The 64,938-nt window shown below is 42.0% G+C and overlaps 2 protein-coding genes and 1 long non-coding RNA gene across 3 annotated transcripts in view; all 3 read right to left on the reverse strand.

Moving 5' to 3' along the window:
- LOC131585723 (myosin heavy chain, skeletal muscle, adult-like) overlaps positions 1-10,904 on the reverse strand; it is a 14,664-nt gene extending 3,760 nt beyond the window's left edge. The window contains exons 1-28 of the mRNA XM_058852124.1: positions 10,686-10,904; positions 10,454-10,597; positions 10,206-10,362; positions 9,862-9,889; positions 9,649-9,763; positions 9,476-9,568; positions 8,308-8,371; positions 8,117-8,215; positions 7,924-8,027; positions 7,702-7,840; positions 7,334-7,452; positions 7,086-7,235; positions 5,965-6,135; positions 4,714-5,020; positions 4,544-4,629; positions 3,973-4,060; positions 3,762-3,879; positions 3,495-3,618; positions 3,279-3,415; positions 2,922-3,177; positions 2,175-2,417; positions 1,892-2,068; positions 1,661-1,806; positions 1,482-1,572; positions 1,004-1,393; positions 762-888; positions 407-525; positions 1-130 (exon numbers count right to left, since the gene is read on the reverse strand). The exon at positions 1-130 is cut by the window's left edge and continues 67 nt beyond it. Coding sequence (XP_058708107.1) covers positions 1-130; positions 407-525; positions 762-888; positions 1,004-1,393; positions 1,482-1,572; positions 1,661-1,806; positions 1,892-2,068; positions 2,175-2,417; positions 2,922-3,177; positions 3,279-3,415; positions 3,495-3,618; positions 3,762-3,879; positions 3,973-4,060; positions 4,544-4,629; positions 4,714-5,020; positions 5,965-6,135; positions 7,086-7,235; positions 7,334-7,452; positions 7,702-7,840; positions 7,924-8,027; positions 8,117-8,215; positions 8,308-8,371; positions 9,476-9,568; positions 9,649-9,763; positions 9,862-9,889; positions 10,206-10,362; positions 10,454-10,597; positions 10,686-10,889 — 4,126 coding nt within the window. The 5' untranslated portion in view covers positions 10,890-10,904. The remainder of the gene's footprint in view (positions 131-406; positions 526-761; positions 889-1,003; positions 1,394-1,481; positions 1,573-1,660; positions 1,807-1,891; positions 2,069-2,174; positions 2,418-2,921; positions 3,178-3,278; positions 3,416-3,494; positions 3,619-3,761; positions 3,880-3,972; positions 4,061-4,543; positions 4,630-4,713; positions 5,021-5,964; positions 6,136-7,085; positions 7,236-7,333; positions 7,453-7,701; positions 7,841-7,923; positions 8,028-8,116; positions 8,216-8,307; positions 8,372-9,475; positions 9,569-9,648; positions 9,764-9,861; positions 9,890-10,205; positions 10,363-10,453; positions 10,598-10,685) is intronic.
- Positions 10,905-24,307: 13,403 nt separating this feature from the next.
- On the reverse strand, positions 24,308-39,815 carry LOC131585719 (myosin-1B-like). Its single transcript, XM_058852120.1, has 38 exons — positions 39,597-39,815; positions 39,365-39,508; positions 39,117-39,273; positions 38,780-38,807; positions 38,567-38,681; positions 38,381-38,473; positions 37,493-37,556; positions 37,261-37,359; positions 37,060-37,163; positions 36,846-36,984; positions 36,068-36,186; positions 35,820-35,969; positions 34,942-35,112; positions 33,943-34,252; positions 33,765-33,847; positions 33,174-33,261; positions 32,963-33,080; positions 32,645-32,768; positions 32,429-32,565; positions 32,072-32,327; positions 30,854-31,096; positions 30,490-30,666; positions 30,259-30,404; positions 30,080-30,170; positions 29,602-29,991; positions 29,234-29,360; positions 29,019-29,137; positions 28,554-28,750; positions 27,996-28,179; positions 27,744-27,909; positions 27,446-27,570; positions 26,983-27,291; positions 26,082-26,285; positions 25,649-25,774; positions 25,384-25,554; positions 25,149-25,253; positions 24,914-25,009; positions 24,308-24,594 (listed from the first exon to the last, which is right to left on the reverse strand). The coding sequence occupies exons 1-38, from the start codon at positions 39,798-39,800 to the stop codon at positions 24,439-24,441; spliced, it is 5,835 nt and encodes a 1,944-aa protein (XP_058708103.1). The 5' UTR covers positions 39,801-39,815; the 3' UTR covers positions 24,308-24,438.
- A 5,755-nt stretch (positions 39,816-45,570) lies between these two features.
- Positions 45,571-59,827, reverse strand: LOC131585728 (uncharacterized). The gene is made up of 4 exons (XR_009279028.1): positions 59,549-59,827; positions 59,076-59,154; positions 50,915-51,076; positions 45,571-47,470 (listed from the first exon to the last, which is right to left on the reverse strand). It is a non-coding gene; the product is annotated as an uncharacterized LOC131585728 (long non-coding RNA).
- Between the last annotated feature and the right edge of the window lie 5,111 nt (positions 59,828-64,938).

A 64,938-nucleotide genomic window follows, 5' to 3' on the forward strand; every position in this document is an offset into this window, starting at 1 on the left:
CCTCGCTGTTGGCCTTGGACAGGGCTCTCTGCAGCTCCCCCTTGGCCTCCTGCTCCTCCTCATATTGTTCCCGGAGCAAGTCACAGTCGTGGCGAGCGGACTGCAGGGCGTGGGCCAGGGCACTCTTGGCCTGCAGAAACAACAGAATTGGGTCATGGAACTGAAATATCCTGGGAAATCTGACTGAAAATTAATTGGACACTGGATTATGCTTCTATGGAAATAGACAACCATGCACTCAATGAGGAAAGAAGCTGGGGCTGAAATAAAGAATAGTAGATAAACTGTAGGTAAAATTTAGAATGGGATGACATGCACCAAATTACATGAGATTTTTTTCCCTGTCTCATCATGGTGCTTCAATAGTCACATAAGTGTCTGGAGCACCTCTGGGAGAAGGAATCACCTTTATCTCTTCCTCCAGATGCCTCTTGAGTTCCTCAATCTGTTGGGTGAAAGCCTGTTTGCCTCTTGACAGCTGAGAAACCAAAGCATCCTTCTCTTCCACCTGGCGTGAATATTCACCTGAGAAAATATGCAGATACAAAATGGTTTTGATGCCGTTGATGGTGACACTGCAAATATTTGGAGATGTAAAACCAGATGGTTCACAGTCCATGCTGAAACTCATAATCCCATTTCAAGCATTTCTCAGTAGATGTGACCCAAAGTGTGTTGAACAGACCATGTGCCCAGAAGAGTAATTTTTGCAAAAACTCTGAGACATTATTGATCTGTACATGTAGATGTTGGTGTCTTACCTGACTCTGTCTGCAGACGAGCTCTTTGAGCATTCAGGTCATTGATCATGCGCAGATGCTCTTCTTCCTTGGTCTTAAGCTCACTGAGCTGATCTTCCAGTGTGCGGCACATCTTCTCCAGGTTGGCCTGTGTTTCAGCATAGGGAAAGTGATGAGTTAACCATCCACACTCTAAAGAAGGCCAGGTACAAGAACTGCATTGTATTCCATTGGGTCAAAGAGCCAATAAAATATTTGTGTACCTTGGCTTTGGAGACAGACTCCATGTTGCTGGCCAAGTCATCAATCTCCATCTTCATCTCACTCTTCTCCTTCTCCAGCTTCTGCTTCACACGTTGCAGGTTGTCGATCTGCTCCCCCAGCTCAGCGGTGCTGTCCGCGTGCTTCTTGCGCAGGGCGGCAGCCGTGGCTTCGTGCTGCAGCGTGGCCTCTTCCAGGTCCCGCCGCATCTTCTGGAATTCTGCCTCACGCTTCTTGTTCATATCAATCTGAGCTGCTGTGGCCCCTCCTGCTTCCTCCAGGCGCTCGCTGATCTCCTCCAGCTCCCTGGACAGGTCAGCCCGATGCTTCTCTGCTTTAGCGCGAGAGGTTCGCTCTGCCTCAATTTCCTCCTCCAGCTCCTCAATGCGCGCCTGCAGAACAGGAGGGACCCTTCACACCCGTGCCCTCCTCCTGCCTGAGCTGAGCCTGAGCAAGGGAGGGGAAGGAACAGACACTTGCCTGCAGCTCCTTGATCTTCTTCTGAAGTTGCATGCCCAGGGCTTGTTCATCCTCAGTTTTGCTCTGGATCTGGCTGATTTCAAAGTCTTTCCTTTGGGCCAAAACGAACCGTGTTAGAGCTCAAAGAAAGAAGACAAGTGGTCCAGCCCAGCACTCAGGTGCCCCAGAGTCACACTTACTTCTTCAGTTTCTCATCCAGCTGCTGCTTATCATTCTCCAAATCCATGATGCTGTCCTGGGCCAGCTTCAGGTCTCCTTCCAGTTTCCTCTTTGCTCTCTCCAGGTCCATGCGCAGTTTCTTCTCTTGCTCCAGGGACCCTTCCAGCTAAACACAACAAGACCTTCAGTGCTCTACCAGCCAGCTCAGGCTCCATCCCTGTCCTGTTCCTGCTCTGTGTCAGTGTGCTTACATCATCCACTTGCTGTTCCAGCTTGGTCTTGGCTTTGGTCAGAGTATTGACTTTGTCCTCCTCTGCCTGCAGGTCATCCAGGGTCTGCTGATGGGCCTCTTGGAGGGCTTTCTTCTCTTTTGTCAGCTTGGCAATGGTCTCATCCAGTGCTGCCATCTCCTCAGTCAGGTTTTTCACCTTTAGGAAGAAGGGAACAAATATAAATAAAGGAAAAGGATACAGAAGTTCTATAACAGCACTCAACCCATTTTCTGGACTGTGATTGACAGGTTCTACCTCATACCTTGTTTTCGGTGGCGTGTTTTTCCTTCTCCACCTTGGCCAGTGTTAGCTCAAGGTCATCAATATCTTTCTTCAGCTCTGAACATTCATCTTCCAATTTCCTCTTCTTGGCTGTCAGCTCAGCATTAATTTCCTCTTCATCCTCTGCCCTTTCAGTCACCTCCTTAATTTTGGCTTCCAGCTGTATTTTGGTTTTGATGAGCTGGTCACACCTTTCCTCAGCATCAGCCAAGCTATCTGCTTCCTGGTGGAGAGACAAAGATTCTGTTTGATTATAATATTTGAAAGTTTCTCCTCTTTATCTTTTAGCCTATCCACTCAAAGAGCTTAAAATGTTGTCATGTTTTCTGCCTGGGAAATAGGTATGCAAGTTCTCAGTTATAATTGGTCAAGTTTTTTTTGTTTTGTTTTGTTTTGGATTTGTTGTTGTTGTTGTTGTTGTTTTTTACTCTTTAGAAAAATATCTCTCAGAATTTGTACTTGTGATAATTAATGGAGTAGGGGGTTTAGGTACAATTGTATCCTGGAAATCTATAGATGGCATGTTCCTCAGAAAAGCAGTAACACCTACACCCACTTGAAGCCCTGTGTTTCTTTTATTATCTATCCCAGAGTTCACCATGCTCCTGTAAGACACTACTTGTTAAGTTTCATGTTTAATATATTGGACACCTGGCCTTCTGCCCGAGACAGAGCGGTAAGAATGAGCAGGTGCTTTTCTGAGTGGGAAATAAATGGTGTTACTCACAGCCTGCACTTGCAGCTGCAGGTCATTTTTCTCCTTCACTAGAGAAACCATTTTTTCCTCCAGCTCCTTCCGCTTTGCTTCCGACTTTGCAAGGTCTTCCTTGGTTTTCTCAAACTCTTGCTTCATGTTGGCCATTTCCTTCTCAGACTCTGCACTCTTCAGCAAGGGCTTGATCTTGAAGAACAGCTTCATCCATGGCCAGTGTTTGACGTTCATGAATGCACGAATGTTGTACTGGATGGAGAAGATGGACTCCCTGAGGCATAATTAAAAAGTACAATGAATATTCTCAGTCAGGCGAGTGTCAGCACTTTCCCAAGAGAAAAATTACTTGAACTGAAGAAGAGTAAGGTGTACCTGCGCTCTACCATTCTCTGGTATGCCACCCTCGCCAGGAAGCCCCTACACATGGCCTGGGTGCGGGTGATGAGCTGTGCCAGCTTCTCATCCCTCATCTCCTCCAGGAGCCCTATCAGCCCAGCTTTGAAGAACACCTTGAGAGAGGGAATGTTGCAGCACATCACTGTCAGGTAGAGCAAAGCCCAGGGATGCAGTGAATGGGGGGGTTTGTACCTTGGTGTGTCCAAATTTGTACTGGGTGTGGTCCACATCGATTGAGCCAAGGAGCTTCTCAGAAGCCTTCTTGCTGTCAATGAACTGTCCCTCGGGGATGGCACTGGCATTAAGCACCTTGTATCTGTGGAATCAGAGGAAGATAAGGCTATTTTTTCCCAAGCACTAAACCCCACCAGCTCTTTTTAAAATTAGAACACAGCCTAAATGGACCCATGAATGAACCAACATTGCTGTTAATGATGCTGACAAGCACAGAGCTCTCACCTCTGTTTGAAGTCAGCATAGAGGACTCTGCTGGGGAACCCTTTCCTGCAAATCCTGATCCCTTCCAGCACGCCGTTACAGCGCAGCTGGTGCAGCACCAGCTCGTGCTCCATGGCACCTGGCAATGCAGAGCACAAATGAATGGCACAGATTGCAGTGCAGAGGGGAATGGATGTGTCAGAGCAAGGATCTTTCTGCCTGAGCAGCTTACCAGGTGTTTTAGTCTCATTGGGGATGATACAGCGCACAAAATGGGGGTGAGTGCTCCTCAGATTGGTCATCAGCTTGTTGAGGTTCTCCTGAAGGATTGTGATTCAGTGTGCATTTGTAAGTAAGGTGGAAAAAATAACCCTTTATATTCTTTGAATTTAACATGAAAGACCCATCAATGGAGATAGACTGGGCTGAAAATTGTCAGCTGAGAATGCTTCAATTAGTTGCTCTGTTCCTCCTGATTCTCAGCATTAAACATCATCTTGTAGGATAAGAAAAACTTGCCATCAACTCAATGAAGGATAGAAAGTGGGCACATTTTATGACAAAATTTATGTCTATATTAAGTGTAAGTTTAGGTTTTTACAATGTCATTTTTCATTCCATAAGGTTTTTATTTCCAATGGTGGTCTAAAGAGAAGATATATTTAGAATATTTTTTGGTTGGTTGGTTGGTTGATTGGTTGGTTGATTGTTGAGTTTCTTCTTTGCCTTTTTTTCTGTGTCTGAGCCAGCTAAAAATGCAGAATAATTCTCTGCATATGTGAAAAGATAAGGTGTTTACATACCCGGAAAAGAGCTGAGACGGTCTGGAAGGAAGAACCCTTCTTCTTGGCACCTTTCTTGCCACCACCACCACCACCACCACTAGCCTCTGATGAAGTAAAGATAATGAAATATTGGTTGCTTTGGGGACCAACCACCATGCATCAAAGAGATGACATTTCAGAGAACTGACCTGCCTCTCCTCCAGCAGAGGCAAAGAGTAAAGCCAGGGTCTTCACAGATGATTTCTGGTACAGCCCAATGACAGTTTCATTCAGAGGGTCCTTGTTCTTCTCCAGCCAGCCAGTGATGTTGTAGTCCACTGTTCCAGCATAGTGCACCAGGGAGAAGTGGGCTTCAGCCTTGCCTTTGCCAGGCTTGGGCTTCTGGAAGTTGTTGGACTTGCCCAGGTGCTGGTCATAGAGCTTGTTCTTGAAAGAGGTGTCAGTTGCCTTGGGGAACATGCACTCCTCTTCCAGGATGGAGAAGATGCCCATGGGCTGGGAGAAGCAGCAAAAAATAGCAGTGATAAAATACAGATCTGCCATCAGAAGGGGACTGCAGTAAGGTACAGGAAAATGAGAAATTGGTTGAATTTTTGGACCAAAAATGGATTAAATCTTTGTCAACTTTTGCATTCGCACTTTAGACAAAATACAAATTTGCATCTGAAACTAATGCATTTCATGACTGATACTGTGACATTAATCACACAAAATTTTCTAAATACTTTTGAAACTGATGAGTTGAAAGATGATCTGATTTTTACATTATCACTTTCACAAAGTAATTTGTACAGTTGAAGGTGTCTTTCTAAAATTGACCCTAGTGTAACAGATCAATATATCTTTCAGTTACTTGCTGAAACCTTATTTTGTGAAGATCTCTTTCCATTCCTATACAAGAGGATATTACACAAAACAGTTTCTGCTCATTGTGCTTTTATTAATTGTTGTTCATCCAGTACTTTTTTTTCTATATACACCTATTATTTTTGTTAGAAATTATTTTTTAGAAATCCCAGTGTCAATATTGAAATAATAATATTGAAATTGTGTCTGGATTCCTGAAAAGAGATCTTTCATTTTTATAGACCAGAGAACTCACTTCCAGAAAATACTTTTCATGCAATTACATGTGATTACATTGATGCTTTTATTGCCATAGAAGAAAAATTACACTTATTTTTTTTTTTTAAATGAATAGCAGTGTAGTTAATGGATAACCAAAAAGCACTGCATTTGTAGCCTGATCACTAAGGTTTTTAGAACTTTCTTTCATATATATACAATACTGAAATGGCACTTTTTTAATAGCCAGGAACATAAATGGATAATAATGGGTCGGTTTGTAAAACATTAGTGTAAGAAAAAGTAAGCCTAAAGAAAAATTCTGAAATTCTGTCATGAAACTCATAACGAAATGTTAAATGTAATCAACACACCTTCTCAATGAGCTCAATGCAGGCAGCCAGGTCCATGCCAAAGTCAATGAACTCCCATTCAATCCCCTCCTTCTTGTACTCCTCCTGCTCCAGCACGAACATGTGGTGGTTGAAGAACTGTTGCAGTTTCTCATTGGTGAAGTTGATGCACAGCTGCTCCAGGCTGTTGAACTGCTCAGTGCAAAGACAAGATTTACTCATTTTCAAGATAAAGAGGTGCCTGTATAGCTTTCTCCTTCATACCCAAAATGCCATCTCAGAATCCTAGGCAGGATATCCAATCAAGACAAAAATGCTTTTAATATTAAAACATCCAATTAACTATTTTTAAAGTTTTTTTTTTATTTGATTGTGGGAGAATTTTTTGGCTTATTTTTTTACCCTTTGCTAGTTATGCTGAAAAAAAGATTTATTTTTAAATTGAATTTTGTATTTTTTTGTTAGTCTTATTAAAGCAAAATTTACATCACTCTCTTAATTTATGTAAATTTTCCCATTGTCCTTATAAAAACATTAAACATCCTCAGTATTTGGTAGCCCTGGATTGGACTCATATACACTCCATAAATATCTATAGAGCTTCTCAGTCTGAATTAGAACAGCCAATGTACTCTTCCTGTTGGAATCACCCTTTGGCTCTTAAGAATAAAAGTATATATATTGGTCTCATTTTCCAAAACCTTGGTTAACTTCTGTGTGAGACTTAAGTCTACCTTTCTCTTCCTACACTCTGTAATATTGCATCTTGGATATTTATATGCTATTTGTCTTTGGACTATTTTTAATATTAAGTTCAAATTATTGAAAAACTGTGATATTTGTGCTAATTATGTAAAAGGCAGATGCTTCTTCCTTGTGAGTCATATAAAAAAAGTATATATATAATGATCCATTGAAGCTCATGGATTGGCCTGAGGAAAAAGCACTGACATATAGAAGGGAGGAAAATACTTCCAGAAAGCAACAAAGAAATATTTTTCAAAAAATTCACTACTAATTTGAAATTACAAGTGAGTGTAATGTTTAAGAAAAAAACCAAAACCAAACCAACATAAATATCCAATATATCTTGACACCTAATGGCTTTTACAAGATTTGACTATGATTTCTGTGCTCCTTACATCAAAGATCTCGAAGCCAGCAATGTCCAGGACACCAATGAAGTACTGCCTGGGCTGCTTGGTGTCCAGCTGTTCATTGATGCGAACAACCATCCACAGGAACATCTTCTCATAGACAGCCTTTGCCAGGGCACCCACTGAGTTGTACACCTAAACCAAAGAAGATTGGAGCAGAAGAAATACAATATCCAGAGCAAACAGTACATGATTTAAGTCAGAGGTTCCCAGTCACCAACTGTTGTTGTTACCTGCTGCACAGTTTGGCCCTTGGTCACGTATTCATTCCCCACCTTGACACGGGGGTAGCAGAGGGCCTTGAGCAGATCTGCTGAGTTCAGACCCATCAGGTAGGCAGCCTTGTCAGCAACTAAGTACAAAGAGAGAGGGAGGAAGTAACAGAGGAGAAGTGATAATTGAAAGATTATACCCTCTAAGATGCAGCTGTTGGTCTCAGCACTGAAATTTTGTGATACTTTGAAGGGAAATTTAGAAGCATGAATAGTCTGGAAGCTGAGATTTATGTATTTGTGAAAGTAAACAGAAGAAAAATACATGATTGCCAACTTCCAGCTATGTAACTGTTTCTGTTCTTAGGAGTTCTATAAGATTCTAATACCTTCAGTGCCATCAGGCTCTGCCTGCTCCTCTCGTTGTTTCTGCTTGAACTTCAGGTTCCCATAATGCATGACAGCCCCTGTCAGTTTGTAGATGGCTGTTCTCTCATCAGCAGTGAAACCCAGGATTTCAATGGCACTCTGGCAACAGAATTAGTCAAATAAACCACCTCTGGATCACTACAAAGAAGTTTCACCACACCAGTATACTTTGTGACACTCACATCTGTAGCCATCAGCTCCTCCTGGTCATTAATGCTGGCGACAGTGATCTCACCTTGACTCACAAACTGGTAGTCATATGGGTTGGTGGTGATGAGGAGCATGTCTGAAAATAAGAATAGGATGTATCTGGGTGTGAGAATGAAGATAAATATTAAACACATTCAGAATTTATGAAGCAATAATACTTCCTACCGATTAACTCTGGCTTCTTGTTGGACATGATCTGATAAAAGATGTGGTAGCTCCTTTCCGCCTTGAGCTGGAAAGTGACTCTGGACTTCTCCAGCAGATCTGGCAAGGATGGTAGGACAGAGTCAGACCTGAGAAAGATTACTGAGGTGGAAAGGGAGGAAGGAATGGGGTCAGGTCAGGTGGCCTCTTACATGTTTCAATGTCAGCAGAAGCCAGTTTGCCTGTGGCCCCAAAGTGGATTCGAATGAATTTGCCCTTTTAGAGGGGAGAGAAAAAAACACATTTTGAAATTTCGCTATGACTGTAAGCATGTGACCTTATATTTTCCACAGAGGATAGACTTCAAATGTAGAAGTTGTTTCACTTTTATTTTTAATTTAACAAAGCAAAACAGGAAAAAAACAAATTCAGGAAGTTCTCTATACTGCTAATACTAGTAGATAAATCTGATCTTTATTATCTGCCATTATTTAATGAATAACCATGAATACACATGAATAAGAAGACCACTAATAAAGCATTTTATTGGGTCACTTATGTTGCAATTCAAGCACATGGGTATAGTGAAAGCCATTTTCTAATCAGAAAGCATGTTGTGAAGGCAGATTTTGGTGGCATAAAAGTTAAATGAGGATTATTGGTCTTGTGGAAAACAGAAGTCAGCTTTTACTGTCTGAGCTGTAGAGACAGAGGCAACACACCCAAAACAAGGAGCTTTAGGCTGAGACTGTGGATTGGTATTGTGATTTTTTGAGGAAAGTCACAGTTAATCTCATAGAATTTATGAATGGCTTTTTGCATTAAAACGATCAAAAGAACATGCCATAGAGTAATTTGTTTTCTGGTAGGATGTATTGAAGGAACACTGTCCCTACCCCTTTCTAGACAACTTATATCAAGGTCTAAACAGTCACATAAATACACCTTCCCCATTTTGTGCCTAAAACCCACGGATTCATATTTTTGCTAGTCGGATGAAGGCCAGCAAAAATTCCATTTGGCAATTTTTTTCTTATATGCTCCATCTTTCCTTTCTTCTATATTACACTGATTTCCACAAAATTGTGTCTTTAGTACATATGATAGAAACTAAGACTATTTGTATATAGATAGATAGATAGATAGATAGATAGATATGTAATTATATATAGATATTAAAACATATTTAAATTAGCCCCCTTTGTATACTGTATTGTACTTCCTATAATTTGATAATCTACTTTAACTGGCAAAAAAACATAAAATAGAAAATAGTAGTTTAATGAATAAATTCATCTGACTTTGACACTTCAGAAGTGACAGCATGTTCTGACATCCTTTTTCCCATATAAATGACAACTTCTCTAATAAAAAACTCACAAAGCGTGAGGAGTTGTCGTTCCTCACGGTCTTGGCGTTTCCAAAGGCCTCCAGCAGTGGGTTGGCGCTGATGATTTGATCCTCAAGCGTCCCCTGCAGAGACATAAGAATTCAGTCACTGTCTTTAGCTGACAGGGCAATGAAGGCCATTCAGTCTGTTCTTCCTCACTCGCCTGCATTTTGCCTGATGATTTCTCTTCCTTCTTCTTGTCCCCACTGGCTGCAATTGTTGCAAAGTACTGGATGACACGCTTTGTGTTCACAGTCTTCCCAGCACCGGATTCTCCGCTGCCCAAGGCAAGAGAGAAGCAGAGGGAGCGTGGTCAGGCAGGAGGTCCCCTGGCACCGGGCAGCCCCGCAGGGACCCGCGCAGGGGGTGTACGTACGTGATCAGGATGGACTGGTTCTCCCGATCTGTGAAGAGACAGAAATACAGTACTTAAAACTCAAAGAACAACAGAGAAAGAATGAAACACAGTTGAGTAAGTTGAATGTTTTGCTTGATGTCATCTTGACTTAAACAAGCAAACCTCCCGAGCACATCACTGAGTGCAGAGGTGTCTTCCATTTAAAGCAGTAGAAACAATGCTATGAAGACAGTAAACCTCACAACAGATGTGTGTGTCAGAACCAAGAAAGCTTTGAAAAAGTCTCTTCATTTTGCTGAGACAGAGAATCCCTTTAGAGATTTCAATGGTCCAGTGCCTCAGAGGCAGTCAAAGGCACTCACCAGTCAGCATGAACTGATAGGCGTTGTCAGAGATGGAGAAGATGTGTGGAGGGGCCTCCTGGCGCTTCTTGCCTCGGTAGGCCAACACCACCTCGGGGTTGTACACCGGCAGCCACTTGTAGGGGTTGACAGTGACGCAGAAGAGACCCGAGTAGGTCTGTGAGGAAGGGACACAGCACGTTGGCTTCCCCTGAGCCTGGCCCAGCAGTTGCTGAGGCTGCCCAAAGGAAGCTGCTGCTGCCACTTACGTAGATCATCCAGGCTGCGTAACGCTCTTTGAGGTTGTACAGCACGGCGGGTTCGTGGAGGTGGGTCATCATGGCCATGTCCTCGATCTTGTCATACTTGGGAGGGTTCATGGAGAAGATTTGATCTTCCTTCACTGTCAGGGTCTGCCAAGGAAACAAAAGATGCTCATATATCAGCTAAGAACTCAGTGAGGGAAACAAATGTTGTCCTTCAGTCTTGTTTTTGACTCACCTCTCCCCCTTCAGTCTTGACAGTGACTTTTCCTGATTCCCTGCTTGTGACTGTCCCTTTCACAAAGGATTCCTTTGCATGAACCACGAAGACAGATGACTTGGCATCAAAAGGTTTGTTCTGGGCCTCAATTCTCTCCTTTTCCGATTTTCGGAGGTAAGGAGCTGCCTCCCCAAAGATGGCCATCTCGGCGTCTGACGACATGGCTGCACTCTATGGTGATGCTTGCCAGAGCAGAGAACACTGTCAAAGAGAAGATTTGTTACCCAAATGAGTCAGTACTTTGTGTTGTCACACACTTTATTGATAGATCCTAACAGCACAATGAAAAGAGTGATTTTGAAGAATCTTGAGTAGTTCTGTGGTTCACCTGACTGTGCAGTAAGGGCAAGTGTTGGATGCAGGTTCCCACAACTTTTTCTACTGAAGTTTTTATTATGTCCAAGAACAGACATTTCTCAGTCCCTTTGCATCCCAGTTTAATGTCTGATGATCCTGATGGTGATTTCCCCCCTGTTTATTACCTAATCAAAATTTCTGTGGCTGAAACTGTTTTTTTTTATCCCTCAGCTTTTCACTCCGCTCATTTGAGAAGAATCTGACTCTTTCCATGATATAACCATCTCCTTTTTGTTGAAGATAGGAATAAGATAACCCCTTTTTAATTTCATCCCCAGTGTAGACAAACCTCACCATTGCAGCCTCTTCTCATACATAATTTTCTCCTACATATCTTGATAGATCTCCACTGGATTCATTCCAGAATGTCACTGTCTGGTCACCAGAAAGCAACAAACTGAACATATTGCTCTAGATATGGTTGCTCAATGCAGGGAAAGAAACACTTGTCTTTACCTGCTGACCATGCTGTTCAGAGTGTCTGGCAATGTGCTGCTGACCTTCCTTCCCCCAAAGTCATACTGTGACACTTGCACCAGAATTCATGGCCCTTTTCTGCAAAGTTGTTTTCCAAAATGAAGTACAATATACACTGCATGGGACTATTCTTTCTCTCTTGCAGGGTTTTACATTGCCTTTTCTATAATTTGTGAGGTTCTTAGCAGTTTCAGGATGAAGTCATATGAGGATCTTCTCCGGGGTAACATTGCTCTGTAGCGTAATTGCAAGTCTCTGTTGTCATCCAAAGTTCCTGAGGATGCATTCCATGGATCATTTGGGTTGCTAATGGTCCAGAAGGTGTTCTGAGGACTATCTACAGCATAATGTCTTTTGCTGATGCTCTGAATCATTCACTAGAGTTGTTTGCTTCCCATGCCAAATTACTTAATAGTATGTGGCATGTAAGGACACATAATTAATCAGGTTAGAATACTGGACAACCAACTGTTTCTTCTTATTGTTAATTGTTTGTGGAAATAACTATAGGCAAAGCAAGAAACCTCAGCTGAAGAATTTATAAATCAAAGTCAGATATCTGAATGCAGTACTGGATTTCCAAAGAAATACCATGTGGGCAGTAATAGAAAGGATCTGAATTCCAAGGAAGTTAGACAAACAGGCAGCTTGAAAAGATGTCATGTCATAACTTTTAGTTAGGTAAATAACCAAAATGTTAACAAACATTTGCAGCTACTTCTAGTAGCATGCAAATCCTCCATTTTATCCAGTCCTCTTCCAGAGGAATAGGAGCAGTACCTCCCCCCTTTAGTTGTTTGGTCAGTTGGACAGCTATTTTTGCATTTTTATCAAGTTTACTAGTAGGAGGCCTACATGCAGATTATAACCCTGAAATATCATTTGGAAAGTTTTTATAACATTTATATGAAACTGCCAGTTTCATATGCAGCAATAATTACAAGTCTGTAAGGTTTTGCAACATTCTGTTCTGTTGGCTAGCTCTGTCTGTCTGGACTTCCTGCCAGAACAGATCATTTACCTCACTGTTCCATAATTAAACAGAAGGAATCCCCAAGAAGCATTTCCTGGCATTACATAGTGGCTACTGTCTTCAAGCACAGCCACTTAGGAAATCTTGCTGGCTGTGAGCAGCCTGTCCAACCATCAGCATGCTTTATTTGTCATAGTAGAGCAGTGGCCAGGAACACATGGGCACACAGCAACTCCCTACAGAATTTTACAATAATTTGTCACCATGAAGAAATCTGTTCTACAGAAATCTTTCAGCTTTTTCTGTCCCTTCAATGGGAGCAAATGTGGCTCTTACCTCTTATGCTATGAGAAGATTCCTTGCAGGCTGGGAGGTGATCGGTGCTGTAAAGCAGAAACAGCAGATGTCTCATTATTGCTGCGCAGAATTCCAGGTCGCAAAGTGGAAATACCAACATGCTTTATCGTATAGATATCAAATCCTTCCAGGTACATGGACATACATCAGGACAGCAGGGCTGAAGTGGGACTGCAGGGACACTGTCCCTTTCTGCCAACCACAGACGTGCACTTACCATGAAGCTTCCTCCGCAGACAGAGCAGCCCAGATTCAAGGACTCTTTTATAGGGTCTGGTCAGTGCATGCTGCAGATGCCTCCTCTGTCTTTGGGCAAAGTATTTTTGGCCAACCTTGTTTTTGGCAAAGCATTGTCTGGCAAACTGAATGTATTGAAAACTGGAAAGTGATGTTACTAGATATAATTAGAAAATTTTGGTCTCTTCCTTGCTATGTGAATAAATCGCCTATAAATAATATGAGACGATCCCTAAGGAGGGAAATACAGCTAATGATGACTAGAGGAATGAGGGTAACCACTAATAACTGTAAGGCCATGGATGCTCCATGAATCTGAGCTAAGGGAGCAAGGGACAACCATTCCCTGGACAAGCACAGTGACATTTGGATGCATACTTCAGCTTTTTCTAAGGACATCATATGTCTGATGACAGTCATCCTTTCACAGAGCTCTCTTCTTACAGTTCTTGGATATGATATGTGGATTTCACTGTTGTCTGCATTGCTTACCTTAGTCAGATTATTACGTATTACTCTGTTTCACTTCTGTCAGTTGTAACATAATATAGCGCAATATATCAGGGAGAATAGCCACCTTTAACCATTCTAAGTGCTCTTTAAGTTGTATTCCACTTCTGGATATAAATATAAAATAGCATTCATCTTCATATCATCTGATATTCTGGAAATCCTGAGTTTAGAGATTCATAGCAGGATCCATGAGTGGGTTGAAAAGTCTACTAGATCGTTGTTCCTTTGATGCAATCAATTGAAGACCAGTTTTAGGTTTTGGAATCCAAAGAGCTCTCTGACAATTATATTTACAATTTAAATTAATTAATTGAAAAGTTCTTTACTTTGGTGGTGCTTATTTCCTTGTAAATCCTTATTTCTTCCCAAACTAGAAAAAAAGTGAACAATACCTTTCTAAATAACACAGCAGACTTGGAAAATCACATATGGAAATAATTATTTAATTCTAATTAGTTCTGACATTATCCCCCATAATTTCTAGTGCTACTTTCCTTCTCTCAAGATCTGACACCATGCAGTGTAAATACCTCACCAACAGAGATCTGAACAGTGCCCATCACTATATTTGATAGTTAGGGCTGCTTTTCCTAAATATATAACTTTGTGCTCGTCAATATTATTTTTCTCCAGTGTAAGTATCTCAAACTTTTCTCATAGCTATCCTCAGTTTACTTATTCCACCAAACATAATTTCTTTGTCATTCTTGAGATACCTAGACATGTTTTTTCAAGGCCAGAAGTATTTAATCCTTAGCTGTCAGAGATCAAACATGTTGGACTCAGACATGAGGAACTATACAAAATGATGGGTAATTTTACTGTTTGCCTTTATTGAGGTGCATAGCCAGGATACAGCAATGATCCAGGTAAATATTCTGGGAGGACTGAAGGGATGAAAAAGGAGTTTCTGGCAAAACTCAAGATACAAAAAGGCAGAATACAGACACTGGAAGCAAGGACAAGTAACCTGGGAGGGACCTAAGAGACACTGTCTTAGCAACCAGGGACGAGGTTAGGAAAGTCAAAGCCTAAATGGGATTGAATCCTATAGTCATAGAATGTTTGGGCTGGAAGGAACCCTGAAGGTCATCTTGTTCCAACCCCCCTGCCATGGGAAAGGATTCCATGCATTAGATGTGGTTGCTCATAGCCCTGTCCAACCTGGCCTTGAACACTTTCATCTCTGTAGCATTCACAGTTTCTCTGGGCAACTTGTGCCAGTGCCTCACCACACACTGAGTAAAGAATTTTTTCCTAATATCTAATCTAAAACTGTCCTCTTTTAGCAAGAACTGTTACCTCTTGTCCAACCACTATCTGCCTGTGTAAAAAAGTCATTCTCCCTCTTTTCTATAAGCTCCCTTTAAGTTCTGGAAGTCTATAATGAGGTCTCCCCAGAACCTTCTGTTCTCCACACTCAAGGAGAAGGAAAATGTGGGGCCAATGCTGAATTGAGTTAGAGCCCTGCTAGCACATGACATGGAAAGGTTTGAGGTACCTAACTGTGGTAGTAAGACCTTTGGGAAACCTAGGGCACAGAGAGCAGGAAGAAAGTCTGGAACAAGGCAGTTATAGCCTTGATAGAAGAGGAACAGGTCAAGGAGTACTCCAGCAAGCTGGACACACAGAAGTCCACAGTCCTTGAAGGGATACACTCACAAAGTACTGAGGGAGATGGCTCACTCTTGATAATCTTTAATCTATCATGATTAGCAGAAGTGGCTGGAGGCTGCAGGAGAGCAAATGGCACTCCTGATTTCAAGGTGGGCAAGCAAAAAGCAGAAAAGTCCTTGGCTCTGTGTGAGCCCTGCACAGCAAGTCTATATCATCAACCCTGAGTTCAGCACAAACCCAACATACAGCCCCATACCAGCCGCTCTGAAGAAAATTACCTCAACCTCAGCAAAAACCAGCACACTCTTCATTGGATAAACTTAGGTATTGCTAAAATAACTGTGACAGTCGATTGAGTGGAAAAAGGTGATTTTGTTTCCCTGTTCTTCCCTCTGCTCTTCATTTTCGTTGAGTCTTGGAAGGGAGATGTTGGAGAAAAATGAGATGTCCTACTGCATGCAGACCAAATTTGTCATTTCAGCACACCTCATCTTAAGGAAGTGTTTCTTTGGGTTCAGCTCAAGTTTCAGTCTTTACAAACATCTGCCACTGCCAGCTTTAAGCAGCTCAGTGAAGTTGAAATGTCAAGTCAGGTTCATTTGTAACACCTCCCACTGACATGACAAGTATTTAGGGTTTTTTTTCTAAACCTACTGAAAAAGGAAAAAAAAGGTCTGATATTTATCACTTCAAACTGATGCATTAATTTGAGCAATGTTTCATCTTACAGTTCTGTTAAGTGGAGGAGTTAAATTAAATGTTTAAGAGGACTCTGCACTGTTACTGTACTGAAATGTAATTACCACTACTTCTTCCTGTTTCCACACTTGAATTATTCAATGAGTACAGTGGGATAGTGCTGAGGCAGCACTGACTTACCATGTCTATCAAATGCACCTAGGAAAAGTGTGCCTAAATAGTGCATCAGTCCTTCCTTATGGAAAATATGTAATGAATGACAAAAATTTTGTAGCAGAAAGAAAAATAAGTGGTTCCTGCCTAACATTATTTTTCTGCCATTCCTGTATCCAAATATCTTTGCAGGGCTGGATTCCATTAATGCTGGAAGCAAAACAGAACCCAGCTGAACAAGACAGGACAGAATGAAGGATGTGTATGGAAACAGTCTGCTCTGTACAGAAATGCAGCTTGGGAAAAGCACTGGAGTTTGATGTTCTCCACGCAGGAAATGGAACTCAGGCATCCTGAAGACAGGCTCTTGATGAGAATAAGACCACAGAATGACAAAACCTGGTCCAACTCCTCTCCATGAGCAGGGCCACCTAAAGCCAGTTGCCATCTAGAGCCACTCCAGCACCTGCCTCACTTTCTGCCACAACCTGTGATCCAACTGCTCCTCAGCTGTGTTCTGTGGTTATTCAGAAGAGTCTGAAAACAAGAGGCCACATTTTAGAGCAGACTGAGTTGTGGAAATGTCTCAGGAATGCTTGTCTCCAGCCCTGTGGAACTCCCCTTGGCACATTTGAGTCCTCGTTGTTGTGTTTATTGTAGGGATGTGTGGAGGGATACATTTGGGGTTGTGTTTCTTGGGGTGCAGCTGGAGAGGAGCTGCAGGTTGAGCTCTGGATGAGCAGGAGCTCAAGCCCAAGGCCAGAGACTGTGAACTGTAGACCCTTTGCACAACCAGGAACCAGGGAACCTGTGGCCCAGCCAGGTGAGGGACACCAGAGACATGGCAGGAGGTGATGGTTCCAGATTTTTCCACCCTTAGACTGTGTAGGGGTAAGAACCCAGTGGTTCCTTTGTTTGGGGTCCCTCCTTGGAGGCACTAGCTCAAGATAGTCATTGCACTATGACTACATTATTTTAAGGACCTGGACATCTGAGACTCTGATGGGAAAGCTGGGCTGCAGCTGGTGAGGAAACCTGGTGTGACGGAGAGTGTGAGGGTGCAGTTGTGAAGGGGCCTTGGTCCCAGCTCACGTGGTGTGATAGTGACTGTGAGAGTGGCTCCTGGATGGTTGGACAGGGGAGGTTCTTTAATAAATGAACATAAGAATATCTATATCAAGATCTTTGTAGCTCCTTCCTCTGACACTTGTCAAGAGAGGGTTCCCAGTTAGAATATGTAAACACAACATGCATGTAAGTGATCCTGCTGAGAATGCTTCCACAGCCTCTCTGATGTGCTGCTTAGAGATCTTCTGAGTCAGTGACAATGTCTTTGATATATTTTACATCTAAATCTAATTTTTATACTATCAATTTGTTCATTATGTGGCATCAAGTAGTTGTACACCAGAGGATCATGCTTGTCACTTTGGTGCAAAACCAAATGTATTCCATAGCAAAATTGAAGAAAAAAAGAAAAGCACAATTCTACAGTTTCAGCATGGTAAACAACAGAGATTTGACTGAGATGTAGACAGGGTTATATCCATCATCGTGATAGTTCTAAAGCTCCCAGAAACCCCAGTGGTTCTCAACACTTAAGAAGGCTCTGTCACCACAGGGATGGAGATGGGCCAGTGTATACAAGGTCTTCAGCCACCCTTGGAAGCTGAGATCTGATCAGATCCACAGTGCCTTGGAGGTCATGTAATGGAATTATCACTGCACCTGAAAAGGCTAAAATGAGAGAGGAGATGATAACTTGAGGTTTGATCCACTGTGTGACAATGGGGTAAATGCTATTTATTATATATAAATTCTGAGGTGGGATGAGATCTTCTTAGAAAGAATGCCTGAGACAGAATTCAGAGCATCAGAGGAAGTCACAGGAGTGCTGTAAGGCTTCACTAAGAGGCAAGATAATGCTGAGTTCATGAGCTAACACAGTACTGGCATGGGATAAGACCCTGATTACACAGAAATGCCCTGTACAATCTCAGCCAAGTCTTCTGTAGGGGCAGGATATTCTCAAGCTTCAACTCACCCAATACAGAAAACCTTTGCTCTGCTCCAGACCTGAGACAATGTGCTTCAGGGTCACTACGACTGCCCAGCTGCCACACATTTCTGCCACCCTATTTGCTCCTTTTTCTGATATGCAATCACTTTGCTGAGTCCTCAAAAACCCCAAGGGCAGCTGATGGTGTTTCAGGCCTGCCATCAGTCCCAGCCATTCAGTTTCTTCCCCTCTCCAAAATGTGCCAGCTCAATGTTCTTCCTTCAGAGCTCCTCCTCCCTCTGGCCTTGGCCAGCACCCAAAGGGCAATAGTGAGCCACCCACTTGCTTTTAGGTGGGACAGACATGTCAGGACCTAAGTGCCAGCCCAGAGTATTGTCCTGGCAGTGGCTCAGCCTCGATGGTGTCTGAGGCTGTGTGGCAGCAGTGTCAGCACTGACACACCACCTTGAACCAAACACCCTCCCACCTCTCCTGCTACCTGCACTGCCACCTGAGGGTGTGCAACACATCTTCATTTCACTCAGGAAAGGACATTTTTCTGTGGTTTGCTGTTTGACAGCCTGTTCTCTTCATATAGACTTGGGAAATGTCCCAAATAAACAAATTTGGCTCCCCTGTGCCAAGGATTTTACCAATATTTCTCTGAGGACATACTGAGCTGGACACTGATCACAAACCCATCATTCTAGTGGTTTACCTCCCTTTTTATTTTGATGTATTTACTTCCCATCAAGCTTCGTCCCTGTCAGCACTGAGCAAATAACACTTGTGGCTAATACAGAAAAGAAATAGGGAGGCTGCTGCCTTCCCAGCCAGGTCAGCCAGAGGAACTTGCTAAATATGTTTGTCATTCCCTTGTTGTCTCAGACACTGCCAGAATATTTTGAGCAGCAAAGGCCCCTGCAGCCCTGCTAGCTGAAGGGCACCAGCTGGCAGATTGTCTGTCTGGTGGGAAGAGCTCCTTTCCCTATCTCCCAGTGCTCAGTGCCTGCCTGTTTTCCACCCTAACAGCAGATTTCCTGCAGGATTTTTTCTAGATCCTGGCTGTTCTGACCCAGCTAGATCAGGAATGCCACAGCTCCTTTGCCTGGAAAGTCTTATCTGAAGAAGATGACAGGTTAATCTGTCTTGGCCTTCTTTTGACAAACTGCCTTTCATCCACTTTTCCTTGTAGTGTGGACTCTGTTGCAGGTCTTGCTGAAGGTCACAGCCCTCTGGACAGTCATTCCTTCCCCAGACTTTGTCATTCCCAGTCCTTACTCTAGCCCATACATGGTGTGTGTGTGTGTGGGATATGAAGGCACGTCTGGAAACCCCTCCTGAAGGGGAACTGAGCAGGTATGGTCCCACTAGAACAGAATTTCTCCCCTCAATCTCTCCAGCTTGTCATCTGGTCCCACCAAATGTTGAACTATGGTCTGGTCTCTGTAATGGCCACATGAGCACTCCATAGCAGCCACTCCAGAATGAGCTTTCAGTGGGCAGAACACTAGAATCTCATGATTCACAGAGGCATTCAGGGCTGGATTGACTGGTGGGAGAATCTTCTCTAGCCTCTCTGAGAACTCCTCACCATTCTGGATCATTTAGTCAGTCTGTTATAAATTTGAACCAGAATGGGGTCCAGATAGAATAGGGGATATAGGTAAACTTCATCTTTTTTGCCTACAGGCAGGCAGCAGAAATCATGAAAGTTTATTTATATTTTTGCTAGAGGGCTTTCACTACATGTGCCTGAGGCTTGGACTTCCTAAATATAATTCCCAGTCCTGAGAAAAGTCCACAAAGTAGAATGTGATTAATCTAAAAGGTTGTCAGGGACTGGTGGACAGTAATTTTGTTTTGATTGTGAGCAGATGCTTTGCCTTGCCAGAGGGAGGACCACCCATGTATGTATGAATGAGGGGCTGATGTCTTGTGTGGTGGAAGGATTAAGGTGTTTGGTGTGGATGTGTCCTGAAGGAAGATGAAGAATGTTCCCCCCACCTTGCTTCTCACAGCCCCCACTTTGTGAGGAGGATCTGCAGGAGCCTCACGGCCCTTAATGGACTTTTCATCCAGGAATTCACTGGTTTCTCCTTTTTAAAAAACTCACAGATAACACAGACAAACCTACCACGATTTCCATTTCAGTTTTATACTACTTTGAATTATCTGATACACCAGATATTTTATTTAAAAACCTTCCCCATGGGATCTGCAGCTTGTTAGTGCAGTTGTCAGCCATGCTGTCATATGAACAGGGTGTGCTGGAGGCACCAGTGCACCCTGTGGACCCTGCTTAACTGTCTGGCAGGGAATATTCACACTCTGCTGCAGCAGCATTTCTGCTGCCTCTGTGTAAAACGAGAGCTCCCAGGAATGTTAGCACATGCTGGAAACAAATGCTGATGCTCCGATCTGCTAGAGCAAAACTTCTCATCCCTACCCTTCTGCTGAGATGTAGCTGAGTACTGGATCATTGCAATGGTAAGAACATACTTTGCATATAAAAACCAGTAAGAATCAGATCAGACTAAAGTCAAGTCTATTTCTTGCAGGCTGTTTGCGTGCTGTACTCTGGCTGGCATGATGAGTTGCCCAGCAAAGAAACATGATTTTTCTATTGGGCATCCCTAATCCATGCTGGTGCAGAGAATGACAAAAAAATAGTAAGAAACATGGACTGACCTCAAAGAAAGTTGCTAATTTTCATATGTAATGACAGGCTTCAATGCATCCTCTGGGATGAAGAACAGTTCAGTGTGTTCACTGTACAGACTATGAGATGAGAGCTAAAATCCATGGAAGCAGAGCATAAGCTCCAGGATAACACTGCTGGTGAAATTTGGAGGGCAGTTGTTTGGGTGGGGGTTTTTTGGGGGGGAGAGGGGGGCGAGGCTGGATTTCTTTGTTTGTTAATTTGTATGAATTAGTGGCTTTTCTCTCTTCAAGTTCTGTTCCTCTAGACTTAGTGGTTGCTATGCTTGTGATCTTGCTTCAGTTCATGGAAATCAAAGTGGTTACTTTTCCTGGTATGGACTGTTGTGAGTTACATGTTTGTAAAGGTGATGCCATCCTTTTTCAGTGTGGACTCCTAGTGGCTTCCTGAAAAGCTGCAGTGGCAGATTGTCTGCAGTTAAGGGGAAGGTGTCATTTCACTGAGCAGAGGAACGTAAAAACTGTGACCTGGAATGTCAGGATAAACAGTTCTTCAAAGTGCATCAAGTTAGCTAATCATTCTCCTTCTACCACTACAGCAAACATGAGAGGATGACATCTGAGCAGTGTTCTAAATAATATGAGAGTGATACAGAGGATACTTTTTTTCACCACACACTGGAGCTTCAGTTACATGAAGATGAGTAGGGTGGAAAGACTGAGAAGCCAACAGGAAGAAGATTAATACCTAGAAATGTCTGAGATGTTGGAAAGTGAAGTAGAAATTACAGAAATCAGTGTTCAAAGTTTAGTATTAGAAAGAAAAACATACCAGCTTGTACTGAGAAAGCAAAAAGAAAGGATGATGAGGTATGACCCACACATATTGTCTTAGTGTCACTTAAAGTGCTGATGCTTTTGTGCCCAGGAGACACAGTTGTCAATGCCCAAGCTGTTGAAGGTCAGAGAACTCCACAGGCCACATGGGGCAGCAGCTCTAGTGGAGCTCATCAGCTGCATCTATTTTAAACCTTCTCTGAGAGTTGTTTCTTTCAACCAGTTATGGGCCCATGCTCCTTCAAGATCAGTTACCTGTGCATCAGCACATTTCAGATCACAAGCAGCCTGACTCCAGAAATAGTGTGTTGATGCAAAATGACTCCTGTCCTCCAGGCAAGGCAGCAAATCAGAAGTGAGGAGAAATTGGTTTTCCTTACTCACCCCTTTAATATGCCACTCTGATTCCAAAAAGTCTCCAGCCATGCTTTCCAGGATGGCCAATGGCAAGGCCAGGTCAGCACAGTGCCAGGTGTGTGAACCCTCTCCCACCTGTGCAGTTGGAATTCTGGCCCCAGGTGTTGTCTCTTCAGGAACCTGCAATGTTACCTTTCATCAGTAGAGCTTTTAGGAACAAACCCTCAGGCCATAATTTCTTACAGGTGAGAGAGGAGCCCCAGCAGTTTCAGGTGCTTCCAGTGCATCCTGATTGTTCCACAGCCAGAGGAGCTTGTTCATTTTGGAGGGTGATTGTGATATTTTCCAAATGGAACAGAGAGTTTTGGCATTGAAATACGGTCCCCAAAGTTGCTGTGGAATTTGCTAGTCTGTCAGCAGGTTTAAAGAGGTACAGGTGGAGCTGGAAATACTTCTCCATGTTTTCACTAAGCCACAGTTGCAATACACTGATTTTTGAATTATGTTTTTGGGGTTGTTTGTGGGTTTGTTTGTTTAAAGAAATATCTTCTTTAGAACAAACAAAATTCTCCTCTTTCTTTCAAGGTGTGGCAGGTAAGGATTTGTCTGGAAAGAAAGAATACCACCTATATCTTAGGAGAATATTGTGGGAAGGGAAAAGGAGAGGAGTCATTTCCCTTCTTTGTTGCCCAGATATCACTGGCATTGATGAAGTTTTCACAGCTTCACACATAGAGATGATGTCTCTAAAGAGCATCACTTACAGTGACACAAGAGTCAACACAGGGTGTCATCTTTTCCTTAAATATATTTCACTGCTGCCTAGAAAACTACTTCCATACTTAGCTGTAACATAGGAGGATTCCTTGGGTGTAAACCTCAGTGTGTTTGGGAGGAGGACCTCCCAGTCCTAAACACTGTTGCTGCAAACACACTGATTGCTGTGGTTAGTGCAAAGGGTTTCCTTCCCTCTGTTTTCTCACCATCTCCTTTCCTACAACTCCAGCTCCATTTCCCAACAGTTTCACAGCTCCTGTGAAGCACTCCCTGTAAATAAAGAGGTGTAAACCTAGCCAGCAACCTTGAGGAACCCACAAATGTTCCTGTAGTGTGATGGAGCCAAGTCTCCTTTACAAAAGTAAAAGGGTATCTGCATGTAGAATCTTCCTGTGGCTGTTATGTGATGTGCTTGGGTCCAGTACTACTATTATATATATATGGTGGTTCCCTATTTTAAGTACTGCTTCTTGCCTTGCAGGAAACAGCCTGCCATTTGTTTAGGACTTCAGACCAGTGCACCTTGTGTAGATGTCTTGTTTCTTCTCTGTCCAGCCCAAACACAGTTGGTATCTACATTCCACTTGTCCAGTGCTGCAAGAGTCAGACAGGTAGGACACAGTTTGTCATTATTATCTATGGATTTTTACCTCTGTAAGGTGTTAGATTTTATGATTTCTTTCAAGTTGTAATGTTCTCAGTATTATATCCACTTGAAGACTTATTTTGCATGATGAAAACCATCTTTTTAGCTTTTTGTATTTGTATATTACTCTTAATTCTTCCTTAGCACAAAAGCTCATATATTTCAGTACTGGAAACACTATAGAGTAGTGCAGCTGTTCCCAGCTTTTTCTGGTGGCTCTACATGTTACACTGCTTGGGGTTTATCCTCTTGTTCACACTTCTACCAAGCTGTTCATTAAGTCAAATTTCATTTACAACAGGAATATCACGTATTAATATTGGCTATTCTGCCTTGCAGAGGAAGTAAGACACTCCAATATCCTCTTATCCAAATAATATATTGTTTTCCTTTGAAACTGATTGTTAACAGCGTAGTCATAAAGTTATTAACAAGGCTGTATGACCTTTAAATTTTTTCAGTAACAAGCCACTCTCTAGAGTTACTGGCCTTCATTTGCCTTCTTCTAAGGCAGCACATCAGTTCTTGCCTAAGTTCCTCCATACGGTCTCAGAGACATACAGATGCTTTTGGGACTACAGCTGTTTTCCCTTGGGGCAATTTACCTCTAAATACCACTTGCCCAAGTGATAATGGGAACATCAATGAGAACCTCTGAGTATTGTACCCATGTAGAAACATAATTCACAAGGCAAAAACTTTTTTTATACCAGGACTGAAAACGTGCTCGTCTTGCCATTGAACTGATCTTCTCTCCGTAAGGAAATTAGTGGAACACACAGTGGAGAAGTACTAAAGATGGGATAAGTAAAGCTCTACTGTTATGCAAGTGTTAAAGTGAAATAAATATTTAATTTGAAAAAACCCCAAATTTACGTAACTGCAGGATTGAATTGTAATGACCAAAATCAATGATTCAGTTGTGAATGCGAAGAAATCTAAGGTCTTTATTCTCTACATATCAACATGGTTATGAACACTTCAAGAAGGAAGTGACAGAGGGTTCACATTTTGTGCAGCCCTCAGGTCACTTTGCTGCCTTGTGACATCCTCACTCTTCCTCTCCTATTTTTTTGCCATGAATCTCCCGGCTCTTGGCTCGGAGCTTGTTGACCTGTGACTCTGCAATGTCAGCCCGCTCCTCGGCTTCCTCCAGCTCGTGCTGGATCTTGCGGAACTTGGAGAGGTTCACATTGGACAGCTCCTCCTGTGTGGGGAAAGGGAGTCAGGGGTCAGGAGCACAGGACAAGGGTTTCACTCCTGCTGCAAGTCAGCCTTATGGGGCTGCAACTCTCCATCCCCCTCCCACCAGTGCTCACACATCAGCCTCACACAGAGCTCCTCATCCTCCCCTTTTCAGGATCCTACTGGGACAAACATCACCAGGACTGTGTCACCCCTTCAATTTGTCATTTCTGTCCCCCTCCTCAGCTGATGATTTTCAAAATTTCTGATATTCCTCTCTGGGATACCTGTGTGACACCCACAGGAAGTGATGCTTTTTTGTTTCCCCAAGCAATACTCACAGCTTCCTCAGCTTGTCTCTTGTAGGATTTCACTTTCATTTGCAGCTTGTCCACCAGATCCTGCAGCCTGAGAATATTCTTCCTGTCTTCCTCAGACTGCAGTGTTGGCAAAGTGGGAAGAGTAAATTATTACTTTCTGCACACCACAATATAGCATTTATCCTTGGAGTCCATGAGAACATCTTTTGTTTGATCAAATCAGGGCGCATCAGCCCAAGGAGCCCTCCTGCCTTACCTGGTAGGTCAGTTCCTTCACCCTCCGCTCGTACTTGCGCACGCCCTTCACGGCTTCAGCGCTGCGCTTCTGCTCAGCATCAACCTCCCCTTCCAGCTCCCGCACCTGCAAGGACAAACCCATCCCTGCAGCTTCCCTGCCAATGTCTCTGCAAGGACAAACCCATCCCTGCAGCTTCCCTGCCAATGTCTCTGCAAGGACACGCTCACTCAGGCACAACCCCAGCCCTACACACCCTGGCCTCCAGCTTCTGGATCTGCTTCTTCCCTCCCTTCAGTGCCAGCTGCTCGGCCTCATCCAGACGAAGCTGCAGGTCCTTCACTGTCTGGTCCAGGTTCTTCTTCATCCTCTCCAGGTGGGCACTGGTGTCCTGCTCCTTCTTCAGCTCTTCTGCCATCATGGCCGCCTGATCAGAATAAAAGGTCAAAGCCATTTAAGGACTGGAGATATTTTGGGGAGACTACATTCATCATCAGCAATGCCAGGAGTGCCCAACTCACATCTGTGATGGCCTTCTTGGCCTTCTCCTCAGCATTGCGGGCTTCCTGGATGGTATCCTCCATTTCACTCTGGATCTGGGCAATGTCCGTTTCCAGCTTCTTCTTGGTGTTGATCAGGCTGGTGTTCTGTTGAACAGTACAATTTTGTGCAGTTATTTCCAAAAGAGAACAATTTTTAAAAAAATTTACTGCAGCATCTTCCTGACGTATCTTGTCAGGTCATACACAGTGAGATAGCAGAGAATTATTGTACTTCAAAGCTGCTCTTCTGATTGCTAATGCAGTCATACTCATTTTGCCATAATCCATTTCTTTCTAGAAGTGCAATAATTCTGGTTCTGATAAAGTATTTTATTACAGGAGTTGATTTAGGAATTTACACAGAATAAAATCTGCAAAGGAAGAAAAAGGCCCATGAGATTTTGAATCTAACCTGGGTGTGGAGGAGCTGAACTCTCTCACTTGCATCCAGAAGCTCCTGCTCAGCCACTTTCCTCGACCTCTCCGTCTGCTCCAGAGCTGCCCGGAGCTCCTCAATTTCAGCCTGCAGCAGGTTTGCTCTGCGCTCCACCATGGCCACCTGCTCCTTCAGGTCATCCTGTGTCCTGAGAGCATCATCCAGATGGATTTGGGTGTCCTTTAATAGAATAAAGAGGAATTATAAGATGACATGGCACTGTAGCACAATAGCCACCAGTCCTATAGTTATGATGGCATTATAATATATATAAGTATAAATTTATATGTGGACTTATTGTCACTTAATGCACAGTATCTTAGAAAAGCCAGAAGGAGATTGATTCATGGGCATCTGGGACAACTGAAGAGTAAGGCCAAGTCCCTGAATTTTAGGGGAGTGGACTTGAGTTGTTGAAGGAATTCCTGGATGGAACCCCCTTGAGAACCTCTCCTCAAGAATAATAAGAAAAAAAGAGATGAGAACGTTTTCTCTAGAGAGCAAGAGCTCTCAATTCACGTGTGTAAGCAATCAGACAAGAGAGGCAGGAGATCAGCATGGCTGAGCAAGGACCTCCCGGACAAACTGAAGTGTAAGATGGAAATGCACAAGTGGTAGAACAAGCACCAAATGTCCTCAGAAGACTATGGAGATGCTGCCAGAATGTGAGGGGATATGATTATGAAAGCCAAGGCAGAGCTGGAGCTGAATTCTTGTTTATTTAGTTTTTGTGTGGCCTCAAATTGAGTATTGCATGCAGTTCAGGACTCTTCAATTAAGGAAAGTTATGGAGGGACTGGAATGTATCAAGAGGACTGCAGCAAAGCCAGTATTGGACAAAGTAAACCCATAAGCTCATATTTTTAGTGTAACACACCTTAAGCACTCCCTGTGTATTTCTCAGGTTCTTCTGTGCCTCTGCAGCCACACGGTTGGCATGGCTCAGCTGGATCTCCATCTCATTCAGGTCTCCCTCCATCTTCTTCTTCAGCCTCAGGGCTTCATTCCTGCTCCTGATCTCAGCATCCAGAGTGCTCTGCATGGAGTCCACAATTCTGAGGTGGTTTCTCTTCATTTGGTCAATCTCCTCATCTTTCTCTGCTATCTTCCTGTCAATCTCAGCCTTCACTTGGTTGAGCTCAAGCTGCAGGCGTAGGATCTTCCCCTCTTCATGTTCCAGGGAGGCCTGGAAGCATGGATACAAACATTGAAAAAATCAAAAATATTTCCAGAAATCTTAGCTATCTGCACTCCCCAGGCAGAATAGAGAGGAATCCAGGCCTTTTCAGTCCTATTTCCTCATTTATTTACTGCAGATGCCAGTGATTATGGTCATGTACCTCAGCTTCCTCCAGAGCAGCCTGGATTTCAGATTTCTCCTGCTCAATCTGCTTCTTCACTTTCTCCAGCTCATGAATTGCCTTTCCTTGCTCTGCAATCTGCTCTGTGAGGTCGGAAATCTCCTCTGCAAGGAAGGGTGAAAAGCACCCAGTCAGGCAGAGAGCTGAATGGAGAAAGGCTCTGCTGCACCAAGGGGCCAGGCATGTTCTTAACCTGAAGTCCCAGAGCCCTTAAGTGTGGCAGATGGATGAGTTTGTGAGAAAGGCCAGTGAGGGGAGCAGAGGGCCAGGGACTTACGCTGCAAGTTCTTGTTCTCCCGCTTCATTGTTTCCAGGTGGTCCAAGGACTCCTCATAGGCATTCTTCATCTTGAACAGCTCCGTGCTCAGAGAGCGCGACTCCTTCTGCGAGGCCTCCAGCTCAGCCTGCGTTTCCTCATACTTCTGCTTCCATTCTGCCAGGATCTGAAGAGAAACGGGGTGTGAGTCGGGCTGTGGCCATCACAGGGGCATGCTGTGGCCAGGAGTGCTGGTGCTGGAGGCCAAAAGACCTTGTCAAAGTTCTTCTGCTTCTTATCCAGAGCAGCACAGGCAGCATTGGATCTCTCCACATCAATCATCAGGTCCTCCACTTCATTCTGCAGCCTCTGCTTTGTCTTTTCCAGGGAGGCACATTTGGCATTGACAGCCTCAACATGTTCCTCTGCATCCTGCAGACGCTGGGCCAGCTTCTTCCTGGGCGGAGAGAAGCACAGTGCCACGTTAGAGCTTGGAAGGCAGTCAGTTCTATACTGTCACTGGATGACAGCTGGTCACTTTAAGGGTTTTCTTTTCTATTTCTATAATATTATTTTTATATATAATTTATATATTTTTATAGCTTTCTTTTTTCCATATATTTTCAAATGTATGGAATAATCTAGTCCTAAAGCCTGTATTCCCTTCCAATCTAACACTATTTCTCTCCCTTCTTCTCTCCCCAGTTTTTACAAAGACAGTATACTGTTTCCTCTGTCTCACTCTTGTCTTAACCCACTCTCAGAAATTCCAATTTTTGTTGATCTGCCTACGTCTTCTCCCATCATTTGCCATCCTGCTTCCCCACGTACTTGGCCTCCTCGAGCTCCTCCGTGCGCTGAATGGCGTCTGTCTCGTATTTGGTTCTCCACTGAGCCACCTCGCTGTTGGCCTTGGACAGGGCTCTCTGCAGCTCCCCCTTGGCCTCCTGCTCCTCCTCATATTGTTCCCGGAGCAAGTCACAGTCGTGGCGAGCGGACTGCAGGGCGTGGGCCAGGGCGTTCTTGGCCTGGATAGAGAGTGGGGGTGGGTCAAGGAATGGTAATATCCCAGGAAATCTCTTCCAATGAATTATTTCACACTAGAAACGTGACTGCTGGAAGAGTGTTTGCAATGAAAGATAGATGTAAGCCTGGAGGACAAAATCCATTAATCAAACTAGTTGCATAATAAAAGCCTTCCCCTAGGATGGTTTGTGCTAAACAGATCCTGTCCCTGCTAGGCAGTGAGAAGCTACAAGTGTTCTCAGGGGCCAGTGGTAAGAAAATAGGAATAACCTTAATTTCTTCCTCTAGATGCCTTTTGAGTTCCTCAATCTGTTGGGTGAAAGCCTGTTTGCCTCTTGACAGTTGAGAAATCAGAGCATCTTTCTCATCTACCTGCCGTGAATATTCACCTGGGGAAGCACACAAATAATACATTCTAATTGTCATTTATGACCCAAACAAGCTGGTTTAGGAGTCATGCGAAAACATATGAGAGTCTCACTCACCTGCTTCTGTCTGCAGACGAGCTCTTTGAGCATTGAGGTCATTGATCATGCGCAGATGCTCTTCTTCCTTGGTCTTAAGCTCACTGAGCTGATCTTCCAGTGTGCGGCACATCTTCTCCAGGTTGGCCTGTGGAGATCACAGGGAATGAAAGGAGATTGATATCTAGATGTCTTCTTATTCTAAACAGTAGGATTCTAGCCAGAAAAATGTGAACAGGCTTGAAAGTTATTGTCTGCTCCTCCGAGTTAGAAGGTTAGAAATAAGTTCCATAGAGAGAGACAGGGAGTTAGAAGGTAAACTGGCCATTATTTTAAAGGATATATTTCAACATTATTTATTTTCATGTTGTTTTCATATTTTACCAAACCTTGGCTTTGGAGACAGACTCCATGTTGCTGGCCAAGTCATCTATCTCCATCTTCATCTCACTCTTCTCCTTCTCCAGCTTCTGCTTCACACGTTGCAGGTTGTCGATCTGCTCCCCCAGCTCAGCGGTGCTGTCCGCGTGCTTCTTGCGCAGGGCGGCAGCCGTGGCTTCGTGCTGCAGCGTGGCCTCTTCCAGGTCCCGCCGCATCTTCTGGAATTCTGCCTCACGCTTCTTGTTCATCTCCACCTGAGCTGCTGTGGCCCCTCCTGCTTCCTCCAGGCGCTCGCTGATCTCCTCCAGCTCCCTGGACAGGTCAGCCCGATGCTTCTCTGCTTTAGCGCGAGAGGTTCGCTCTGCCTCAATTTCCTCCTCCAGCTCCTCAATGCGCGCCTGCAGAACAGGAGGGACCCTTCACACCCGTGCCCTCCTCCTGCCTGAGCTGATCCTGAGCAGGGGAGGGGAAGGAACAGAGACTTGCCTGCAGCTCCTTGATTTTCTTCTGAAGTTGCATGCCCAAGGCTTGTTCATCCTCAATCTTGCTCTGGATCTGGCTGATTTCAAAGTCTTTCCTTTGGGCCAAAATGAACCGTGTTAGAGCTCAAAGAAAGAAGACAAGTGGTCCAGCCCAGCACTCAGGTGCCCCAGAGCCACACTTACTTCTTCAGTTTCTCATCCAGCTGCTGCTTATCATTCTCCAAATCCATGATGCTGTCCTGGGCCAGCTTCAGGTCTCCTTCCAGTTTCCTCTTTGCTCTCTCCAGGTCCATGCGCAGTTTCTTCTCTTGCTCCAGGGACCCTTCCAGCTAAACACAACAAGACCTTCAGTGCTCTACCAGCCAGCTCAGGCTCCATCCCTGTCCTGTTCCTGCTCTGTGTCTGTGTGCTTACATCATCCACTTGCTGTTCCAGCTTGATCTTGGCTTTGGTCAGAGTATTGACTTTGTCCTCCTCTGCCTGCAGGTCATCCAGGGTCTGCTGATGGGCCTCTTGGAGGGCTTTCTTCTCTTTTGTCAGCTTGGCAATGGTCTCATCCAGGGCTGCCATCTCCTCAGTCAGGTTTTTCACCTACAAATATAAGCATGTTTTAAAATTTGGAAGAAAACATGTTCACTGGTTTTGTGTTTCATTTATCTCTTGGATGTTCAAAGAACCCCAACTCAAGATTTTCCAAAGCCAGGATCTTTTGGTAAGTTGCCTTTTACTCTGAGAGTCTGTAATGTCCTGACCCTTATGTGACTGCCAATGTGTGTACCTTGTTTTCGGTGGCGTGTTTTTCCTTCTCCACCTTGGCCAGTGTTAGCTCAAGGTCATCAATATCTTTCTTCAGTTCTGAACATTCATCCTCCAGTTTCCTCTTCTTGGCTGTCAGCTCAGCATTAATTTCTTCTTCTTCCTCAGCCCTTTCAGTCACCTCCTTGACTTTGGCTTCCAGCTGTATTTTGGTTTTGATGAGCTGGTCACACCTTTCTTCAGCATCAGCCAAAGCATCAGCTTCCTGGTGAGAAAATACAGAAAATATTATTTAATAGTGAAGGAACCAATATGATTGGTAAGATTTTCACAATTACTTTGGGGGAAAAAAGTATGTGCAATTACCTTACAAACTACAAATCTAGAATAAGTTTTTAGTTAATTTTCTTCTTCTTGGACCGTTTGCATCATTAATAGAGCTCTGTTTAGCTGCATTTCATTTCACTTCACCCTATTTATTTTGAGTATATCAGAAAGTCACTTTCATTTAATTGATATTTTCTTTTTCGCCTTTAGAAAGTGATTCTATATTATTATACGCTAAATTCAAATTTATGTGGAAGTGTTGAGAAATGTAATTAACTCTGCCACTGAGGAAATATTTGAAACTTCCATTAGTAGCTTTATACTCAGCCAATACTGTTAGTGGACAATAGAATAAGATTCTTTCCTTGAAACAGACATTTTAACTCAAGAGCAATGCCAAAGTGTTTTTTATGGTTTTGGAAGGCCAAAAGACATTGGAGACAGACATATGGAGATGGTGTTTATGTTGTAAGTTGTAATGGGCATCTGTGTCTTCTGGGAGTATTAGGTATGGGAGGTGAGGTGAGATCTGCTATGAGAAATGCTAATCAGTTCTTCATTTTTCCAGCTGAGTTAAGGCAGAGCAGTAGGTCAATCAAACTTGTCTCTGCTCCACTAGATACACTACTGTGACTACAGTAAAGCTTTATGTCTCATGCAATGTCTCTCATATGGCTTTATGAACTCATATGGACACATGTGAGTATGAAGACTAAAAACTCATACCTTTTAAACTCCAGCTCACAATAGTAAGTTTGAGTGGAGAAAGAATGTGGCCTTAATTTTACCTTTAGTTACGTAGTATTAGGTTTAAAGTATTTTAGAAACCTTAGTGTGTGATTTTAGAGACCTGTATTAGGAAAGAAGAGTTGGATCTTATTAACTCATAAAAGTATAGAAAAATGTTACTCACAGCCTGCACTTGGAGCTGCAGGTCATTTTTCTCCTGCACAAGTTTCACCATTTTCTCCTCCAGCTCCTTCCGCTTTGCCTCAGACTTTGCAAGCTCTTCTTTGGTTTTCTCAAACTCTTCCTTCATGTTGGCCATCTCCTTCTCAGACTCTGCACTCTTCAGCAAGGGCTTGATCTTGAAGAACAGCTTCATCCATGGCCAGTGTTTGACATTCATGAATGCACGAATGTTGTACTGGATGCAGAAGATGGACTCCCTGAGGCATAATTAAAAAGTACAATGAATAATCTCAGTCTGGCAAGTATCAACACTTTCCCAAGAGAAAAATTACTTCAACTGAAGAAGAGGAAGGTGTACCTGCGCTCCACCATTCTCTGGTACTCCACCCTCGCCAGGAAGCCCCTGCACCTGGCCTGGGTGCGGGTGATGAGCTGTGCCAGCTTCTCATCCCTCATCTCCTCCAGGAGTCCCAGCAGCCCAGCTTTGAAGAACACCTTGAGAGAGGGAATGTTGCAGCACATCACTGTCAGGTAGAGCAAAGCCCAGGGATGCAGTGAATGGGGGGGTTTGTACCTTGGTGTGTCCAAATTTGTACTGGGTGTGGTCCACATCGATTGAGCCAAGGAGCTTCTCAGAAGCCTTCTTGCTGTCAATGAACTGTCCCTCGGGGATGGCACTGGCATTAAGCACCTTGTATCTGTGGAATCAGAGGAAATAGGAGGAAGACAATGTCCAGTTATAAGATTGTTCCATTTACTGAAACCACGTGCAGTGTTTGCAGCAGAATCAGACTGAGGAAGTTGGAATTTTCATCTTTCATCAATTTCATCTGTCTGATGGAGAGCAGTTGGTGAGGACACCTGACTTATCTCTTCATTTCATAGCTCTCACCTCTGTTTGAAGTCAGCATAGAGGACTCTGCTGGGGAACCCTTTCCTGCAAATCCTGATCCCTTCCAGCACGCCGTTACAGCGCAGCTGGTGCAGCACCAGCTCGTGCTCCATGGCACCTGGCAATGCAGAGCACAAATGAATGGCACAGATTGCAGTGCAGAGGGGAATGGATGTGTCAGAGCGAGGATCTTTCTGCCTGAGCAGCTTACCAGGTGTTTTAGTCTCATTGGGGATGATACAGCGCACAAAATGGGGGTGAGTGCTCCTCAGATTGGTCATCAGCTTGTTGAGGTTCTCCTGTGGGGCCATGCATAATAGCTTAGATGAAAGAAATTACTTGTGCATACTTTGTACATAGATGGCAAGGAACTAATATAATAAATCTTAGGAGAAAGAAGGTTTCAAGTTCAAAGTTTAAATTCAATCAAACCTTCTATATATTTTTTATTGAAAAGTATTCTCAATAAAAAAAAAGTTCAAATTCTTCACCCTATTTTGGAGGAAGTAAAACAGTACTCTAGAAGTATTTTAACACAAGCCTTTTGGGGATAAATATTTATATTACATGACAGATTCTGAAAAATATTTTACACAAAAAATGTGAGTGAACTTTTGTAAGAAATTTAGAGAGCCAAATGAAGACTGAATCCTAAATTTGAACAGAAAATCACTATGAAAAGCACTTCATACTTAGTATTGCTGCTTTAGGAAACCAATGCCAAAATTCAAATCTAAGTGTATTTATCTCAGTTTTGACACTGTGTTCATATCACTTTATAGAAAATTAATCCATACTTTACCCTGAAAAGAGCTGAGACAGTCTGGAAAGAAGAACCCTTCTTCTTGCCTCCCTTCTTGCCACCACCACCACCACCACTGGCCTCTTAAAAAAAAAAAAAGAAGAATTTTTCAATATAATCTTTTTTCTTGCATCTTTACATATCCCAAAAGTCGAAACAGAAAATTTAGAAAAATTACCTGCTTCTGCTCCACCATAAGAAGCAAAAAGTAAAGCCAGGGTCTTCACAGATGATTTCTGGTACAGCCCAATGACAGTTTCATTCAGAGGGTCCTTGTTCTTCTCCAGCCAGCCAGTGATGTTGTAGTCCACTGTTCCAGCGTAGTGCACCAGGGAGAAGTGGGCCTCAGCCTTGCCTTTGGCAGGCTTGGGCTTCTGGAAGTTGCTGGACTTGCCCAGGTGCTGGTCATAGAGCTTGTTCTTGAAAGAGGTGTCAGTTGCCTTGGGGAACATGCACTCCTCTTCCAGGATGGAGAAGATGCCCATGGGCTGGAAGATAGTTCAATAAACAAGAGAGAATGCCTGTAGAATATATGATTATGGCTTGATCTCAAAGGGAATGTAGTAAAAGACAGGAAGCTGAAAAACAAGCTTTGCCATGTAGATTTATTTATAAAATGTGAGTTTAAACCTGCTTGATTTACACTTTGGCTTTGATTCAGGAAAGTTTTCTATCCCAAAGACCATGTTAAAGTTTACGAGGACAATGAATATATTTCAAAGTATTTTTTACAAAAATGTCCATTTCATATTTACTTGTTTTTGAATTTCCAATCAGTGCTCTAAACTACATGGAGCTACATGATATCTCCATTTCTTCCCCTCAGAGGTCAGGCAATGTTCTTGCTTTGCTGTGAACTATACAGAAAAAATGTGTTTTTCAGATAACTTTATTCCAGAACCCTAAGAAAATGTTTTCATTTTAATTTAGGAACTGCCCTTTGTTTTTCAAGATAATATCCTTTAGCCAAGCAAAAGGAGATACCTTCTATGTACAGAATGTGTGGGAATGACTTCTGTAGTTTTCTGTGGACTTTGTAACATCTCTAATGCATAATTAGTGATAGTACAGGTCAAGATGTATTTTTACAATTAAATCCAAATACAAGAATCTAACCATGGGAAATTTAAAGCAATGGGTTCTTGAAAATGGAAGACATCTTGAATTAAAAACTCACCTTCTCAATGAGCTCAATGCAGGCAGCCAGGTCCATGCCAAAGTCGATGAATGTCCATTCAATCCCCTCCTTCTTGTACTCCTCCTGCTCCAGCACGAACATGTGGTGGTTGAAGAACTGTTGCAGTTTCTCATTGGTGAAGTTGATGCACAGCTGCTCCAGGCTGTTGAACTGCTCAGTGGAAAAAATACACAACAACCAACCCTCATCAATATGCCCAGTTCTTCATCATTCTCCTCCACTCTTCATAAATTTTCCCAGTTAAAAAACAGCTGTATTGTCAGGACCACACCATAACAGAACCTATATGCAGCTCCAGAAATATCTACATAATGAAAATGAGGGGTTTTTTTTGTAGCAGATTTTTTTTAGCAAATCTCCTAAAATTAATAAAATACTTTGGCATATTTTATTCAGCAAAAAAAGGTGAGTGCATGCTCTTGTCTCCAAATTGAAAACCCTTGATATCTCTGATTAAACACATAACTATGCATTCATTGGTTCTTTAAACAATTTGAACATCTTTAACTCATTATATATTTGCCAATGCATCTCCTAGTTCTGCTCCAGAAGCTCTTTTATAAATTTATTGGAGTTATTTTGGGTTATTTAATTCTTAACATTAAGCTCAAACAGTTGTAATATTATAACATATAAAATTCTATATGCTGCTTCTGCACAAATAACATGACTCTTTGCTTGTACGGATGGAGCTTTTGAGGATTTTGTTTTCTGCTATAAAAGAAAATGACTGGGGTTTTTTCTGCATAAAATCACAAATGACTAGCATGTTAAACCTACCGAGAAATATTAATTGCAAGTCCTCTGATATAAGAATCCTTCCCTTCAAGAGCAACCCTCAAACCTGAAATCCTTACATCAAAGATCTCAAAGCCAGCAATGTCCAGGACACCAATGAAGTACTGCCTGGGCTGCTTGGTGTCCAGCTGTTCATTGATGCGAACAACCATCCACAGGAACATCTTCTCATAGACAGCCTTTGCCAGGGCACCCACTGAGTTGTACACCTAAACCAAAGAAGATTGGAGCAGAAGAAATACAATATCCAGAGCAAACAGTACATGATTTAAGTCAGAGGTTCCCAGTCACCAACTGTTGTTGTTACCTGCTGCACAGTTTGGCCCTTGGTCACGTATTCATTCCCCACCTTGACGCGGGGGTAGCAGAGGGCCTTGAGCAGATCTGCTGAGTTCAGCCCCATCAGGTAGGCAGCCTTGTCAGCAACTAAGTACAAAGATAAGAAGATAGAAAAATTTAGGGTAGCAAGACATGCAGCACTTTGAGTGATGAACCCTTTCCAAAACAGCTCCAATATTTAATGTTCTTGTGATCAGATTTTGCTTACTGGATCTCAGAGGAACTGTGACATAATTATTCAAATTAAATCATCTTTGCATTAAAAGTTTTACAGAGCAGTATTTTAAGGCTATATGTGTCTTTAAAAATCTTCACAGAAACATCTAGAAACAATGTATTTATTAAAAATTAATCCTGGAATTCATGAGTGATTTTGCCCTAAAATGTGATTTATGAAGTAGAAGTCCTATAACTGATAATAATACAGTTATTTTCTTTAACTATCAAGCAGAAACATTTTTTTTTTAAAAAATATCTTTTCTTTCTCAGTGCATCTAAGCACACTGAGCAAGTTATCCTAATTCAGAGTGGTAGCTCAGAAGAGGTTTTTGGACATATATTTGGTAATAGTTGGACATATAGTTGGTAATGCAGATAATGATGAGCAGTAATTGAAGAAAGAGTGTGGTGGTTTCTTAGCTATGTCCCATCTCACCTAAACACATTTCTACTCCATCTTCCAAATATGTAATTATTATTGCCTATTATTCTATTTCTGACAGGTCTGCCAAAGATTTTGCTGGTACCTTCAGTGCCATCAGGCTCTGCCTGCTCCTCTCGTTGTTTCTGCTTGAACTTCAGGTTCCCATAGTGCATGACAGCCCCTGTCAGCTTGTAGATGGCTGTTTTCTCATCAGCACTGAAACCCAGGATGTCAATGGCACTCTGTAATAGGAACAGTAAAATAAAAGCTTTGCCTGGGAGATTACAGTAGTTACAATACTCTGAATCGCTACTTACATCTGTGGCCATCAGCTCCTCCTGGTCATTAATGCTGGCGACAGTGATCTCACCTTGACTCACAAACTGGTAGTCATATGGGTTGGTGGTGATGAGGAGCATGTCTGAAAATAATAGGATGGGTCATGTAGGCTTAGTTTAGTCAAGCAATAGTGAGAGCTGAATTCAGCAATCTTCCTCCAAGGTAATAATTCTTCCTACCAATTAGCTCTGGCTTCTTGTTGGACATGATCTGATAAAAGATGTGGTAGCTCCTTTCCGCCTTGAGCTGGAAAGTGACTCTGGACTTCTCCAGCAGATCTGGAGGGAAAAAAAAAGTAAAGAGAAGATGGGAAGAAAACAGGAAAGGTAGTATAGATGGTGGGGTGAAAATATGTTCTATGGATAGATAGGGGACTGGATGGATTGTGAAATGCTCAGGAAAGTGTCTTACATGTTTCAATATCAGCAGAAGCCAGTTTTCCTGTGGCACCAAAATGGATTCTGATAAATTTTCCCTTTAAAGGAATAAAAGTGTTTTAAGATTTACAACATAAAAAGTATATCTGAAATGAAGATTATTGCCATTTATTCCACTGGGCACAATATTTCTACTTAAGAGACATTTTCTTAAAATCAGATGTATTTCCACCACTAACATAAAGTTGTCTTTTTCATTTTTGACCATGAAAATAATCAGCAGTGGCACAGCTGTATTTTATGTGTGCTGAGTGTATAAACATGAAGGAATGTGTGAAATTCATTAGGCAAATTATTCTAACTATATCCTGCACACAGAAGTCACCTTAAAGATACATAAATAGCAATTTAAGTAGTTCAGCTGCTAAAATCTCAATTATGATCCAATAAACAATTTCACTTCTGATTAACTAAATCTGAAAAACAGCAGATATATTATTCAGTTAGAAAATATATATTCCCACCTCTTTCTTTCTCTCTTTCTTTCCTATCTCTCCTAGCGTCATTCCCTTTTTTCCTGCAACTCTGTCTGCCTCTCAGAAAATGACTAGAAATGTAAGTAAAAATAAACAGACTTATTTTTTAACATTACAATATTTTCTAGGAAGAAGACCACTTGACTTGGTATTTTTAATTGCATTTTAAAGTACATAAATAAATTACATAATAAATACAAAATAAAATTATTTTTTTCTGTTTTGAAATCTGGAGAATGATCTTTGGAATAAGTGGAAAAGGCATAGTAAGAAAAGTCAGTTTTACTCTTGAAATCATGATGGCTGAACAATGGAAAAAAATACTAACATAAAGTCCTAAAGTCCTGTTTACTATGTTACAGGCATTATTTTATTAAGCAACTCACAAAGCGTGAGGAGTTGTCGTTCCTCACGGTCTTGGCGTTTCCAAAGGCCTCCAGCAGTGGGTTGGCGCTGATGATTTGATCCTCAAGCGTCCCCTGCTCGGAGATAATTATTGCTAGTTATCCCTTCCAAACATCCTGATGGGAACAGATGAAAGCATTGATCCCACCATTTGTCCACTAACTCACCTGCATTTTGCCTGATGTCTGCTCCTCCTTCTTCTTGTCCCCACTGGCTGCAATTGTTGCAAAGTACTGGATGACACGCTTTGTGTTCACAGTCTTCCCAGCACCGGATTCTCCACTGCCCAAGGCAAGAGAGAAGCAGAGGGAGCGTGGTCAGGCAGGAGGTCCCCTGGCACCGGGCAGCCCCGCAGGGACCCGCGCAGGGGGTGTACGTACGTGATCAGGATGGACTGGTTCTCCCGATCTGTGAAGAGACAGAAATACAGTACTTAAAAAACAACAGAGAAGGAATGAAACACAGTTGAGTAAGTTGAATGTTTTGCTTGATGTCAGCTTGACTTAAACAAGCAAACCTCCTGAGCACATCACTGAGTGCAGAGGTGTCTTCCATTTAAAGCAGTAGAAACAATGCTATGAAGACAGTAAACCTCACAACAGATGTGTGTGTCAGAACCAAGAAAGCTTTGAAAAAGTCTCTTCACTTTGCTGAGACAGAGAATCCCTTCAGAGATTTCAATGGTCCAGTGCCTCAGAGGCAGTCAAAGGCACTCACCAGTCAGCATGAACTGATAGGCATTGTCAGAGATGGAGAAGATGTGTGGAGGGGCCTCCTGGCGCTTCTTGCCTCGGTAGGCCAACACCACCTCGGGGTTGTACACCGGCAGCCACTTGTAGGGGTTGACAGTGACGCAGAAGAGACCCGAGTAGGTCTGTGAGGAAGGGACACAGCACGTTGGCTTCCCCTGAGCCTGGCCCAGCAGTTGCTGAGGCTGCCCAAAGGAAGCTGCTGCTGCCACTTACGTAGATCATCCAGGCTGCGTAACGCTCTTTGAGGTTGTACAGCACGGCGGGTTCGTGGAGGTGGGTCATCATGGCCATGTCCTCGATCTTGTCATACTTGGGAGGGTTCATGGAGAAGATCTGGTCATCCTTCACAGTCAGGGTCTGTCAGAGGGCAGGAAGGTACATGCATGTCAGCTAAGAATCCAGAGTGGGCATCAAATGTTGTCCTTCAGTCTTGTTTTTGACTCACCTCTCCCCCTTCAGTCTTGACAGTGACTTTGCCTGATTCCCTGCTTGTGACTGTCCCTTTCACAAAGGATTCCTTTGCATGAACCACGAAGACAGATGACTTGGCATCAAAAGGTTTGTTTTGGGCTGCAATTCTCTCCTTCTCTGACTTTCGGAGGTAAGGAGCTGCCTCCCCAAAAATGGCCATCTCGGAATCCGAAGACATGGCTGCACTTTATGGAGGGGCTTGTCAGCAGAGAACCCTGTGGAAGAGCAGATACGTTGTTCAAATTTGCCAAAAAGTTAGAACTTGTTAGGAGAAGAAAAGAGAAATTGTGGAGAAAAAAGAAACAATAGTAATACTGCTTGTTGCCTTTTGGAAGAAATAGAAAATTTTTGCATTGGTACAGTTCAAGATTTATGAAAAACATCATATTTATCCCAACATTATATATTGGGGGGTTATTTGGCTTATACTGGAATCACATTTAAATGATCTGTAGACATGTGTTCAACTATTCAGGCACTGTATTGTAGAATTAAGAACCTCAAAAATCCTTTCAACTGCTTAGACACTCTTAAAATTAATTTGGAATTATTATAATGCTCTTTCCTCACAATGGTTAGTTTGTCACAAAGCTCAGAGTGCTCATACTCCACCATCTGAATTGCATTCTGAAAACTCAAGCTTCTTAAAGGCTCAGTTTCAGTATTTAGAACTTTTTTATAATTGTATTAATAATACAATTTTCTCTCATTTTATTAACTGCTTGAATCCAGACATAAATTGCAACATGACTGTTAAAAGAAGATTAATGCTGTTCAAACCACACTGAGATAGCTCCTTTCCTAGCACTTTTTTAAAAAAAATTAGTAGGATTTTAGAGAAAAAGAAAGTTCAAAGATTTAAAGCTCAAATGAAGTATTTAAAAATAAGGAATTTTAAAGCCTGTATTAATTTCTCTGAAATATTTTATTTTTCCCCCTGCCTCAAGGGAAAAAAAAACAAAACCAAACCCCTAAGAGGGCAACTTAGGAAAACGTTTAAATATCTCTTTCCATACAGAGTTAAGTACCTGATATTTACACAACATTTAGGTAGCTGATATTTACATAACATTTAATCTTGTGTTTATTTATACTAAAATGAGAATATATAACATGTAACATTTTGTGTCTAGAGGAAAAGGTAGTGGCTTCCAGAGGAGGGGGGCTGCATCTCCCACTTCTTGTGAGGTAGAGAACAAGCAGAGCAGAGAACAAAGGGCAGCATTGCCTTTTACAGAGGTGACAATCAGAGCTTGGTTTCTTATATTACAGCTCTTTCTACTCTTACTGCTTTAGTGATTCCATGGAAAATTTTGGACAAAATATCACATTACTTTATATATTCTGAGACAAAATGCTGAATTTTGCAGCTTTCCTACTGTCTTAGTTCAATTACACATACAACAGCAATGATGGGAAGGCAGTACACATCACTCCCTGTTAGGTGAGTTTAGCAGAAGCAAATAATGTCCCCATTGGGATTTTCTGGCCTGCCATGAACAGTCAGAGACTTCAAACACAGCTCCCTGAAGAATGGACCAGATGACCATATGAGATTCCTTACAACTTGGACTGTTCTATGATTCAGTGACTCACTTGAAAACTTACCAGCCTTTGGTACCCCACCACCTTATACTGTGACTACAGTGGACTTGAGAATATACAGTGAAACAGTGACCATTCACCCAGCCATACACACACCCCATCCAAAAGGATCTGTCTCTGCCCCTAGGAATCAGTAAATCAGCTTCTTACCTCTCGTGACACCAGATGTGTGGCTTGTGGGCTGGCAGCTGGTCAGTACTGTAAAACACAAATAGCAGTTCCCAAATTGTTGCTGCACAGAAAACTAAAGTGAAAATATGCAGGTGCCTTGAAAACAGATTTGTAATGGAGTCCCCTCCTGGACAGGAGCACCAGAGGCAGCAGGAATGTGGTGGCACATTAGGCTGCCATCCCCTTCCTGCCAGCCTGCAGACCCCATCCTCTTACCTTGGAGCTTTCTGTGGAGCCAGGGCAGACGTGTTGCAGGGACGTTTTATACGATCTCGCCTGTAGATGCTACAGATGCCTACTCTTTCTTCGGTCAAAAATATTTTGGCAAACCCTCTTTGGCTAAGCATTGTCTGGCAAACTGAACTAAGGGCATAATTGTCATTTGACATGACTAGATATAATTAGAAAATTTTGATGTCTTAGTGGCTATATGAATACATCTCCTATAAATAATGTGACAAGGGTGTTAAGGAGGGAATCTGGACTAGTCAAAGCACTTAAAGAACTTGGATTCAGGACTTATGGATTCTATTGCTGGCTTTCCCACCGACTCACCGCACGACCTGGGATGGATTGCTTGGTATGTCTGTGCTGCAGCTATCCCAGCTGTACAATGGGAATGTCAGCTTTTATCTTTCCCTTGTGATGGTGTGAATCTTGTAAGAAATGCCTAAGAGGAATACATTAGGCAAGCCACTCAGAGGGAAGTAAGTATTATGAAAAGCATTTGGCGGATGTGGTGGTAGGATTCTGAAAGCAAAGGAACAATCTCTGTGATAGTGTGATAGTGCTGGTGCCTGAGAGTCATAGACTGGGCAAGATAGTATAAGAGACAAAGATTTTGTCACAGAAATAAGAGGCTGGGGTGCAGCTGCAGTACTGGGGTGGGTCTCAGAGAGAGATGTGAGGTCACTTTTGATATATGAAGAAGAGCATACACACATTAGTGCAGATATACCAATCTGTACACTTGAAATTGCAAAAGAAGTGGGAGATTCTCCAAGAAGGGTTATTATAAACCTGTGCATGAATTTTTGCTAAGGTGAGTGTTTTAAGATGTGCTGTGATTTCTGCTATGTGGCTCAGTGCAGCTCAACAACAGATGTTTCTTTCTTTTCTTGATGATGTTTAAATTAATCAGAAAGTACCCATATTGCCAGTTCAGGACAGGACCTCAGTTGTTTCCTATGTCTTTTTTTCCAAGTGTGTGACCTGTCAATCTGTACCATAAATAAAATAAATCCTTGAGGTAAACATTTGGGCTTGTAGAAATGTATGCCATTTGATTATTCATGCCCTTTTTACAGGGAATGATTATGGGTCATTACAGAGTCTACATTTAAATTCCTGCAGAAATTTCTGCTCCTGCAGAATTTGAAAACCCTTCACCAACACAAAGTTCAGCTCAGACATCCAAAAGACAACCTCAGGAAAGGACTTGCAGTCCTTAGTTGATCCTTGTTTCCATTTCTGCTAACATAAACAAACCACGGACTCAGCTGAAAGCCTGTCTCCTATCTACGTGCGTCCGCTGCCAAATTCACCAACCAGGAAAAAACAGAGACCAATTCAGCCCTTCCCATCTGCAGGGATACCTTCCACTATCCCAGGCTGCTCTAAGCTCCATATAGTCTGGTCTTGAACACTTTCAGAGTTTGCTCTGGGCAAATTGCCAGGACCTCAGCACCCTCATAGGGAAGAATGTCTTCCTAATCTCCAATTTAAACCTGCTCCCTGTCAGTGGGATGTCATTCCCTCTTGTCCTTGTCAAAAGTCCCTCTCCAGCTCACTTCCAACCCCTTTTAGGCACTGGAAGGTTGCTAGAAGATCTTCTTGGAGTCTTCTCTTCACCAGGCTGAACACTTCCAGCTGTCTCAGCCTGTCTCCAGAGTAGAGGATGCTCTCAAAGCATCTTCATGGCCTCATCTGGATTCACTCCATCAGGTCCACGTTGTTCCTATGTTGGGGACCTCAGAGCTGAATACAGTGTTCGAGGTGGGTTTCACCTGAGGCAGAAAGAAAGAAACCCTCCCTCCCCTGCTGCCCACACTGGGGAATCAACCCAGCGTCCAGGACACATGGCTGGGACATGCTGGGCTTCTCATCCAGTAACACACCGAAGTCCTTCTCCTCCATTCTCCACCCAACCTGTACTTTTGCTTGGGATTGCCCAGAAACATGTGCAGGACTTTAATCTTGACCATACTGGACTTTGTGAGTTCACATGGGCCCATCTCTTCTACCTCTCCAGGTCCCTCTGGGTGGCATCCCTTCCCTCCAGCATGCACCTGCACCGAGTGGTTTGGTGTCATCAGCAAGCTTGCTGAGGATGCCCCTGAACCCCCTGCTCCTGCTGGCTAAAGAGATATTAAACACCTCTGGTTATGTTTTCCCTTTTACAGTGGCAACTTCACCAGACAGCCACAACTTCTTAAGTATCATGGATAGAGGCTTAGTCATTTCCACTGCCAGTTCCCTCAGGACTTGTGAATGGATCTCATAATGTCCCATGGACCTCTAAGTTCCTTAAATGGTCTCAGACCTGATCTTCTCCACAGTGGGTGGTTCTTCACTCTCCTAGTTCCTGGCTTTGCCTTCTGCAACTTGGATGATGTGGCTTGAGCACTTGCTGGTTAACACAGAGGCAAAAACATCATTGAGTACCTCAGCTTTCTCTAGATCCCAGGTAATGAGGTGACCTTATTTCTTCCAGAGAGGGCCCAAATTTTCCTATCTTCCTTTTACCACCAACATTCCTACAGAAGGAGTTTTCTTGTTGCTTTTGATGTCCTTGGCCAAGTTTAATTCTATCACAGCCTAAGCTTTTCTCTGCTCCTTGGCTGCTTGAACAATTCTCTATATTCCTCCCAAGCTACCTGTTCCTGCTCCCACTCTCTGTAGGCTTTCTTTTTGCATTTGAGTTCATTCAGGAGCTCCTTATTCATCCATGCACACCTCCTGGCATTTTTGACTGATTTGCTCTTTTCTGGGATGCATCACTACTGAGTTATCCTTGAAAAGTCCAAAGTCTGCTCCCCTGGAGTCCAGGTGAGCTTGTTGTGTCCCCTCCTCGCTGCCCCAAGGATCTCTATTTCGTGATCACTCTGGTCAAAGCTGACCTTGAGCTTCACATTCCCCATCAGCCCCTCCTAGTTGGTGAGAACAAGGTCCAACACAACCCTTCTCCATATTGGTTCCTCTACCACTTGAGGCAGGAAATTATTATCACAAGTCCTGGACCAGACAGAGTGGCTAAGGATGGCTAAGGACTGGAACACACCTCCTATGAAAAAAAGATGAGATACTTCACAGAATTATAGAATCATTATGGCTGGAAAAGGCCTCAAAAAACACATAATCCAGCCTTTGACCAAACACCACCACCCTCACTAAACCACAGCACTAAATGCCATGTCCAGTTGTTGGGGATGTTCAGCCTGGAGATGAGAAAGGTTCAAGGACACCTTCTTGAGGCTTTTCAATGCCTAAAGAGGGCTTGTAAGAAAGACAAAGCAAGGAATTTAAAGGGCAAGAAACACTATTTTTAAGCTGAAAAAATGCAGATTTCAAATAGATATAAGGCAGAAATATTTTATGATGAATGTGGTGAGATACAGGGATGGGTTTCCCAGAGAAGTAAGAGATGTGGCACTACTGGAGGTTGGGTTCAATGAGGCTCTGACCAGTATCCCTGAGGTCTTCTCTGAGTAGCTGCTGTTGCCTTTCTGTTAAGTCCTGCTCTCAGTGGCATGTAGCAAGCCTCTCTTATGCAGTGCTGGGACCTAAGGTAGCTTCTTACATATGAGTCAGGCTGTGAGAAAGAATTCCTTCCTTGCTCCCTAATGTCCTCTCAGTAGTCAGATGACATTTTATCTAGCTGCAAATCATTCAATGTTTATTTAGTCAAAGGCCAAGTGTGTTTGTTCAGTGTTCCCATGAGGACACAACTGTCACCCTGTGTTATGTTGCTATGTTATATGTTATTCTGCCATATAGCTTTCCACAGCTATATAGCAGAACAGATCCATATATATTCTTTGTGAAAAAAATGGTGAAGGAATTTTTGAATTTATTGCAGTAAAGGTGAATAAAAGATATGTTCAATTCCCAATTTTACTTCAGGAAAAAATGCGGTATTGTGTGCATTTCAATATAACATCCATAACTATTGTATGCAAAAGTTCTACAATATCTAAATGTAAGTATATATGGATATTCACCTCTAATTCTTACTGCTTTACAAATTTGCTGTACATGAGCAACATACTGTTTGCCAGTATATTTCACAGTCCTAAACACAAGTGTCACCCTCTATCATTACAAAGAGTTACGGTGCTTTTCTGACTTTTCAAATATTCTGACTATTTTTATTATCTTTTTACTGAATTGTGTTCTCAAATTCAAATTTTAGGCAGTTTTTCTTGATGTGATTGTTTTATATTGTCCAAAGACAATGAAAAAAAAAAATCAAAATTGTTTAGTTTATGGAGCCTTACACAATTTCTACACATTGAATGAAATCAATTTAGAGAGAGTAGTAACAATATAACCCTGATGAAGTTTATATGCACTCAGGCATAATGACAAAATCAGGTACTTTTCAGGGTACAGAGAGAAGAATACAATTATCTGTGCTCTACCAGGGAAGCTGAGGAAAATACCTTTTGTACTGAGCTCCTCTAAAATATGATAAAATATATGTCATAAAAAAACCTGTTCTTCTGCCTTTTCCATAAGCCACACATCCAGTGCAGCACTGACCTGTCTTCTCAATGTCACCTTCCACGGAGCCTTTCAGGGCTCTTTTTAGGTTACAGCGACAGCTGAGAAAAGAAGTCGCTGATTCCCATTGCTGCCAGGACTTAATGGAAACTCAGCAGGCAATGGCTGGAGAAATTAATTTCTTCTTATGTGTTCTCTCTGATATTAATATCTGCTACTCTTTCCCCACCGTTTGCAGGGTGATATATACCTGAACCTTTTTTCTTGTCCCACTCAAATCTCTTTCCATGTACAAGCACAGAGGGAAATAATATCATGTTGAACTAGCACAGCAAAAGTTTGCAGTGCTGCAGTATTTGCTTCACAAGATCCAGGATCCAAGGGAGTGGAGATGATCTCAACAGGATATGTTAATAAAACTGAAATTCCTCAGTATATTTATTCCTGGTCTAGCTCTGGTCCTATTCAACAGCAGATAACTTTTGACAAATATAGTTGGGGCAGTACTATGTGTATTGAAGAACGTGGTCTTGAATTTGAGTTAATTCAGAAAATTCAGAGTTCACTGGAGAATTAGAAGTATCTTAGTGGTGTTCTGGTGACAGCATGCTCTGTCCACCTGAGTAGCAAGGAGAGTCATAGTTCCCAAAGATGTATCATATGACAGAAACCGTGCCATCTCAGTAGGCAGTGCTGTAAACATGCTCCTGCAATGCCAGCATCTTGCCAGGAACGGGAAGTCCTATTTCTTTCAAAAGCAGGTGATAATTTAGAGACAGCTTAACTAATAGCTTGGGAGGACTTCAGTCTCGTGTCTTGCAGGAAATATTCAACTATCTGATGAACTCAAGGGCTGATTAAACTCCAATGATCTGTAACTAGAAGTATTTTGTTATGGAATGAGATTTAAATAATGATGGTTTCAATATCAGAACAAAGTAACAGCATAATTAAATAACTGGAATGAAAAGCTGGATTCATGTGTTCAGATTTATCTTTGACACTGTGTAACTGAGAGATCCTAAAGTCAGCATCAGTTCCCTGTAAGCTTCAACAGACCAGGAAGACAAAAGGTATGGGCAGGCAGCATAAATACCTGCTCACTCTAAGCATAACAGAGGGAAACACTCTGAGTGTTTCTAACCAACACGTAATTGCATTGCAAACTACTAGAAAAGCTTTCAATATGAAAAGACATTTCAATGTCTTAGTTGTTTTAGTGGACTAACATTAGTCCTTGCAAATCTGGTCATCTTGTTTTAACAAATCCCAGCTGACAGTTCCTGGTGACATCTCACAGGATATTTTCTGTTCCAGAAGAAGTCCCTTGCTGACATTAAATTTGGTATGCTGTAAAAATAAAAATGAATAGGTTAAAATATTTATTTTTAATTTGACTGTTGTCTTCTATCTTCACTTAAATAAGAATATACAAAAGGGACAATTCTTTAGCTGATATTTTAGTACACTGCTGTAAAACACCTTGTTCATTGGAAGAGCTACAGGCCAACTGAAAAATGTCAGTTTTTGACATTTTGACTTAAAAAGCAAAAAGTAAAAAGGAAGAGAATCTAGATGAAAAATGTAGGGGATTTACACATCTTGCTTGAAAATGTATTGATAAAATCATTCCAATATAGCATGGTGCCATGAATGACTCAGATGCATGTTAGAGGTTTGGCAGATGATACAACCAGTATTAGCAGAGTGTTGCATAAGTCTTCCAAGAGAAGATATATATAAATACATATATATATATGTATGTGTGTGTGTGTGTATATATATATATTAGCAAAGACTTTGCAGGGACTTTATCAGCATTGTCAGTAGTGCTTTGAACTAGAAAAACACACAATGGAGGCAAAAGGCAAGAAATATTAAAGAGCAATTTAGCTGAAAAAGTTAAACTAAAACATATGGAAACAATAACCTGAAAAACTGTTAAGTAATCTCTGGTGTGTTGGTTTGGGGATTTTTTTCCATCTTGGCTCCTTGTTCACAGGCTTGGAATTTCAGGAAGTAATCTCAATGAATATTATCAAGGCAAATAAACTGAAAGTTACATTCAAGTTTCAGGGCAAAGTGGGAAAGAAAAAGTAATTTGGACTATGTTTATAGAGGTCAAAGATGGAGATAAACATGAGAAGAACATCACAGAAAATCAGTGGATAACCAAGGTTTTTGTGTCACTGAAACTACCAATACTGACAGCACTTCTTTAATTTCCTGCAGTGAAATCAGAGAATCAATTATAGAAAGGATTCAGTTGGAAAGAGCCTGAAAGAGCCATGGGCAGAGACACCTTCCACTATCCCAGTTTCCCCCAAGCCCTGTCCAACCTGGCCTTGAATACTTCCAGGGATCCAGGGGCATTCACAGCTTCTCTGGGAAACCTGTGCCAGGGCTTCACCACCCTTACCATGAGGAATTTCTCTCTAGTATCTAATATCTAACTCTTCTCTTTCAGTTCAAATCCGTTACCCCTTGTCCTACAACTTGGCATGGTGAAATCAAAGAAAGTTTCCAAGCAGCATATTCTTTAGTATTCTTTTTCTGTAGGAAGCCAAAATTTAAAGACTCATGTCCAGACTCTTGTTCAGACTCTTGTTCAGACTCTTGCCCTCTCACAGGAGCTTACCCTGATGAATCTGATGTATTCATCCTTTGTGGTTGCTTTATCTTCTTTCACAAAGCTGATCCTTCTCCCACTGATGATTAATTAAATTTACTGCCATGTTGGCCTATAAGCTTCTTATAAAGAATCCAAAGTCCTCAATCCTATTGGCTATCTGCTCTAAGTTTACAGACAGAGAAATACACTGGAGAAAAGTCCATTTCATGCTGCTTTTCCTAGAACACTGCCCCGTGCCAGGGAACATTGCACACAGGAGAAGCCAATCACTTATACTGATAAATCACAGGCACATTTCTTGTCAAGCTTTTGACCGGTGCCAGCAACAGAGATCCTAAACATATTTAAAGGCATAACTGGACAGCTGGCATTTTCTGGGACCCTTCCCAATACAGTCTGCATCCAGCCTCACCATGCTTGATACAGAAATAGTTTACTTCTATAAGCATAAACAGTTCCATGCCAATTGGCCTAAGGTCCTGGACATGTTTAATTTACTAGTGTAGCTGCAGTGTTACTCTGGAAAGGTTTGGAGGAGGGACAGTGATATCTGTCCTTGGCAAAGGAAGGACCTGCTGGAAGAAGCAACAACACCTTGATGAAAAAAGGGAACTAAAATCCATTGTGCCTCTCTTAACTTTCTGCCAATGCTTCCATCTCTTCAGGGCTGGACTCCCCTACAGCTGGATGCAAATCACAGCGGAGTCAAAAGTGAAGAGGCAGATTGAGGGTAGAGTCCAACTACAGGCTGTCCTGAACAGTAGCAAGGAAGGGGCAAGGATCTGCAGTGCTGACATTCCCATGGAAGAGGGAGGATTTCACTGTGCTCAAAATAGATCCTTCTTGAGATGGAGACTGGGCAGCTGCCTCACCCTTTGCCAGCTCTTAACCATGGCTTGCCCTCCCCCATAGTCTGTGATTGGCTGTGAATTCAGGAGCAGGAATTACAGCAAAGCAGCAGAATCAAGTGGGAAAGTGGAGGCATCTCAATATTAATAATCTGTATCCCATTTGGACACCATCCTGAAGTCTCCATCCATGTTTTTATCCTGGTACCATTCAGCTCACAAATTAGAAACTTGACTTCAGCGTGTGGATGAGGAGATAGAGATGGAAATAACACATGATATGAAATACCTTCTTGAACATCCTGAGGCTATGTAAAGTGTTTTCCCAGGATGTCTTGGAGGTGCCTTATTTGGAAGGTGAGGATGGGCTGGACAACTGGGTGGTTGTAACCTTTGAAAATTCTCTGAACTGTCTCAACTGTTCAATCAGCAGCTAATTAGTAGCTGGAAGGCAGTTGTTAATAAGAACAACACCACTGTGGCTCACAACTTTTTATCTTTCAAAATCTCCCTCAAAGCCCTATGAGTGAGTCACAGATTGTACCTTTGGCAAACTTGCCAATAATTAAGGGACATGAGTGACAGAGATTTAATCTGTCTGGAACCCTGAATAGGGCTTGTCAGATAAAGTTTACTGCAGTTAACTGAGTTTTTCTCCTTCCAAAGGCCAGTTTTGGTGATTCAGATGGATTCAGACTGTTCTCAACTATTGCAAATGCAATCTTTTGTACACATCCAGGGAGTTGTAATTCCCAGCTCATTCAGATTTCCTTTTTGTTACCCTTGCATTCAGATTTCTTCTGCCATAGCTGTGGTAGTAATCCTGTGCCTCTGAACCCGGAGAGTCGTGGTGTTTAACGTGCCAGTGACCCTTTTACCTATCTAATGGAAGTTGGAGCCAGGGGATGACAAAACAGACTCCGTGGATAGCTATGCCCATAGTGTTGTTGAGCTACTGTAGTCCCACCTAGACAAGGCAGGGATTATTCATGGTGGCAAGCAAGCCCAAAGCCTTTCTCAGGTGGGAATTCAAGCTCTAACAAGAAGAAAGCAAAAACCTGTCTTTACATATGTCACTATTTCCTATAAGTATTAATAAAAAGAAGCCTTTAAAAGGAGCCACAGTATGAAAGCAGATGCATCAGAGACAAGAAATCTCTCAGGAGGGCACTGAGTTGCCTGCTGGAGCCTTTCCTGACAGCTGCTGGCTGCTTGTTACCTTAAGCAAATTAAAATCACACACAGAATGATAAAGTTTTTGATGAAGTCACCAGTAGGGCATATGGATTGCAGGCCTACAAACCACAGACTTACCTCATGCGGATGGCAGGAAAAAGTCAGCAGGGATGCCAGGATTCAAGAAGTAATATATTTTTCCCCACGTCATATGCTGACCCTCCCTTCACATCCATGAGCACAGGGCCTCCATAACTGCCAGAATTATCAGGGTCCTGGCTTTAACCAGCTGCTGCTTTCCTGAGGGAGACAAGTCACATTGAAGAAAAGCAGAGTTTGCAAACTCTCTGCAGGTGGATACAGGGACCCCTGAGAGATCCCCCAGCAGTGGGTGTGAGTGGCAGTGCTGCCCATTGCTGGCTCACTTGGTTGTCTGGACTACAGGTGCTGGAGGTTTGTTGTAGGTCTAGTCCTGACCTGCTGAGGTCAAGGAATCTTTCCTGATCTGCTATGTAGGAGGATGAAAAAGGCACTGGGGAGGGAGAATAGAAGATAATACCTGTGCTTTTTACTGGACTAGCAACTTGCTGATCCTTCAGCCTTAAAACCTATCTTGGGCATCAATGTTCAAGCAGCTCAAAGCTAGGAAAAAGCTCTAATTAAATAAACTAATAGGAAATCCTAGGGAGAAAGAGCAACAGGAGGTATGATGTCACTTTTTAAATTGCAGAGTCTTGCAATAACTCTTCTGAGAAATAGGGAACACCACAAGCCTTGTGGGACAAGCCTGTACTACTCATTAAATCCCTTGTATCCAAAGCCAGTCACAGGTATACCAAGTTAGCTGTTACTGCTGGAAAATCTGCATTATAACATGAAAATCTGGATTGATTGTTGCTGTCTTGAAACTGAGATGGTAACTTAATATTTGATCCACATGGCCTGTGGAATACTGCAGTAAACAAAACAATGCCCCATTAGTTCAGAGGTAAGATGAGAGCACAGCAGCAAAGAGTGACTGAAAATAAGAGCTGAGAGCATTAGCAAAAATCACGTGTTCTGTGGGTTTCCCAAACAGGCAGAGTGACGTGGAGTGTACCAGTGCTGTACTTTGGAAACTGTTAGGGAGCTCTGGTGCCTCTGTATAAAGATCTGGTGGCACCTCTGCTGAAATATTCTGTGCTATCCCAACATTACACATTCAGAAATTCAAGGGCAAAAGGGGAGTTTGTGAGAGCAAAGAAACTCCCTTGAGGGAGGAGCTTGGAAGAGTTCAACTTAAAGCTCTTGGGCCTTGGCCATCACCCAAGGGGCACTAGTGAGCCACTCACTTGCTTTTAGGTGCTTCAGATCCTTATAAATCCATCCTACAGCACATTGCCTCCCCAGGCTCTGTCTCATGCACTTTGCAAACCTGACTTGCCAAGTTTGAAACCCACATCAGCCTGGAGCCAGTATCACTGGGCACGGCATGAGCTGCTTTGCCCGGGCAAGAAGAGGTCCCAGCTGGGCCTGGCTCCAGCAGCTTTCTGTGTGCTCCAGGAACACACAGAGAGCTTTGCCTGCCAGGCGTGTGCTCTGCCCAGAGCCACAAGCAGTGGCTGTGTCTGGCACTGCCTGTGCAAACAGGGGGCTGTCCTGAGTGCAGAGCAGCAGCACCTGGGCTCCAGGCTCTCCACGGCCTCTTGGCAAGGGAGATGTCCCTACCTGTTGGCTTCCTGTGACAGGCAGAGGCCATCCCAGAGCATTGTCCTGGCAGTGGCTCAGCCTCAATAACGTCTGATGCTGAAAAGCACAGGAATGATGAGACAGGAAGATGTGCTGAGGCTTTTCCTTAACATTACCCCATTCTTCAAGTGCTCCTGGCTCGGGCACATCCCAGTCCTCCTGTCTTTGTTCTGTGTGGGATCAGGAGTCTACACCTCGTTTTCCTACCATGGATTTGTCTGGCAGATTTTTGAATGAATGGAAACCTCCAGTAGCCCCTGCATTGATGGTGATGAGCTGTTCAGATTAATTACAAGTGTTTTGAGGAATAGGTGACACTAAATAGTCTCCAAAAGATGGGGAGGCACTCTTCTCATAGGGGAGGCACTCTTTGGGCTATGAACAGTCTCTCCTCTATTTTCTGCCACACATGAACCATAACCTTTTCAGATTTATGATGTGGACATCTGCACTGTCTTGGCCTGAACAATTCTGTCAGTGATCCATCCCTAAGGATCCCAGACCAGTTATTTTTATGGATGGTAGTATCACTGCTCCTTGGGGTTGGGTTTCAGAAACAGGGAGATTGTTTTTCACTGACATCTTAAAATTTGAGGGGGAGATTAGAATTCTCCAGGGAGTAAGTGTGGCATTTGTCTCTGTCAGCTGCACAGAGTATATAATCTGTTCCTATAATAAGAACACCAGGATTTATACAATTCAGGACATCATAAATTATGCTAAAATGTGGGGGTCTTTCAAATTCAGGAAATTGAAATGTAAATTAATGGAAAAATGAACGTGTACCCACATTTCCCTGCACACTGTTTATGTGTACTGGATCCTGTCTACCACAGTTAGCATGGCTCAGTCAGCCCTGGGTCAGAACAGCATTGTCATCTCCTGAGGGGCAGGGATAGAAGGAAGGGAAAACTGGGCCAGAGAGGAGTCTTAGAAGTCATCCAGTGCAGTGCAGCTGAAGTAACTCACCCTCTCCAAACTATGAAAGAATCACTGACCCCGTGTCAATCTGACAGTTTTACCACTCAGAGAAAATTTCTGGTCCCCTGGCATGACAGAACAACCAGCTGGTGTGGGTCTCCTCAAAGCTGTAGGGAATCAGGGCTGTTGATGGTGACTTGCATTTAGCTCAGAGGAAAGTGCTGGGATCCATGCAGTTCTTGCCAGAGCAGAAGTTCCCTCATGATCTCAGCTGAGATGTCCATGTGGCAGTCCTGACAGAGCAGCCCTGGCAAAAGACTTGTTAACATGCCCAGGAAACAATCCACACATGCAATGGCTTCTTGGATTGTTTGGGAAGAGCCTATGGCATGGCATCTAGTAGACACTATGGATTATCTGCATAACAAGGAAGTTTGGATTTTGTTTTATGCAGAGCATTCAGGGCTCTTCTGATGCAGGCCAACAGAGTGGCATGAGCAGGAAGAATGTGATTCCCCTCCTAGTGTCAGGAGTACAATGTGGCATGAATGAACCCTTTCCTAGCATGGTATTGTATAACCTCCAGTGAGCAGCTCATCCAGAAGAGAAGGCAGGTGGGTGCCAGAGAGCACAGGGAGAACTACTCTCCTGCTAATAACATAGACAAAGAGAAGCAAAGTAAAAAACAAATGATGGGATGTCATATAATGATGAGCAGTAACTCTGGAAAGAGGCCATCCCATCAGTCATTTTAGAACAATAGATATAAAGTCACAACAGCCAGTGCAAAATTCCCACCCCTTGTTGTAAATTCAGTATTTACAAGGCACATGGCTCTCCCCCAGACAATTCTCTCCCTAATGGTGAGAAATGCTTGACATGTCCTGAAGGCTTTTGTTAAATGATTTTTGTGATTTGCAGAGTGCTATTCATGAGTGGGCATTTTGGTATATCATTTATCTATCTAAGACTATAGTCTGTGCTTTACACATCTGTCTGGATGTAGAAGCTTGATAAATATCCCTGTCATTCATTTGCTATCCATGACAAAGCTAAAACCTCTTGAGCAGAACATTGGAACTCCTGGAAGGCCATCTGGAAGAAAATAGAAGATTGAGCCTTACATTAAAAGCAAGACTGCTGTCATTTGGAAATGAGGATAGGAACACAGAAACAGTCTGCCTGTAACAATCAACCTAATTTACAGTCAATTCTGTAATCTCATCAGGTCACAAATTATTGCCAAGTTATAATGAAAACCAAAAGTGGGATGAAGAAAAATTTCTGATACGGTGCTCACCACTGCAGTGACCAGAATTTTATGGCATCTTCCAGATCTTCATTTCTATAAAATTTATTTACCTCTAAAATTCTCAAAATATGGATATACTGGTGTTCAAGGAACAGAAATGCACCTCTAATTCTCAAAATGAATTAGCAAATAGACTCTTTGCATTAATTCATTTTGTTCTTAATACTTCCCTTCAGTTTTTTTTTTCTCCTTTTTCTCTGGAGTTATATAAATAAACCCATCTTGTATCAGTTTCATCTCCTATCTTTCAATCACTCAGCAAGTGTAATCCATTCTCATTCAAGCCAATCTTTTCAAGTCTCTCATCATGAAGGAGTTCATCCATTCCCATGAATATTTTAATAATTTTGATAGAGTGGAACAAGAGAGACAGGGAGAGAGAGATGTGCAGTATGGACCAGGAGGCAGGAGAAAACAAAAAGCAGTAGAGAGTAGAGGGAAAAATGTTTTCAAGCACTGGGAGAAAGCATTTACTGCTCAGTACTAACACTAATGACCACCTTGTTAAGAAAGAAATATTCCTTTCTTCTCAAATGAATCCTTTTGACAGTAACTGACTGGAATTGTTCCAAGCCACCCAACTTCACAGTGTTTCTGTATAGGATATGGCACTTCAGGGGTCAGGCTGGCCTCATGAGAAGGGCCATGATCTCACTGCTCTATGCTTCACAGTTGCTTGCATGAAGGTCACACTCAATCTGTATTTACAAGAGTCACCTGCTTGTAAAATAGCTCACCCTGCAGTGCCCAGTGAGCACATACTCTCTCAGGAGTGTCCTAAATACTTTCTGTCCTCCCAGTCACCACCAGTACCTCTTCTTCCCCTGCCTTTGATGTTTCTTTGGGTGCTCCTGCTCACAAGCACTTGTGGTGTGAAAAGGCACCAGACAACCTGTCTGCCCCTCCTGCAAAGCCAGGAAAAAACAGAGAGTTGGCAAATTGATCTGTTTCCTATGGCACCCATGGCCCAAAGAGACAGTCATCAAGGTACTGGGCAATGGACATGAAATTGGGTGGAAAAACACAGAATATACCCAAAGCTGATAGATCTTTTCTTCAGAAATTTCCCAGAGATTCATCTTTGCTCTTTCTTTTGAAATTATATATTTGCCTTTAAAGATTTCAAACCTCTACTTATCACTGCTTAAATAATATTTATTCATAATTCCTATTTATTTTGAAAGGGCCCAGCAGCATGTGCAATTGGTAAACATTCCCCACAGTGAAAAAATTGCTACTATCAAGCCTTAAATTACATGTCACAAATCAGATACTGTGTTTTTTGGGCATTAGATTATTCAGGGTAAAGCACTTTCACTAGTTACTCATAAGGAAATAAAGTTGCTCAAGAAAAATTGAGTCTGTGGAACAGGGATGTGTTCATCCATCTCTGATGACAGGAAAGGGAATGGAGCTCTTATGTTCTAAGAAATACCTGTCACTCTTTCACATCAAGATTATTATGGACTTGGAAGTCTCTGCAATAAAAACAAGATATCAGATGCCTCTATTTTAAGCTTTCTCTCAGAGGTGTACAGTTATGCCTATTATGGATCCATGTTTTTCCCAAGATCAGTTACCTTTACATCAGCACTTACCAGCTGACAGGCAGCCTGACTCCAGGAATAGTGTGTCACTGCAAAGTGATGCCTGTCCTCCATGTATGGCAACAAATCACAAAGTGAGGAGAAATTAATTTTCCATTTCACCTCTATTAATATTCCACTTTGATCCCGATAATCCTCTGTAAGTTACAGGGTGTGTAGTGAAGTTCTGCACAGCGCAATGTGTAGGAATTTTGTGTTGCCTAAATGTACCATTTATAACAGAAAAGCCAACTGATATTTTTTAATTGTAAACATTTGCAGATTTTTTTTCTATTAAAAAAATTCCACAATATCAGAAGTTTGTGCAAAGCACTGTAAGATAATAATTTATTATGAAAGAAAGAAATAAACACTTTTTAAAAACATGTTGTGATTGCTCTAAAATAAATATATATCATCCATTCCATATCTTCTGTGACATCATCCAAAGCAAAGAGAATGGATTATGGCTAGTTATAAAATCTATTTTCCCTTCAGCAAATAGACATGGACTTCAAACTTTTCTACACTTTAAATGCAATCTTTAGGGAATTCACAAGAGCAGCATGTAAATTAAAGGATTCACATTCTGTCCTTTCTGTTATGATGTTATGAAAGACTGTGGGATGGCTCCAATCACTTTCAGTCACTCTGCTGGATGCCAGTCTGGTATCCAAGTACCAAATATTATCCCTAGTGCCCAATAATCATTTACTGGTTTGAACTTCTTGTTTCTGTAATCTTATGCAAAACCTCAGAACACTTTTCATTGTGAAACCCAGGATGCTGTTGGCCTTGTGTGCCCCAGGTTTTGTTCTGCTTTCCAGTCAGTCACCCCCAAGCCTGTGCTGGCACATGGAGTTATTGCTCCTCAGGTATGGAAATGCCCATTTTCATTTACTGAACTTATGCCAACCTGTTTCTCCAATTTGTCAAGATCCCTATGAAAAATAGTACAGCTATGTAGTGTATCAACCACACCTCCCAGTTCTGTATCATCAGTGTATTTGCTGAGGGTCCATTCTGTTCCAGCATCTAGAATGCTAAAGTTAAAAGAATGTAAGCATTTTTTTTTTGATCACTGGAACACAACACCATTTATCTGTTAAACTTTTTTTTCCCAACAAGAAAGTTAAAACATGAAGAATATTGATGCAAATCACCTGTGAGGGATCAAAAAAGTGCAACAAATTGTTTGAGAAATTTCAAGTTGTCAGATGCTGAGTTCAGCAAAATGACATGTTAGCTTTTGCTCTTTTTTAAGGGACTGCATACCCCATGCTCAATTCATGGTTTTCCTGCAGAAAGACTAATATAAACATTAAAACTGTATTTTTATCTGAAGGGTTTAAGGCTCAATCTGACACCTTGAGAAAGTATTGTAGGTTGCAGGAAGGACAGCCTCCTGGTTCCTTATTTGACAACCACTGATATCCTTCCAGAACACTGTCCTCAAGAGAGGGTGCTTGTTAACCAACTCCCAGGCTCACAAAAGCTGTATCCCTTGTCTTTTAGCTGAAAGTATAAATTACTGGCTATCATGACTGGTAAGATATTCAATAATAGCACTGAATTTCAGGGTAGGGGACCCCTGCCCTGGGAGCAGACCAGCATACAAATCACAGCCCTTCATTCTCTGCATGAGTAAGTATTTAAACTGTTCTTCAAGCTTGCATGGAGTCAGATCATTTCAACATTGTAACAAAAGTATCTTTTTAGGATTTTTGTTGTTGTTGTTGTTGTTTTTGAGCCAAGCATGGTAGAAATAATTCTGCAATGATCAATACACTAAAAGACTAATCACGAACAGGCTGGTTTCCTGGCACAGCAGTCCTTGCCCCTGTGCAAGGAACCAAATTGCTAGGGGACAAACCTTTGTCCATTCTGTGGCAATGGAAATTGTTGTAAATCTCAGCAACAATCCATAGGAAAAGATCAAGCCCCTGCCATGTTTTCCAGTACACAGTTCTTCCTTTGGCCATAAGATTCTCTGCCACAGCTGAGGGTCTCAGCCTGTTCCCTTGCACACAGAGTGCTACATTATAGTGTGTAGTAGTGTGCCCCTAAATATTTTTTCTATTTTTTTGCATAGTCATAAGATATAAGAATTAAAATGATCCATCTAGATCAAATAGTGAGGAAATGAAGGAACAGAAACAGATCCTTGGGAGAAGGAATAATACAATCTGATTCATTTAAAGTGTATGCATCAGAGTGCTCCAGAGAAGGACTTCCTGCAAACACTGGTTCTTAACAGGACAGTTCATGCTCTGTAGCAGGAGTTCATGCTGGATCAGCAGCAGTCCATTAGTCATGACATGTTAGTAAATCACATAAGAAATTCAACACTGTTTTTGATGGGAGCAGGTGCATCACACGAATGTCTCTAGACTTTGGCAAATCTTCAGGAGTGTGTAATTTCATTCCCCAAGAAGCAAAACAAAGCTGAGCATTTTTGGATTGTCCAGTAGCTTAATTCTTCTTTAACATTTGTTCTTTTTAACAAATTTACCTCTATAAGCACACAATTAGCCACGCTAACAGTTTCAGAATTGGACTGTGAACATAACCAACGGAGCAAAGCAGCTGGCAAAGTACCAAAGCCATCATCATCTGACAATTCTTCATTTCAGTCTTGAACACAGAAGTGAGACATAAACCTACGTAATGTGTTCTCATGCCACACAGGGACACATCCAGTCAAGAAGACACTGGGAACCAAAAGATTTTGGGCACAAGATGACACACTTACCTAGGAAAGATTATTCTCTGTCACCACCAGATTCTTACTCAGCACAGATACTGACTTACAAAGGGCATACAAACAAAACCTGGGGGAAGACAAAAGAAAAAGGGCTGAGGACAAGCATGAAGAGTGCAACAGGAAGAAACCATGTGGACCTGTAAAAATCTCCTGTTAAAAAGCAGGTGTGTGTGTAGAAAAGCCAAAGGACTGTGTGCAGGAGACAGTGGGGTCAGAGCTCTGAGAATGAGCATCAATAGAAGACAGGCTGAAGGAACTGTTTTCTAATGCACCATTTAATCCTAATTTCACCTGCCACTTCTCCTGGGCTGGACATAAATCCTTTCAGTTTAGCCTTGTTTTAGAGCAGTAAGTTGCTGAGCCATTCAGAAATGTGCCCTTTCCAGAGTATGCCAGATTGCTGAGGATGCCAGGAAGCAGCTGGATGCCACAGGAGCTCAAACAGGAGTCTTTGCACCTACCTTAAGCTCTGTGCCTTGGAGGAAAGGTAACTGGCCTTGCATTTCCCTGTTGATTTAGCTCCATGTACAGAATCTCTCATGCTAAACATTCCCTCAGACAGGCAGCCAGTGACCCATTTGGCTTATGTTAATAAGACAAGTCATCTGAGAGTGAAAAGTAATACTATAGTGAGAATAAATACACACTGTCCTTCCTGGTGCCTGCAAAAACCTCTGATGGGCATTTTACTGTGCATTCAGTAATTATATTCTTGGCTATAGTTTCTTCAGTTTTTGGTTCCTTAATATCATTCTTGGAACTTATTAAAATATTGCCCCCTCTTTGTCTGTGCTTTGGGTACTAAAGAGAATGAAATATTGTTCAACAGACCAAATAATTTTAAAGCCATTAGCTCATCTGAGAAACCACCCTTCAAAGTTAATGAATTCAGGACTTGGCAAATTCTTGGGTTCCAAAATTCCTCTCTGGAGGTACCTGGAAGAAGTTAGGGGATGGATTGTCTTTGAGCTTCCAATATATAAAATTCAAATTTCTGTCATTATCAGAACCTCCTTGTACAGTCAAAGGAGAGAAAGCTTGAGAAAAGTGTCTAAGACCAAATGATCTGCCACATTTTTAGCTCATTCTCTTAATAAATTGAAAACAGCCAATTAGAGAGTCCTTACAGCACTGATAAATCAGGTATTAATTGAAAATATTCTTTACAGAATAATTTTCTTCAAAAACCATTCAGACCAACACACAAAAAAATGAGGGAGAAAGCTCAGATTTTAGTACATTGATTCAAAAGTTATTTTTACAGCATATCATCACCTGTGTTTGACATCTCATATTTAGTTTCACCTCCACGTTAATATGAATTACATAATAGGATAATGGGTCTAAGAAGAAATGACAGATGAATTTCTATTTTACTATGCTCTGCTTCTTTGACCATCTCATTTCACATCTGAAAATGAAAGTCATTCAACTCAATTTCCTGTTCTCTAAATAGTATTTTAATTTCTTCTCGGCAAATAACCAAAAAAAACTTAATGATAGGAGGAAGACAGTACTTCATTATTTCCATAGGAGTCAACTTCAGATCCACACAAGAAATACTACTCTAGCCAATACATTATCAAGCTTCCCACTTCTGACTCTGAAAAGGTGTGACAAAATGTTTGAGAATGTCTAGAACAACACAAAGTGCTTGAGAATTTATTGAAGTGATTTTTCTTGAGCTGTTTCTGTAACTCAGAATTACTGTTGAGTAGAAAGCTCTTCTTAACTACATCTGTATCTTTTATAATCTAAAAGCTCTTTAGATGTCTTCTCTATATGCACTGATACTTGTGGGAGTTGTTTCTAAACATGACTGAATTTGGCTTAGTAACTCAGACTTTATTCAACAAGACTTAGAAGTAGGACACTTCACCTTCCAGGATCCAATTTATTATGAAAGATTCTTCTTTTTTTTTTCATTGGCTGATGTACTTTCCAACAAGCTTCCTACCTGTCAACACTGACTGGTTAATTAATGGGTTTAAAGTAGATGAGAAATGGTAGCATTTGTGACTTACAAGCCAGGCAGACTGTGGAGCTTTCCAAACATGCTTGTCATTCACTGGGTACCTGAGACACTGCCAAAATATCTTCAGTAGTTGTTATTGCATGTCTTGCAGTCCAACTAAGACCAGATAAAAGGTTAGATTCGTAATAAGAAAACAAACTTAGAAGAGCAACATAGGAACACTGAACCAGCAGGAAGTCTTGCCCTCTTCTTTTATAAGCCTCAACATTGCAAAAAGAGGGAAACATCAACTGCTTACTTTCTATTAAATACAACACTGATTGTCTTCTCTGTAGCTCTAGCTAAATTTATTGCTTAAGGGCCTGCTGTACCTTTTCTCAGATGTCCTGTGCTTGGTGATTTGTTCACTCAGAAGCAGTCTCAATCTGGGGCAATGAGCCTTTCTGCTCCCTAAATCTTTTGAGATCTAGGTTAGACAGGATGTTAGCTAAAAATCTCTTCAGTTTCCAGGATGTGTGATTAAATGTATGGTGCAGGAATGCCAACAGCATATACTGAAACAGTGAACTATCTGAACAGTGAACTGCGGGTGCTCATTAGTCAAAGTGACCATCAAAAATCATAATGACAATGCTCTAATCATTGGAATATAGCCCACTTCACATAGAACAGTATTCCATTTTCAGGATTCATGGATCAGAAGAGCAACTGACAAGAGAATATGGTCAGCAGACTTGGGTTTGCAGTCAGCAGAACGGGGTCACTTTCCTGATAAGATGCAATGTAGCAAGATACTGTGAAGGAGACCTGAACCCTAAGGGTGCTCAGCAAATTTGCAGATGTAGTACATAGAGAAAAAAAGCATTGTGATGAAAAAATTCTGAAAGAGTCAGTACTGACATAAATGAATGTCAACATGGCAGAGCACCTGAAAATATTCAAAATCTTCCCATATATTCCATATTTTTAAAATACATTAGGTAAAGTGTATGATTTTGTGATTCTGTCAACTGGTAAGTAATTCTACTTCAGATAATATAAACCAATCACTGGCAGTCCACACAGCTGAAAGCTTTCAGCTCAGTCCACACTGAAAACAAAATTTTTAAAATAAATCCAGAATAGCAAAATCTGTAGCTGAAAAAGACAAGATAAAGCCAGAAAAGTACCAGTCAAGTCATTACATATGGAGCCAGAAGTGACTGAAGACATGGGGAAGCCACTTAAATTTCATCAAAGAAGATATGAATATTTGTAGTAAGGGTTACAGTCTGTTATGCCAGTGATTTCTTTAAAGGGCAGGAAGAATAGCTCTACACTAGTTTTTGAAGCAAGCTCATGGACATAAATCTCCGCCTTTGATTGTCATATAAAGTAGCTAGTCTACTTGTAAAGAGGGGTTCCTAAAACATCCATTCCATCCTCCTGAAGAATGACCAAAATTCCACATGGAAGACAAGTAAACATCAGGATTCTTTGTCAGCAGAAAGTCCAAGAGCCCAAGTCTTTGCATGGAAAGAAGGGAAGATCTGAAAGCCAAAGATATTCTCAGAAACCTTGTGTAATAGGAATACAATAAAGAAAAGCTTTAAATCCCTTCAACTGTGGCAGTACTCAAGTCAGAACACTCCTTTTGGAGGGACAGTATTTAGTTAAAGAAGGGAAATATTATATATTATTAATTATATATTATTATATATTATTCTTCCCAAGCAGAAAATCCAAGAAACTGCCCTGTAGCTAAGACAGCCAGTGGGTATGAGGTTGATCCCTTTGTTCAATCACCAGTGAGTCTCTGCTACAGAAAGTTTCAGATTAGCCAACGTGATCAAAAAGATGACAGAGACATCAGACAGAACTCACTGGCAGTTTATGGGAAGACAGTCCCAAGTCTCATATGGGCCAAGTCATTACATGTGTTCAAATGTTATTTATTGACTTAAAATTCACAGATGGTCTGGTAGCAGCAACATGTGCCCAAAACCTGGAAGTTTCAAAGTATTATATGATAAAAATACATAAAAATTATAAATATGTTCATGCAATTATTTCAATGGAATATTTGAAGGTTTGAGACATGGAGAGGTTGAAATAGACAGAAACATTGCATATGATATTAAAAATCTGCAGAGTTAGATCATTCAGCTTTTATGGACCTGTAGGTTACCATCTACTTGTGGCAGGGATGGACAGAGTAGATAGTAATGAGATAGTACAGGCTATTGACTGCTAGATCTGTGTACTGACAGTTCTGGAGAAATCACCATAAATTAGTAATTTGAGGAAGAATTAAACAGGAAGAGAAAGAGAGAGAAAGAGAGAGAAAGAGAAAGAGAGAGAAAGAGAGAGAAAGAGAGAGAAAGAGAGAGAAAGAGAGAGAAAGAGAGAGAAAGAAAGAGAGGGAGGGAGGGAAGGAAGGAAGGAAGGAAGGAAGGAAGGAAGGAAGGAAGGAAGGAAGGAAGGAAGGAAGGAAGGAAGGAAGGAAGGAAGGAAGGAAGGAAGGAAGGAAGGAAGGAAGGAAGGAAGGAAGGAAGGAAGGAAGGAAGGAAGGAAGGAAGGAAGGAAGGAAGGAAGGAAGGAAGGAAGGAAGGAAGGAAGGAAGGAAGGAAGGAAGGAAGAAGGAAGGAAGGAAGGAAGGAAGGAAGGAGGAAGGAAGGAAGAGGAAGGAAGGAAGGAAGGAAGGAAGGAAGGAAGGAAGGAAGGAAGGAAGGAAGGAAGGAGAAGGAAGGAAGGAAGGAAGGAAGGAAGGAAGGAAGGAAGGAAGGGAAGGAAGGAAGGAAGGAAAGGAAGGAAGAAGGAAGAAGGAAGGAAGGAAGGAAGGAAGGAAGGAAGGAAGGAAGGAAGGAAGGAAGGAAGGAAGGAAGGAAGGAAGAAGGAAGAAAGAAAGAAAGAAAGAAAGAAAGAAAGAAAGAAAGAAAGAAAGAAAGAAAGAAAGAAAGAAAGAAAGAAAGAAGAAAGAAAGAAAGAACACAGTTGTTTCCCTGACAGATGAACGGATCAGAAGTTAATGGTATTCTCATGGGAAACAGCAAACAGACATTTGAGATAATTTTGAGAGGAGCTCTGTAAAGAATATTGGAACTTGAGATTACATCTACTTATTTAATGCTTCCCCATTAATGATGGTATCTTAGAAAAACAGGATACTAAGATTGTGAGCAAACTGCAGAAAACTTCACAAGGGGGCCTCTGCTCAATCAATATCCATACAAAAAACAGATCATTTGTCATTACACGTGAAACAGAATACTTCTCCATGTAGTGTTTAGGTCTACTGACAAATTACATTTAAAAACCCCAAAACAACAACAAACACAGAAAAAATTATTGTTATGTAATCTGCAATTTGCAAATACTGCTGTCATCTCTGCTATCAGAATTGAAACAGCATACTTGGGAAGATTAATATGGCCTGGAAGCCATTGGTGTGTATGATATGATGCAGGGAGCATAGCCTCATTCTGCTGTTCCCTGGGTAAAAGGAGATCTTCTAAGAATGTTGGCAGATGATTAGCAGAAATGTTAGGACACTAATCCTTCAGGGCAAATCTTCTCATTGCTGCACTTTGACTGCTCGTAGCTGTGAACAGGACCTGAAGATGGTAAGGACACACTTTTTTATTAAATTTGATAAATACTGGCTCAGATTAAAATAATTATAGTGAGCATCTTCTGTATCCTCCACCGAACATGTTTGTTAAATATAGAGCTTAACATGCTGTCCTACTTTCTTAATTGTCCTCTGAGAATCCACTTGAATGTTCCTGATAAAGACTTTGTGTACTGGGGAGGACAGAGATGGAATTTTGAATTGATTTGTTGAGATAAACCAGTAATTTCCATTACTGATGGGAGTTACTGAGTCATTCTCTAGGA

Source organism: Poecile atricapillus, chromosome 17 (assembly GCF_030490865.1).
Source record: "Poecile atricapillus isolate bPoeAtr1 chromosome 17, bPoeAtr1.hap1, whole genome shotgun sequence".
Lineage (NCBI taxonomy): Eukaryota > Metazoa > Chordata > Aves > Passeriformes > Paridae > Poecile > Poecile atricapillus.

Bases quoted from the DNA above. Each gene is read 5' to 3' on its own strand.
- LOC131585719 (XM_058852120.1), bottom strand. From the start codon at position 39,800: ATGTCTTCGGATTCCGAGATGGCCATTTTTGGGGAGGCAGCTCCTTAC. The intron at 34,253-34,941 runs GTGAGTTTTTAA...ACTATCTTCCAG, and splicing joins GCATTGAGCTCATTGAGAAG to CCCATGGGCATCTTCTCCAT. The intron at 24,595-24,913 runs GTGAGTATTGCT...TTCCCCACACAG, and splicing joins AGAGACAAGCTGAGGAAGCT to GAGGAGCTGTCCAATGTGAA.